Below are 72,089 nucleotides of genomic sequence, written 5' to 3' on the forward strand. Positions count from 1 at the left end.
AACTGGGACAATGGATGAGTAGAAAAAACTATATTTCTTGGAAATTGTATAAGCATCCTGCTCGGCTAACCACTCATCCACTTGAGCACCGCCTAACCGGCTACCTGTTTCTTTGGCTATAGCTCTCTGTAAACGCTCCTTACCCCCATAAGACCCAGGGTTTGAGGGGGTGTAATACATGTTTTTCAACATCTGCTCCGCCATCCTTCCTGCCTCTCTGAGGTGCAATAACGTTAATGAGCCACTTTCAAATAACGACAACATTTCATTTCATTTTCATTTTGTATTTTTATTTTTGCAAACATCAAGTATTACCTATACAGGCATTTCAGGATTCGTTGCAGGATACTTGTCCCCGTTTTCTCAACGATCCAAATATGCAACACCCTGTATATTTGGTTTAGATTTACAGGCTTGTGTCGCTGAATTTTTAAAACACACACATCAGATATATAAGTATATAAACAACAAATGTGATACATGTTACAATTAAATGGTGTTTCAAACAAATAAAATAAAATCTTAGACAAGGTTGTTTCTAGTTCTTCAGAATCATCCACAAGACGTGATACCAGTTGTGTCCATTGCATACTCTCGCCCGTATGTCGTACATGATTCATGATTTGCTCCATTTTTAGCACACGCTCTACATTAGCCCATGTATTATGGGTTGTGTAGAACGATACATTGTTCACTTTATTTTCAATCATTTGATGCATCACATTTGTAAGTTCTCTCAAAAGAAAAAATGTATTTATTCTCTCTAACAACGTATGTATATAGTTCCCCATTGCTTTACATCTAAATAACAAATAGGTATTGTCACTCGGTCTCTTGGCTTTTGTTGAGCCAGAAAGTCATCACGTCATCCACCACAGCTTACCGGTATTTGTTGTCGTCCAACAGGGTGTGTCGGATTTCTTTGAGTTTCTCGTGGATGTAGATCGCCTCCTTCAGTTCATGTAGGAAAGCCTCGGTTACCCCGGTAAACTCTGGGAATAGACGGCACAAGACCCATAGACTCCAGGGCTCTGACCAGCGCAGGTATAAACCTGCAGGACCACAGTCTTTTCACCAGCTCCTCAAAATAGTTGAAGAAGTAGTATCTTGGGGGCTCGTATAAACACAGATGCCGGCGCTGGCTGGGGTGATTGATCTCACAACCGATGCATTTTTCACGTATATACTCTCCAATCACCACGTTTAAAAGTGTGGCTACAGAGGCATTGATGGTGTCCACAAAAATAGTACTGACCACCCCATCAAACACATCCTCAGGCTGTGTACATGTAGGGGGTGTCGGGGGTCTTGGCTGGGGGGAGTAGAATGGTTGGCTGCGAGGCATAGAGTCCTTAGGGTCTGGCACCCATGACGTATCAGAGTCCTGGTATGTTGTAGGAATATCCATGTTATATACTGAAATGAAGAACCGGAGGCTTTAAGGGACCTCCTTTTATTGTTGAACCAGTCCTTTGGGGGTCAGGGCATGGTTAACACAGCCGTGTACTTAATTTTCTTCGGGGACTGACCCTTCTGAGGATGACCCTTCTTGGGATTCCTTTGAATCATAATCCTCAGGATTGGTATATATTATCCTCTCTAGGGCAGGTGGCACCAAATCGTCCCACCTACGTAACAGCCAGTTGAATCCTGTGGCGCGATTTTCAAATACCTTAGAAATGCTATTACTTCAATTTCTCAAACATATGACTATTTTACAGCTATTTAAAGACAAGACTCTCGTTAATCTAACCACACTGTCCGATTTCAAAAAGGTTGTAAAGCAAAACATTAGATTATGTCAGCAGAGTACCCAGCCAGAAATAATCAGACACCCGTTTTTCAAGCTAGCATATAATGTCACAAAAACCCAGAAGACAGCTAAATGCAGCACTAACCTTTGATGATCTTCATCAGATGACACATCTAGGACATTATGTTATACAATACATGCATGTTTTGTTCAATCAAGTTCATATTTATATCAAAAACCAGCTTTTTACATTAGCATGTGACGTTCAGAACTAGCATACCCCCCGCAAACTTCCGATGAATTTACTAACAATTTACTAAATTACTCACGATAAACGTTCACAAAAAGCATAACAATTATTTTAAGAATTATAGATACAGAACTCCTCTATGCACTCGATATGTCCGATTTTAAAATAGCTTTTCGGTGAAAGCACATTTTGCAATATTCTAAGTAGATAGCCCGGCATCACAGGGCTAGCTATTTAGACACCCACCAAGTTTAGCCTTCACCAAACTCCGATTTACTATTAGAAAAGTTTGATTACCTTTCCTGTTCTTCATCAGAATGCACTCGCAGGACTTCTACTTCAATAACAAATGTAGGTTTGGTCCAAAATAATCCATAGTTATCTTCCAACAGCGGCGTTTTGTTCGTGCGTTCAAGACACTATCCCAATGGTAAATAAGGGTCACGCGCACGGCGCATTTCGTGACAAAAGATTTCTAAATATTTCATTACCGTACTTCGAAGCATGTCAACCGCTGTTTAAAATCAATTTTTATGGCATTTTTCTCGTAAAAAAGCGATAATATTCCGACCGGGAATCTGCAATTAGGTAAATAGCCGAAAGAAAATACAGCACAGGGTCGACTCAGGCACGCGCCTAATTCCTTTGTCCTCTTATCGGCCACTTGGCAAAGGCGATAATGTGTTTCAGCCTGGGGCTGCCTCGATATCGTTCAGCTTTTTCCCGGGCTCTGAGAGCCTATGGAAGCCGTAGGAAGTGTCACGTTACAGCTAAGATCCCCACTCTTCAATAACCAGAGACAAGAAGAATGACTCCTTGTCAGACAGGCCACTTCCTGCATGAAATCTTCTCAGGTTTTTGCCTGCCATATGAGTTCTGTTATACTCACAGACACCATTCAAACAGTTTTAGAAAATTCAGAGTGTTTTCTATCCAAACCTGAACAATAATATGCATATTCTAGCTTCTGAGTTGGTGTAGGAGGCAGTTAAAAATGGGAACATATTTTTCCAAAATTCTCAATACTGCCCCCTAGCCCAGACAGGTTAATACACCACTGGTCTGGAGCAAGACAGAGACCAGCCAGATACCAGTTGTGGTATCATTAACCTGTGTACAGACATACCAGTGCCGGATGAACTGAAACCAGTTACAGAGGGAGAGAGACCAGCTGCAAAACGAGAGAGACCAAGAGAAAACTGAAAAAAAATAGTTACAGGAGTGTTACATTGCACAGACTAAAGAAAGGGACAGGTTTAGTGACACGGTCAGTCTGTCAGTTTGTTCAAACTTTAGGTTCTGTGAGAGTGGTCAGTCTAACTCTGTTGTATCACTCAATACCTATTGTCAATATTAAGATGTACAGTTCTTTATGTAGCATTTCTTGTAGGCTGTACACAAATACCTCTCTCCCTCTTTTACCCATGCTTCTGCTAACTTTATTTCTTTTTTCATTATCAATTTTTATCATAAATAACTTTTATAAGAAGAACAAAGGCACAGATTAATAAATAAAGTAACAATGATCTACCAGTTTCCTGATTGAATGTGAGTCACGGAGTGCGAGCCATAATGTCACTTCCTTATGAACAATGTCACATATAGTTATTGCGAAATATGACGTCATGCTTGAAAGTGATTGGATACTTAAAACGTTCTTTCAATTGCAGTGGACCACAGACAGACATCAGACACCAATGGAAACCCATATCAGAGCAACTACTCAACTACTAGTCACTGAAGATAGAATCATACAGTAGATATTACCATTAGGAGTCAGTTAGAAAGGTAATCATACAGTAGATATTACCATTAGGAGTCAGTTAGAAAGGTAATCATACAGTAGATATTTCCATTAGGAGTCAGTTAGAAAGGTAATCGTTAGTTAATACTATAAGTAAAAATCATATATACTACAATAAAAGGTCAGAGACTGAATTAGCTGATTAATTGATTGGGGTAATCATTGATATTTCGTACAGTTAGTAAAGATGGCCAACTACGTCAACAAACAGATGATTGAATTAAACAAAGTTAATGAAGAAAACCGTAACAGAGCAACGAGGAGCGTGAAGACTGAGACCCATCTCTCAGGTACAAAGAATGATCTTCCTCTCTCTCACACGCAGATGCAGACAGGTATGAACGCACAAACCGAACGCACACACGCATGCTGGCACACTAATAGCACATCATAGAAAAACACTTGTACGTTTTTTATTGTTCTGTCTTCTGTGTGGTTCAGTTGGTACAGAGCCTGAGGTTTGCAACCTGCTGGGGTCACGTACACTAAAATGCATCAATTCAATATTGGAACTATGTAGAAATATTTAATAAGATCAATTGAAATAATCTTTATAGCAACAACATAGTGGACACCCCACCACTGTTTTTGGTAAACAGCTGAGGGGCTGGTAACCTGAAACAGGCTCTGTGCACCTGGTGACCTGTCCGTTTTTTCCGCTCAGAGAGACGTAACCACTCTCAGAAAAATGTACGCTGCAGAAATGTAACCACTCTCAAATTCATAGACAGAGCTATGTATGACTGGTACTGTATGTAATTCATAGACAGAGCTATGTATGACTGGTACTGTATGTAATTCATAGACAGAGCTATGTTTGACTGGTACTGTATGTAATTCATAGACAGAACTATGTATGACTGGTACTGTATGTAATTCATAGACAGAGCTATGTATGACTGGTACTGTATGTAATTCATAGACAGAGCTATGTATGCCTGGTACTGTATGTAATTCATAGACAGAGCTATGTATGACTGGTACTGTATGTAATTCATAGACAGAGCTATGTATGTTTGCAAGGACTGACCATCCTTGGGATCAAAATAATAGTTTTACCCATCTGAGGCTACACATTGTTTGTTAACAGTTCCATGGTAGAACAAGCTGATATTTTGAGTCCTGATGGGGTTAGAAAGTTAAGCTCATGAGGCATTTACAGTATAAGTTACATTATTCAAGAATCAATGGTGAAATATAATGAATTTAAAGTAAAGAATAATGATATAGCATTTGTGATTGCAACCTTAAATCATGCTATAGCAATCACAGATAACCTTTTAAATCATGCTTCATCTATATTGTGTAATTTTGGTAATTTCTTCATACAGTAGCTTCCTGTTTATCAGATTTGAGATAACCACAAGCTTTAGAAAACTGTTGCTTCCAACCGTAACTCAATGAAGCAATGGAAATGTTTGGTTCTCAGAATTCTAATCATAGTCTTTAGTGATGTAAGATGATGTTAGTTCTGTTTTCATCATAACATTGGATTGTGTGTGTGTGTGTGTGTGTGTGTGTGTGTGTGTGTGTGTGTGTGTGAAGGGGATGATGATGACTCATTTAACCCCCTGAACGCCTCCGGACCTTTTCCTAATCCCAATCTCTCGGGGTGGTTAGACTTTTGAATGACTTTTGAATGAATTTTGAATGACGTTTGAATGACTTTTGAACAACTATGATTAAATTCAATAAAGTTTATTAGAAAATTAAGCAATTTAACATTTGTGGCATTCTTGAAATATTTGACGTTTGCATACGCCTTGATTACACGGTCTTAAAGGACACATATTTGAACACTTTTGATATTTTCTAATAAAACAAGCTACAACTTTATCATTACTTCTTAAATCATCATTATAAAGAGACATAACATCTTCAAAAGAAACTCCACGGGCTCTTTGACATAGATAGAATACACAGTGTTGACCACATGTAGTGGAAAGGTTATCTTGCACTTGTTTGATGCTGTAGTAGATCTTTGAAAAAAATCTAGAATCTTTAATAGATTTGAGAAAATGCGAAAAAACCGGGGGGAAAGCCGTAGGAATAAAAAAAAGTTGAGATTTTTCTTCCTCCTTCATCTTCTAAGGTCACAGCTAGCCAATGTTCACCTGGCATGTGTTTAGGATGGGTATTGACAATAAACATGGCCGGCCGCTCAGGCCATTTCTCAATAGGTAATTCATCACAAGCCCACACTCCATAAAATAGTTTTCCAATCAAGCGGGTCATGAGCCCTTCCAACTCTTGGGTATTCATGTCTTTGCTCAACGATCCTTAATAATAATCCACTAAGACCTGTCTTCGGGCATTCACTTCCAAGATTGAATCAGAGCACGCATAAACAATCATGCTAACTGTACAGGCTAAAGGTGTACGGAAACACATTTCCAGCCTGAGGTTGCCTTGGGACACCACAGACAGATTTCCTGAGGTGTCATCATCAGGGGATAAATTGAAAGCATACAATGTGTAACCCTCTGCAAAATCATTTCTGTCAATAGGTAAAGAGAGATCTTTTAGATGCCTCCCGGTAGCCAGGAATAGATTTAAAAATTCTCGCACAGATATATTGTTATTAAATTGCAGTTGGAAAGCCTTAGCAGGGACCTGACGTCCGTCCTGACAGAGAGCTACATACTCTGCATTGAAGTGTTAATAATTAAATGGGTTTTTATGTAAGCTGCCCGTATTAGAGGCGTGATCAACCAAACCTATAACCACGTAGCAGGGTAAAGGGCCTAGAAAAGGTTTTTTTTGACTGCAGATTCTACTGCCCACAGGTATGCTAAAGGTTTTCATGGTAATTCTTTGGAGAGGGTAAAGGGCATTTCCTTTCATCAAAGCCTGTGTGTGACCCAGACGAACTGCCGGAGATAGACACTTTTTTACTAAAAAATAATTATTAAGGACACGCGAATGATGTTGTATTTATCATGCATGAGGGTTTAAGTTAACCCCCGATGCCTCCACCACATTGTGCTCTAAAACCCAACTGTTGAACTTTTGGGGCCAGTTTTTCCAACGGCCAACACCCATTTTTTACCCTTTTCTCTCTTATGATCTAGAATCTCCTCCACGTGAAAGACTTTGTCTTTACCCATCTGTACCTTCTGTAGTTCCTTCTCATAAAACGATCCCTCTATTAGCTCCCCGTCATAATCTTTTAACTTGTAGACAGGGGGTCTGCGATGTAGACATTCGGTAACGGTGAACACCTCAGTGCTGTAACCTTGCTCATATTTTTTGTCGAAAACACCCCTCAACTTGGATATACGTACCAAGTCCCCCACTAGGAATTTAAAATTTAAAAAATTATTACGGTGAAGGGGGAACAAACCATACAGATTTTTAAAGACTTGAAAAGAGTTTTCAGAAGAGACCTCTGCGGGCTTCATCCTTATACTCTTATGGTAGCTGTAGTTGTAAGCCTTTACTAAATCTTGAACTATATCGATATATCTATGCGTGTTGTGAGCTGTAAAATATCTCCACATCCGCTCCTTCAGAGTTCTGTTAAAGCGTTCAAAAACTGAAGCTTTCAAATCTGAGCCTGTGGCAAAATGTACTATATTGTGCTTCTTCATGAGTTTCTGAAAAGCATTATTCTTTCCCGCCATCAGTCTGCACTTTCTTGGGGACTCCTCCTTCCTTCAAGATAGAGTCAAAGGCCCTGGTCACCTCTGCCCCGCTCTTATTTTTTAAGACCCTTACAAATGCCATTTTAGAGAAAATATCTATAACCGTTAGCATGTATCGATTCCCATAATTTTTTTCTGCAAGGGCCTGCATGTCACATCGATCCGCCTGAAACTGGGACAATGGATGAGTAGAAAAAACTATATTTCTTGGAAATTGTATAAGCATCCTGCTCGGCTAACCACTCATCCACTTGAGCACCGCCTAACCGGCTACCTGTTTCTTTGGCTATAGCTCTCTGTAAACGCTCCTTACCCCCATAAGACCCAGGGTTTGAGGGGGTGTAATACATGTTTTTCAACATCTGCTCCGCCATCCTTCCTGCCTCTCTGAGGTGCAATAACGTTAATGAGCCACTTTCAAATAACGACAACATTTCATTTCATTTTCATTTTGTATTTTTATTTTTGCAAACATCAAGTATTACCTATACAGGCATTTCAGGATTCGTTGCAGGATACTTGTCCCCGTTTTCTCAACGATCCAAATATGCAACACCGTGTATATTTGGTTTAGATTTACAGGCTTGTGTCGCTGAATTTTTAAAACACACACATCAGATATATAAGTATATAAACAACAAATGTGATACATGTTACAATTAAACGGTGTTTCAAACAAATAAAATAAAATCTTAGACAAGGTTGTTTCTAGTTCTTCAGAATCATCCACAAGACGTGATACCAGTTGTGTCCATTGCATACTCTCGCCCGTATGTCGTACATGATTCATGATTTGCTCCATTTTTAGCACACGCTCTACATTAGCCCATGTATTATGGGTTGTGTAGAACGATACATTGTTCACTTTATTTTCAATCATTTGATGCATCACATTTGTAAGTTCTCTCAAAAGAAAAAATGTATTTATTCTCTCTAACAACGTATGTATATAGTTCCCCATTGCTTTACATCTAAATAACAAATAGGTATTGTCACTCGGTCTCTTGGCTTTTGTTGAGCCAGAAAGTCATCACGTCATCCACCACAGCTTACCGGTATTTGTTGTCGTCCAACAGGGTGTGTCGGATTTCTTTGAGTTTCTCGTGGATGTAGATCGCCTCCTTCAGTTCATGTAGGAAAGCCTCGGTTACCCCGGTAAACTCTGGGAATAGACGGCACAAGACCCATAGACTCCAGGGCTCTGACCAGCGCAGGTATAAACCTGCAGGACCACAGTCTTTTCACCAGCTCCTCAAAATAGTTGAAGAAGTAGTATCTTGGGGGCTCGTATAAACACAGATGCCGGCGCTGGCTGGGGTGATTGATCTCACAACCGATGCATTTTTCACGTATATACTCTCCAATCACCACGTTTAAAAGTGTGGCTACAGAGGCATTGATGGTGTCCACAAAAATAGTACTGACCACCCCATCAAACACATCCTCAGGCTGTGTACATGTAGGGGGTGTCGGGGGTCTTGGCTGGGGGGAGTAGAATGGTTGGCTGCGAGGCATAGAGTCCTTAGGGTCTGGCACCCATGACGTATCAGAGTCCTGGTATGTTGTAGGAATATCCATGTTATATACTGAAATGAAGAACCGGAGGCTTTAAGGGACCTCCTTTTATTGTTGAACCAGTCCTTTGGGGGTCAGGGCATGGTTAACACAGCCGTGTACTTAGTTTTCTTCGGGGACTGACCCTTCTGAGGATGACCCTTCTTGGGATTCCTTTGAATCATAATCCTCAGGATTGGTATATATTATCCTCTCTAGGGCAGGTGGCACCAAATCGTCCCACCTACGTAACAGCCAGTTGAATCCTGTGGCGCGATTTTCAAATACCTTAGAAATGCTATTACTTCAATTTCTCAAACATATGACTATTTTACAGCTATTTAAAGACAAGACTCTCGTTAATCTAACCACACTGTCCGATTTCAAAAAGGTTGTAAAGCAAAACATTAGATTATGTCAGCAGAGTACCCAGCCAGAAATAATCAGACACCTGTTTTTCAAGCTAGCATATAATGTCACAAAAACCCAGAAGACAGCTAAATGCAGCACTAACCTTTGATGATCTTCATCAGATGACACATCTAGGACATTATGTTATACAATACATGCATGTTTTGTTCAATCAAGTTCATATTTATATCAAAAACCAGCTTTTTACATTAGCATGTGACGTTCAGAACTAGCATACCCCCCGCAAACTTCCGATGAATTTACTAACAATTTACTAAATTACTCACGATAAACGTTCACAAAAAGCATAACAATTATTTTAAGAATTATAGATACATTACTCCTCTATGCACTCGATATGTCCGATTTTAAAATAGCTTTTCGGTGAAAGCACATTTTGCAATATTCTAAGTAGATAGCCCGGCATCACAGGGCTAGCTATTTAGACACCCACCAAGTTTAGCCTTCACCAAACTCCGATTTACTATTAGAAAAGTTTGATTACCTTTCCTGTTCTTCGTCAGAATGCACTCGCAGGACTTCTACTTCAATAACAAATGTAGGTTTGGTCCAAAATAATCCATAGTTATCTTCCAACAGCGGCGTTTTGTTCGTGCGTTCAAGACACTATCCCAATGGTAAATAAGGGTCACGCGCACGGCGCATTTCGTGACAAAAGATTTCTAAATATTTCATTACCGTACTTCGAAGCATGTCAACCGCTGTTTAAAATCAATTTTTATGGCATTTTTCTCGTAAAAAAGCGATAATATTCCGACCGGGAATCTGCAATTAGGTAAATAGCCGAAAGAAAATACAGCACAGGGTCGACTCAGGCACGCGCCTAATTCCTTTGTCCTCTTATCGGCCACTTGGCAAAGGCGATAATGTGTTTCAGCCTGGGGCTGCCTCGATATCGTTCAGCTTTTTCCCGGGCTCTGAGAGCCTATGGAAGCCGTAGGAAGTGTCACGTTACAGCTAAGATCCCCACTCTTCAATAACCAGAGACAAGAAGAATGACTCCTTGTCAGACAGGCCACTTCCTGCATGAAATCTTCTCAGGTTTTTGCTTGCCATATGAGTTCTGTTATACTCACAGACACCATTCAAACAGTTTTAGAAACTTTAGGGTGTTTTCTATCCAAAGCCAATAATTATATGCATATTCTAGTTACTGGGCAGGAGTAGTAACCAGATTAAATCGGGTACGTTTTTTATCCGGCCGTGTAAATACTGCCCCCTAGCCCTAACAGGTTATGCACTTCCTTAGCCGAAAAATGCTCTGCCACTGTTGGCTCTGTACAAAAACATGCTCAATTCCATTAGATCCCAACTTTTAAAAGGAATAAGCATGCACAACCTGAAATCCCCAGTCAGGCCACCATCACGAATGTTTTGGTTGCGGGTTTCCTCGTTGCTGATATAGAACTCCATGCATCCACAAGGAAGTCCATTCTTTCTCTGTATTTTCACCCTGTGAAATACTCTTCCTGAGGAGTCTGGGGTACCTTCCCAACAGGTCTCGTAGCCCGTGAACAAGCTATACCCCTTGGTGATAACTCTCAGTTCGGGACACAAAACCTTGCGAAAAACCGACCAGTCTTCAGCCCCATAGTCCACTCCTAAAGTCTGGTCTGTATATTCTCCACCTTCGGCTACGGTATACAGTTTCACTCTATGGGCCGGGTAATCAAACTGATACTCCCAGTGCTGTCCATTAGACATCATCATTTGATCTTTCAGTGCAGTTGCGGGCGGTATTTGGGTTCTATACACACATAGAAACCGTTTCTTTGGCGCGTCGTATATTGTTGCTTTATACTGGGCCTTCTCTCTATGTTTCAGCCACGGTCCTGCTTCCGTTGTTACGGTCATCACTGCTTTACCAAAATCCATGTTTATTTTTAAAATCTTGTTTAGTGTTCTGGGGCCGCATGTGTCTTATAAGTTGTCTGCCTCCAACACAATCCCCCACCCCCCGGACAATCCTACTTTATAGACAACAACCCTAAGAGCAATAAAATAGGTGGGGTGTGGGGCCATCCTCTTTGAAATGTTCAAACACAACCCCCCCAGTTCAACGAGGTCCCTACACATCAATCATCATGACAATTTCAAAGGAATAGATGCAATATAGATATAAAATACACACTCTAACACGTGACAGACCAGGATGCAACTATATGACCCTAACCACGTGACACCTTCCCGCCAGGATGTCCTGACCGGATGCCCTTATTTGGGCATGTACGCCCCAGCCAGACATAGGGTCATAAATCACAATTTTGACCGATGCCATCTACTTTATTCTCTCTCAGATATGTATTTTATTATCACACTATAGTTCTGTACTTACAAAGCAAGGATCAGAATTCAGACTTACAGCCTTTATGTAGCTTGTGGGACCAGCAAATATATTGTTGTCACACAAAAAAAGAATGACAACACCACACCTGCTGTGTCCAAAACGGCATCCTATCCTCTTTAAAGGGCACTACTTTTGACCAGGGCACATAGTGCTTTGGTCAAAAGCAACTCACCATATAAGGAACACAGTGTCATTTGGAACACATCACAGGAACTTTTGTTTTTCAGCCCGATCTAAAGAGAGAACATTTAGAGGCCTGTTAATACACCACTGGTCTGGAGCAAGACAGAGACCAGCCAGATACCAGTTGTGGTATCATTAACCTGTGTACAGACATACCAGTGCCGGATGAACTGAAACCAGTTACAGAGGGAGAGAGACCAGCTGCAAAACGAGAGAGACCAAGAGAAAACTGAAAAAAAATAGTTACAGGAGTGTTACATTGCACAGACTAAAGAAAGGGACAGGTTTAGTGACACGGTCAGTCTGTCAGTTTGTTCAAACTTTAGGTTCTGTGAGAGTGGTCAGTCTAACTCTGTTGTATCACTCAATACCTATTGTCAATATTAAGATGTACAGTTCATTATGTAGCATTTCTTGTAGGCTGTACACAAATACCTCTCTCCCTCTTTTACCCATGCTTCTGCTAACTTTATTTCTTTTTTCATTATCAATTTTTATCATAAATAACTTTTATAAGAAGAACAAAGGCACAGATTAATAAATAAAGTAACAATGATCTACCAGTTTCCTGATTGAATGTGAGTCACGGAGTGCGAGCCATAATGTCACTTCCTTATGAACAATGTCACATATAGTTATTGCGAAATATGACGTCATGCTTGAAAGTGATTGGATACTTAAAACGTTCTTTCAATTGCAGTGGACCACAGACAGACATCAGACACCAATGGAAACCCATATCAGAGCAACTACTCAACTACTAGTCACTGAAGATAGAATCATACAGTAGATATTACCATTAGGAGTCAGTTAGAAAGGTAATCATACAGTAGATATTACCATTAGGAGTCAGTTAGAAAGGTAATCATACAGTAGATATTTCCATTAGGAGTCAGTTAGAAAGGTAATCGTTAGTTAATACTATAAGTAAAAATCATATATACTACAATAAAAGGTCAGAGACTGAATTAGCTGATTAATTGATTGGGGTAATCATTGATATTTCGTACAGTTAGTAAAGATGGCCAACTACGTCAACAAACAGATGATTGAATTAAACAAAGTTAATGAAGAAAACCGTAACAGAGCAACGAGGAGCGTGAAGACTGAGACCCATCTCTCAGGTACAAAGAATGATCTTCCTCTCTCTCACACGCAGATGCAGACAGGTATGAACGCACAAACCGAACGCACACACGCATGCTGGCACACTAATAGCACATCATAGAAAAACACTTGTACGTTTTTTATTGTTCTGTCTTCTGTGTGGTTCAGTTGGTACAGAGCCTGAGGTTTGCAACCTGCTGGGGTCACGTACACTAAAATGCATCAATTCAATATTGGAACTATGTAGAAATATTTAATAAGATCAATTGAAATAATCTTTATAGCAACAACATAGTGGACACCCCACCACTGTTTTTGGTAAACAGCTGAGGGGCTGGTAACCTGAAACAGGCTCTGTGCACCTGGTGACCTGTCCGTTTTTTCCGCTCAGAGAGACGTAACCACTCTCAGAAAAATGTACGCTGCAGAAATGTAACCACTCTCAAATTCATAGACAGAGCTATGTATGACTGGTACTGTATGTAATTCATAGACAGAGCTATGTATGACTGGTACTGTATGTAATTCATAGACAGAGCTATGTTTGACTGGTACTGTATGTAATTCATAGACAGAACTATGTATGACTGGTACTGTATGTAATTCATAGACAGAGCTATGTATGACTGGTACTGTATGTAATTCATAGACAGAGCTATGTATGCCTGGTACTGTATGTAATTCATAGACAGAGCTATGTATGACTGGTACTGTATGTAATTCATAGACAGAGCTATGTATGTTTGCAAGGACTGACCATCCTTGGGATCAAAATAATAGTTTTACCCATCTGAGGCTACACATTGTTTGTTAACAGTTCCATGGTAGAACAAGCTGATATTTTGAGTCCTGATGGGGTTAGAAAGTTAAGCTCATGAGGCATTTACAGTATAAGTTACATTATTCAAGAATCAATGGTGAAATATAATGAATTTAAAGTAAAGAATAATGATATAGCATTTGTGATTGCAACCTTAAATCATGCTATAGCAATCACAGATAACCTTTTAAATCATGCTTCATCTATATTGTGTAATTTTGGTAATTTCTTCATACAGTAGCTTCCTGTTTATCAGATTTGAGATAACCACAAGCTTTAGAAAACTGTTGCTTCCAACCGTAACTCAATGAAGCAATGGAAATGTTTGGTTCTCAGAATTCTAATCATAGTCTTTAGTGATGTAAGATGATGTTAGTTCTGTTTTCATCATAACATTGGATTGTGTGTGTGTGTGTGTGTGTGTGTGTGTGTGTGTGTGTGTGTGTGTGTGAAGGGGATGATGATGACTCATTTAACCCCCTGAACGCCTCCGGACCTTTTCCTAATCCCAATCTCTCGGGGTGGTTAGACTTTTGAATGACTTTTGAATGAATTTTGAATGATGTTTGAATGACTTGAACGACTATGATTAAATTCAATAAAGTTTATTAGAAAATTAAGCAATTTAACATTTGTGGCATTCTTGAAATATTTGACGTTTGCATACGCCTTGATTACACGGTTTTAAAGGACACATATTTGAACACTTTTGATATTTTCTAATAAAACAAGCTACAACTTTATCATTACTTCTTAAATCATCATTATAAAGAGACATAACATCTTCAAAAGAAACTCCACGGGCTCTTTGACATAGATAGAATACACAGTGTTGACCACATGTAGTGGAAAGGTTATCTTGCACTTGTTTGATGCTGTAGTAGATCTTTGAAAAAAATCTAGAATCTTTAATAGATTTGAGAAAATGCGAAAAACCGGGGGGAAAGCCGTAGGAATAAAAAAAAGTTGAGATTTTTCTTCCTCCTTCATCTTCTAAGGTCACAGCTAGCCAATGTTCACCTGGCATGTGTTTAGGATGGGTATTGACAATAAACATGGCCGGCCGCTCAGGCCATTTCTCAATAGGTAATTCATCACAAGCCCACACTCCATAAAATAGTTTTCCAATCAAGCGGGTCATGAGCCCTTCCAACTCTTGGGTATTCATGTCTTTGCTCAACGATCCTTAATAATAATCCACTAAGACCTGTCTTCGGGCATTCACTTCCAAGATTGAATCAGAGCACGCATAAACAATCATGCTAACTGTACAGGCTAAAGGTGTACGGAAACACATTTCCAGCCTGAGGTTACCTTGGGACACCACAGACAGATTTCCTGAGGTGTCATCATCAGGGGATAAATTGAAAGCATACAATGTGTAACCCTCTGCAAAATCATTTCTGTCAATAGGTAAAGAGAGATCTTTTAGATGCCTCCCGGTAGCCAGGAATAGATTTAAAAATTCTCGCACAGATATATTGTTATTAAATTGCAGTTGGAAAGCCTTAGCAGGGACCTGACGTCCGTCCTGACAGAGAGCTACATACTCTGCATTGAAGTGTTAATAATTAAATGGGTTTTTATGTAAGCTGCCCGTATTAGAGGCATGATCAACCAAACCTATAACCACGTAGCAGGGTAAAGGGCCTAGAAAAGGTTTTTTTTGACTGCAGATTCTACTGCCCACAGGTATGCTAAAGGTTTTCATGGTAATTCTTTGGAGAGGGTAAAGGGCATTTCCTTTCATCAAAGCCTGTGTGTGACCCAGACGAACTGCCGGAGATAGACACTTTTTTACTAAAAAATAATTATTAAGGACACGCGAATGATGTTGTATTTATCATGCATGAGGGTTTAAGTTAACCCCCGATGCCTCCACCACATTGTGCTCTAAAACCCAACTGTTGAACTTTTGGGGCCAGTTTTTCCAACGGCCAACACCCATTTTTTACCCTTTTCTCTCTTATGATCTAGAATCTCCTCCACGTGAAAGACTTTGTCTTTACCCATCTGTACCTTCTGTAGTTCCTTCTCATAAAACGATCCCTCTATTAGCTCCCCGTCATAATCTTTTAACTTGTAGACAGGGGGTCTGCGATGTAGACATTCGGTAACGGTGAACACCTCAGTGCTGTAACCTTGCTCATATTTTTTGTCGAAAACACCCCTCAACTTGGATATACGTACCAAGTCCCCCACTAGGAATTTAAAATGTAAAAAATTATTACGGTGAAGGGGGAACAAACCATACAGATTTTTAAAGACTTGAAAAGAGTTTTCAGAAGAGACCTCTGCGGGCTTCATCCTTATACTCTTATGGTAGCTGTAGTTGTAAGCCTTTACTAAATCTTGAACTATATCGATATATCTATGCGTGTTGTGAGCTGTAAAATATCTCCACATCCGCTCCTTCAGAGTTCTGTTAAAGCGTTCAAAAACTGAAGCTTTCAAATCTGAGCCTGTGGCAAAATGTACTATATTGTGCTTCTTCATGAGTTTCTGAAAAGCATTATTCTTTCCCGCCATCAGTCTGCACTTTCTTGGGGACTCCTCCTTCCTTCAAGATAGAGTCAAAGGCCCTGGTCACCTCTGCCCCGCTCTTATTTTTTAAGACCCTTACAAATGCCATTTTAGAGAAAATATCTATAACCGTTAGCATGTATCGATTCCCATAATTTTTTTCTGCAAGGGCCTGCATGTCACATCGATCCGCCTGAAACTGGGACAATGGATGAGTAGAAAAAACTATATTTCTTGGAAATTGTATAAGCATCCTGCTCGGCTAACCACTCATCCACTTGAGCACCGCCTAACCGGCTACCTGTTTCTTTGGCTATAGCTCTCTGTAAACGCTCCTTACCCCCATAAGACCCAGGGTTTGAGGGGGTGTAATACATGTTTTTCAACATCTGCTCCGCCATCCTTCCTGCCTCTCTGAGGTGCAATAACGTTAATGAGCCACTTTCAAATAACGACAACATTTCATTTCATTTTCATTTTGTATTTTTATTTTTGCAAACATCAAGTATTACCTATACAGGCATTTCAGGATTCGTTGCAGGATACTTGTCCCCGTTTTCTCAACGATCCAAATATGCAACACCCTGTATATTTGGTTTAGATTTACAGGCTTGTGTCGCTGAATTTTTAAAACACACACATCCGCTATATAAGTATATAAACAACAAATATGATACATGTTACAATTAAACGGTGTTTCAAACAAATAAAATAAAATCTTAGACAAGGTTGTTTCTAGTTCTTCAGAATCATCCACAAGACGGGAGACCAGTTGTGTCCATTGCATACTCTCGCCCGTATGTCGTACATGATTCATGATTTGCTCCATTTTTAGCACACGCTCTACATTAGCCCATGTATTATGGGTTGTGTAGAATGATACATTGTTCACTTTATTTTCAATCATTTGATGCATCACATTTGTAAGTTCTCTCAAAAGAAAAAATGTATTTATTCTCTCTAACAACGTATGTATATAGTTCCCCATTGCTTTACATCTAAATAACAAATAGGTATTGTCACTCGGTCTCTTGGCTTTTGTTGAGCCAGAAAGTCATCACGTCATCCACCACAGCTTCCCGGTATTTGTTGTCGTCCAACAGGGTGTGTCGGATTTCTTTGAGTTTCTCGTGGATGTAGATCGCCTCCTTCAGTTCATGTAGGAAAGCCTCGGTTACCCCGGTAAACTCTGGGAATAGACGGCACAAGACCCATAGACTCCAGGGCTCTGACCAGCGCAGGTATAAACCTGCAGGACCACAGTCTTTTCACCAGCTCCTCAAAATGGTTGAAGAAGTAGTATCTTGGGGGCTCGTATAAACACAGATGCCGGCGCTGGCTGGGGTGATTGATCTCACAACCGATGCATTTTTCACGTATATACTCTCCAATCACCACGTTTAAAAGTGTGGCTACAGAGGCATTGATGGTGTCCACAAAAATAGTACTGACCACCCCATCAAACACATCCTCAGGCTGTGTACATGTAGGGGGTGTCGGGGGTCTTGGCTGGGGGGAGTAGAATGGTTGGCTGCGAGGCATAGAGTCCTTAGGGTCTGGCACCCATGACGTATCAGAGTCCTGGTATGTTGTAGGAATATCCATGTTATATACTGAAATGAAGAACCGGAGGCTTTAAGGGACCTCCTTTTATTGTTGAACCAGTCCTTTGGGGGTCAGGGCATGGTTAACACAGCCGTGTACTTAGTTTTCTTCGGGGACTGACCCTTCTGAGGATGACCCTTCTTGGGATTCCTTTGAATCATAATCCTCAGGATTGGTATATATTATCCTCTCTAGGGCAGGTGGCACCAAATCGTCCCACCTACGTAACAGCCAGTTGAATCCTGTGGCGCGATTTTCAAATACCTTAGAAATGCTATTACTTCAATTTCTCAAACATATGACTATTTTACAGCTATTTAAAGACAAGACTCTCGTTAATCTAACCACACTGTCCGATTTCAAAAAGGTTGTAAAGCAAAACATTAGATTATGTCAGCAGAGTACCCAGCCAGAAATAATCAGACACCCATTTTTCAAGCTAGCATATAATGTCACAAAACCCAGAAGACAGCTAAATGCAGCACTAACCTTTGATGATCTTCATCAGATGACACACCTAGGACATTATGTTATACAATACATGCATGTTTTGTTCAATCAAGTTCATATTTATATCAAAAACCAGCTTTTTACATTAGCATGTGACGTTCAGAACTAGCATACCCCCGCAAACTTCCGATGAATTTACTAACAATTTACTAAATTACTCACGATAAACGTTCACAAAAAGCATAACAATTATTTTAAGAATTATAGATACAGAACTCCTCTATGCACTCGATATGTCCGATTTTAAAATAGCTTTTCGGTGAAAGCACATTTTGCAATATTCTAAGTAGATAGCCCGGCATCACAGGGCTAGCTATTTAGACACCCACCAAGTTTAGCCTTCACCAAACTCCGATTTACTATTAGAAAAGTTTGATTACCTTTCCTGTTCTTCGTCAGAATGCACTCGCAGGACTTCTACTTCAATAACAAATGTAGGTTTGGTCCCAAATAATCCATAGTTATGTTCCAACAGTGGCGTTTTGTTCGTGCGTTCAAGACACTATCCCAATGGTAAATAAGGGTCACGCGCACGGCGCATTTCGTGACAAAAGATTTCAAAATATTTCATTACCGTACTTCGAAGCATGTCAACCGCTGTTTAAAATCAATTTTTATGCCATTTTTCTCATAAAAAAGCGATAATATTCCGACCGGGAATCTGCAATTAGGTAAATAGCCGAAAGAAAATACAGCACAGGGTCGACTCGGGCACGTGCCTAATTCCTTTGTCCTCTTATCGGCCACTTGGCAAAGGCGATAATGTGTTTCAGCCTGGGGCTGCCTCGATATCGTTCAGCTTTTTCCCGGGCTCTGAGAGCCTATGGAAGCCGTAGGAAGTGTCACGTTACAGCTAAGATCCCCACTCTTCAATAACCAGAGACAAGAAGAATGACTCCTTGTCAGACAGGCCACTTCCTGCATGAAATCTTCTCAGGTTTTTGCCTGCCATATGAGTTCTGTTATACTCACAGACACCATTCAAACAGTTTTAGAAACTTTAGGGTGTTTTCTATCCAAAGCCAATAATTATATGCATATTCTAGTTACTGGGCAGGAGTAGTAACCAGATTAAATCGGGTACGTTTTTTATCCGGCCGTGTAAATACTGCCCCCTAGCCCTAACAGGTTATGCACTTCCTTAGCCGAAAAATGCTCTGCCACTGTTGGCTCTGTACAAAAAGAACGTCCAACAACTCTAACATGCTCAATTCCATTAGATCCCAACTTTTAAAAGGAATAAGCATGCACAACCTGAAATCCCCAGTCAGGCCACCATCACGAATGTTTTGGTTGCGGGTTTCCTCGTTGCTGATATAGAACTCCATGCATCCACAAGGAAGTCCATTCTTTCTCTGTATTTTCACCCTGTGAAATACTCTTCCTGAGGAGTCTGGGGTACCTTCCCAACGGGTCTCGTAGCCCGTGAACAAGCTATACCCCTTGGTGATAACTCTCAGTTCGGGACACAAAACCTTGCGAAAAACCGACCAGTCTTCAGCCCCATAGTCCACTCCTAAAGTCTGGTCTGTATATTCTCCACCTTCGGCTACGGTATACAGTTTCACTCTATGGGCCGGGTAATCAAACTGATACCCCCAGTGCTGTCCATTAGACATCATCATTTGATCTTTCAGTGCAGTTGCGGGCGGTATTTGGGTTCTATACACACATAGAAACCGTTTCTTTGGCGCGTCGTATATTGTTGCTTTATACTGGGCCTTCTCTCTATGTTTCAGCCACGGTCCTGCTTCCGTTGTTACGGTCATCACTGCTTTACCAAAATCCATGTTTATTTTTAAAATCTTGTTTAGTGTTCTGGGGCCGCATGTGTCTTATAAGTTGTCTGCCTCCAACACAATCCCCCACCCCCCGGACATTCCTACTTTATAGACAACAACCCTAAGAGCAATAAAATAGGTGGGGTGTGGGGCCATCCTCTTTGAAATGTTCAAACACAACCCCCCCAGTTCAACGAGGTCCCTACACATCAATCATCATGACAATTTCAAAGGAATAGATGCAATATAGATATAAAATACACACTCTAACACGTGACAGACCAGGATGCAACTATATGACCCTAACCACGTGACACCTTCCCGCCAGGATGTCCTGACCGGATGCCCTTATTTGGGCATGTACGCCCCAGCCAGACATAGGGTCATAAATCACAATTTTGACCGATGCCATCTACTTTATTCTCTCTCAGATATGTATTTTATTATCACACTATAGTTCTGTACTTACAAAGCAAGGATCAGAATTCAGACTTACAGCCTTTATGTAGCTTGTGGGACCAGCAAATATATTGTTGTCACACAAAAAAAGAATGACAACACCACACCGGCTGTGTCCAAAACGGCATCCTATCCTCTTTAAAGGGCACTACTTTTGACCAGGGCACATAGTGCTTTGGTCAAAAGCAACTCACCATATAAGGAACACAGTGTCATTTGGAACACATCACAGGAACTTTTGTTTTTCAGCCCGATCTAAAGAGAGAACATTTAGAGGCCTGTTAATACACCACTGGTCTGGAGCAAGACAGAGACCAGCCAGATACCAGTTGTGGTATCATTAACCTGTGTACAGACATACCAGTGCCGGATGAACTGAAACCAGTTACAGAGGGAGAGAGACCAGCTGCAAAACGAGAGAGACCAGGAGAAAACTGAAAAAAAATAGTTACAGGAGTGTTACATTGCACAGACTAAAGAAAGGGACAGGTTTAGTGACACGGTCAGTCTGTCAGTTCGTTCAAACTTTAGGTTCTGTGAGAGTGGTCAGTCTAACTCTGTTGTATCACTCAATACCTATTGTCAATATTAAGATGTACAGTTCTTTATGTAGCATTTCTTGTAGGCTGTACACAAATACCTCTCTCCCTCTTTTACCCATGCTTCTGCTAACTTTATTTCTTTTTTCATTATCAATTTTTATCATAAATAACTTTTATAAGAAGAACAAAGGCACAGATTAATAAATAAAGTAACAATGATCTACCAGTTTCCTGATTGAATGTGAGTCACGGAGTGCGAGCCATAATGTCACTTCCTTATGAACAATGTCACATATAGTTATTGCGAAATATGACGTCATGCTTGAAAGTGATTGGATACTTAAAACGTTCTTTCAATTGCAGTGGACCACAGACAGACATCAGACACCAATGGAAACCCATATCAGAGCAACTACTCAACTACTAGTCACTGAAGATAGAATCATACAGTAGATATTACCATTAGGAGTCAGTTAGAAAGGTAATCATACAGTAGATATTACCATTAGGAGTCAGTTAGAAAGGTAATCATACAGTAGATATTTCCATTAGGAGTCCGTTAGAAAGGTAATCGTTAGTTAATACTATAAGTAAAAATCATATATACTACAATAAAAGGTCAGAGACTGAATTAGCTGATTAATTGATTGGGGTAATCATTGATATTTCGTACAGTTAGTAAAGATGGCCAACTACGTCAACAAACAGATGATTGAATTAAACAAAGTTAATGAAGAAAACCGTAACAGAGCAACGAGGAGCGTGAAGACTGAGACCCATCTCTCAGGTACAAAGAATGATCTTCCTCTCTCTCACACGCAGATGCAGACAGGTATGAACGCACAAACCGAACGCACACACGCATGCTGGCACACTAATAGCACATCATAGAAAAACACTTGTACGTTTTTTATTGTTCTGTCTTCTGTGTGGTTCAGTTGGTACAGAGCCTGAGGTTTGCAACCTGCTGGGGTCACGTACACTAAAATGCATCAATTCAATATTGGAACTATGTAGAAATATTTAATAAGATCAATTGAAATAATCTTTATAGCAACAACATAGTGGACACCCCACCACTGTTTTTGGTAAACAGCTGAGGGGCTGGTAACCTGAAACAGGCTCTGTGCACCTGGTGACCTGTCCGTTTTTTCCGCTCAGAGAGACGTAACCACTCTCAGAAAAATGTACGCTGCAGAAATGTAACCACTCTCAAATTCATAGACAGAGCTATGTATGACTGGTACTGTATGTAATTCATAGACAGAGCTATGTTTGACTGGTACTGTATGTAATTCATAGACAGAACTATGTATGACTGGTACTGTATGTAATTCATAGACAGAGCTATGTATGACTGGTACTGTATGTAATTCATAGACAGAGCTATGTATGACTGGTACTGTATGTAATTCATAGACAGAGCTATGTATGACTGGTACTGTATGTAATTCATAGACAGAGCTATGTATGTTTGCAAGGACTGACCATCCTTGGGATCAAAATAATAGTTTTACCCATCTGAGGCTACACAGTGTTTGTTAACAGTTCCATGGTAGAACAAGCTGATATTTTGAGTCCTGATGGGGTTAGAAAGTTAAGCTCATGAGGCATTTACAGTATAAGTTACATTATTCAAGAATCAATGGTGAAATATAATGAATTTAAAGTAAAGAATAATGATATAGCATTTGTGATTGCAACCTTAAATCATGCTATAGCAATCACAGATAACCTTTTAAATCATGCTTCATCTATATTGTGTAATTTTGGTAATTTCTTCATACAGTAGCTTCCTGTTTATCAGATTTGAGATAACCACAAGCTTTAGAAAACTGTTGCTTCCAACCGTAACTCAATGAAGCAATGGAAATGTTTGGTTCTCAGAATTCTAATCATAGTCTTTAGTGATGTAAGATGATGTTAGTTCTGTTTTCATCATAACATTGGATTGTGTGTGTGTGTGTGTGTGTGTGTGTGTGTGTGTGTGTGTGTGTGTGTGTGTGTGTGTGTTCCTCTGCAGATGGAAGACTCTACAGGCTGGCTGCTGTGTGTTTTGGAGTGCTGTGTGTTCTACAAGTCATTCTCAACATCTCCCTGAGACTGGCTTTCTGTGAGTGAGGCTTTGTCCCAGCTGATACCCCACTATCACAGTACTTTTGACAGTGCACTATATTGGGAATACGGTGCCATTTGGGACCTCGTACCGGAAACTATTTCAGTCAAAGTCAAGCACTGCCAAAAATGTGACAACAAAAACTGAAAAACTGCATCAGCTCGACTTGAGTACACAAACCATGTCTACAGTGCATTCGGGAAGTATTCAGACACCTTCACTTTTTCCACATTTTGTTAAGTTACAGCCTTTTTCTAAAATTGATGAGGGGAAAAAAATATTAAATCAATCTACACACAATACCGCATAATGACAAAGTGAAAACAGGTTAGTAGAATATTTTCCAAATGTATATAAAAAAAAGATACCTTATTTACATAAGTATTCAGACCCTTTGCTATTAGACTCAAAATTGAGCTCAGGTGTATCCTGTTTCCATTGATCATCCTTGAGATGTTTCTACAACTTTATTGGAGTCCACCTGTGGAAATTCCATGAGGTCGAAGGAGTTGTCCATAGAGCTCCGAGACAGAATTGTGTCGGGGCACAACTCTGGGGAAGGGTACCAAGGAATTTCTGCAGCATTGATGGTCCCCAAGAGCACTGTAGCCTCCATCATTCTTAAAGACACTTCCTAGAGCTGGCCGCCTGGCCAAACTGAGCAATCGTGGGAGAAGGGCCTTGGTCAGGGAGAGTTCCTCTGTGGTGATGGGAGAACCTTCCAGAAGGACAACAATCTCTGCAGCACTCCACCAATCAGGCCTTTATGGTGGTGTGGCCAGACGGAAGCCACTCCTCAGTAAAAGGCACATGACAGACAATGCAGGAGTGGCTTCGGGACAAGTCTCTGAATGTCCTTTAGAGGCCCAGCCAAAGCTCTGACTTGAACCCGATCAAACACCTCTGGAGAGACTTAAAAATAGCTGTGCATCGATGCTCCCCATCTAACCTGACAGAGGTTGAGAGGATCTGCAGAGAAAAATGGGAGAAACTCTCCAAATACAGGTGTGCCAAGCTTGTATAATCATACCCAACAAATCTCAAGTCTGTAATAGCTGCCAAAGGTGCTTCAACAAAGTGCTGAGTAAACGGTCAGAATAATTATGTGTATGTGATATCTGTTTTTTGTTTTCAATAAAGTTGCAAAAATGTCTACAAAACTGTTTTTGCTTTATCATTATGGGGTATTGTGTGTAGACTGATGAGGGGAGAAAACAATTTAATACATTTTAGAATAAGGCTGTAAGAAAGTCAAAGTGAATACTTTCCAAATGCTTAGTATAAGCCTGGGATATCAACCATTCAAAGTTGGCCTTAATGGGAGTGACCATAGAATTCTATGTAAGTGACCTTACTGAGTAAAATATTTGCCATTAGGCCATGTCCTTTGCTAGCAAAAACATTCCCCCTGGTCATCACTAGTTAACACAGGCACAAAGTCATAATTATGGCTAATGTAACGGCTTGTCTGTGGTGTGGCGGAAAGAAGCGCAGGAAGCAGCGAACACGGTGTGGTAATTTTAATCAACCACAACGTACAGAATTAAAGGGCTCCCAACAACAGGGAAAAATACAGCAAAACAAGCACAGTCGAACAAACTATAGTCGACACACAGAAAGACAATCCCGCACAATAGGAAGCGGGCCAGCTGAACTAAATAGCCCTCCTAATGACTAACTCAGGGCAGGTGAGAAAACATAAAAAAAGGGAAAAACAAAAAGGGAATCGGTGGCAGCTAATAGGCCGGTGACGATGACCGCCGAGCGCCACCCGAGCAGGAGGGGGCGCCACCGTTGGTAGGACTCGTGACAGTACCCCCCCCTGACGCGCGGCTCCTGCAGCGCGCCGACACCGGCGTCGAGGCCGACCCGGAGGACGAGGTGCAGGGCGATCCGGACGGAGGCGGTGGAACTCCTTCAACATGGATGGGTCCAAGACGTCCTCCGTCGGTACCCAGCACCTCTCCTCCGGACCGTACCCCTCCCAGTCCACGAGGTACTGCAGGCCCCCCGCCCGGCGTCTCGAGTCCAGAATGGCCCTTACGCTGTACGCCGGGGACCCCCCGATGTCCAGGGGGGGTGGAGGGACCTCCGGCACCTCATCTTCTTGTAGGGGACCAGCTACCACCGGCCTGAGGAGAGACACATGAAACGAGGGGTTAATACGGTAATAGGAAGGGAGTTGCAACCGATAACACACCTCGTTTATCCTCCTCAGGACTTTGAAGGGCCCCACACACTGCGGCCCCAGCTTCCGGCAGGGCACGCGGAGGGACAGGTTCCGGGTCGAGAGCCAGACCCTGTCACCCGGTGCGAACACCGGCGCCTCACTGCGGTGGCGGTCAGCACTCCTCTTCTGCCTGGCACTGGCCTCCTTCAGTGAGTCCTGTACTGCTCTCCAGGTCTCCTTGGAGTGCTGAACCCAGTCCTCCACCGCAGGAGCCTCGGTCTGGCTCTGGTGCCATGGGGCCAGGACCGGCTGGTACCCTAACACACACTGGAAGGGTGACATGTTAGTGGAGGAGTGGCGAAGTGAGTTCTGGGCTAACTCTGCCCAGGGAATATACCTCGCCCACTCCCCTGGCCGGTCCCGGCAATACGACCTCAGGAACCTGCCCACCTCCTGGTTCACCCTCTCCGCCTGCCCATTGCTCTCGGGGTGATAACCGGAGGTTAAACTGACCGAGACCCCCAGCCGCTCCATAAACGCCTTCCAGACCCTGGATGTGAACTGGGAACCCCGATCAGAGACAATATCCTCCGGCACCCCGTAGTGCCGGAAGACGTGGGTAAATAGGGCCTCCGCAGTCTGCAGGGCCGTAGGGAGACCAGGCAAAGGGAGGAGACGGCAGGACTTCGAAAACCGATCCACAACCACCAGGATCGCAGTGTTCCCCTGAGAGGAGGGAAGATCTGTCAGGAAGTCGATAGACAGGTGCGACCATGGTCGTTGCGGAACGGGGAGGGGCTGTAACTTCCCTCTCGGTAAATGCCTAGGAGCCTTACTCTGGGCACACACTGAACAGGAAGAGACATATGACCTCACGTCCTTAGCCAAGGTGGGCCACCAATACTTCCCCCTTAGGCTCCGCACTGTCCTCTCTACACCAGGATGACCCGCCGCAGGTAGCGTGTGCGCCCACCGAATCAACCGATCGCGAACATCGAGCGGCACATACATGCGCCCCTCGGGCACCTGCGTCGGCGCAGGTTCCAACACCAGTGCCCGCTCGATGTCCGCGTCCACCTCCCACACCACTGGTGCCACCAGCCTTGACGCTGGAATGATGGGAGTTGGATCGATGGGTCGGTCATCCGTGTCATACAGACGGGACAGCGCGTCGGCTTTAGTATTTAGGGAACCCGGTCCATATGAGATGGTAAACCTAAACCGGGCGAAGAACATGGCCCACCTTGCCTGACGTGGATTCAGTCTCCTCGCTGCCCGGATGTATTCCAGGTTTCGGTGGTCGGTCCAGATGAGAAAGGGGTGCTTAGCCCCCTCAAGCCAGTGTCGCCACACCCTCAAGGCTTTGACTACCGCTAGCAACTCCCTGTCCCCCACATCGTAATTACGCTCCGCCGAACTGAGCTTCCCTGAGAAGAAAGCACAGGGGCGAAGTTTCGGTGGCGCACCCGAGCGCTGTGATAGCACGGCACCCACCCCAGCCTCGGATGCGTCCACCTCTACTACGAACGCTAAAGACGGGTCCGGGTGCGCCAGCACGGGCGCGTCGGTGAACAGTGTCTTCAACTTCTTGAAGGCTCTGTCCGCCTCCGTCGACCACCTCAAACGCGCCGGCCCCCCCTTCAGCAGTGAGGTAATGGGAGCCGCTACCTGGCCAAAACCCCGGATAAACCTCCGGTAGTAGTTGGCAAAGCCCAAGAACCGCTGCACTTCCTTCACCGTGGTTGGAGTCGGCCAATTACGCACGGCCTTAACGCGGTCACACTCCATCACCACCCCCGTGGTGGAAATGCGATAACCCAGAAAGGAGACGGCTCGTTTGAAAAACTCACACTTCTCAGCCTTAACGTATAGGTCATGCTCCAGCAGTCTACCAAGCACCTTGCGCACCAGGGACACATGCGCGGAGCGGGTGGCGGAATATATCAGAATGTCATCGATATAAACAATCACGCCCTGCCCGTGCAGGTCCCTGAGAATCTCGTCAACAAAGGATTGAAAGACGGCTGGAGCATTTTTCAACCCATACGGCATGACGAGGTACTCATAATGGCCTGATGTGGTACTAAAGGCGGTTTTCCACTCATCTCCCTTCTTGATACGCACCAGGTTATACGCGCTCCTGAGATCCAATTTTGTGAAGAGCTGTGCTCCGTGAAATGATTCCACCGCCGTAGCGATAAGAGGTAGTGGGTAACTAAACCCCACCGTGATCGCGTTTAGACCTCTATAATCAATGCACGGACGCAGACCTCCCTCCTTTTTCTTCACAAAAAAGAAACTCGAGGAAGCGGGTGAGATGGAGGGCCGAATGTACCCCTGTCCCAAGGATTCCGTGACGTATGTTTCCATAGCCACCGTCTCCTCTTGTGACAAGGGGTACACGTGACTCCTGGGAAGCGTAGCGTTAACCTGGAGATCTATCGCACAATCCCCTTGTCGATGAGGTGGTAATTTAGTCGCTCTCTTTTTACAAAAAGCGATCGCCAAATCGGCGTATTCAGGGGGAATGCGCACGGTGGACACCTGGTCTGGACTCTCCACCGACGTGGCACCTATGGAAACTCCTAGACACCTCCCTGAACACTCCTCCGACCACCCCTGGAGAACCCCCTGTTTCCATGAAATGAGGGGATTGTGACCAGCCAGCCAGGGGACCCCCAGCACCACCGGAAACGCAGGTGAATCAATAAGGAAAAAGTTAATGCTTTCCTTATGACTCCCCAGCGTTACCATGTCCAGCGGCACCGTAGACTCCCTGACTAGCCCTGACCCTAATGGTCGGCTATCTAAGGAGTGCACGGGGAAGGGGGAATCTATCGGCACCCGTGGAATGCCCAGCTTAATGGCAAGTCCACGGTCCATAAAGTTCCCAGCTGCGCCCGAATCGACTAGCGCCCTATGCTGGGAAGAGGGAAAAAAGTTAGAAAATAAAACAGGCAAAAACACATGACCAACAGGGGGTTCTGGGCGAGTCTGGTGCTGACTCACCTGAGGTGACCGAGAAGTGTTCTGCCTGCCTTCTCGACTCCCAGACTGGCTCCTCCAGCACCGGTCGGCCGTGTGTCCTCTCCGACCACAGCTGGTGCAGGAGAAGCCACCTCCTCCGGTGCCCCTTGACACGGCCCCCCCCACCTCCATAGGGGTAGGGGCGGGGGTGCCCGGGGGTGGAACGGGCAGGACCCTCTCCGAACGCCCGCGGGCAGCCAGCAAATTGTCCAACCGTATGGACATATCAATCAGTTCGTCCAGGGACAGATTGGTGTCCCTACAGGCCAGCTCCCTGCGGACGTCCGCCCGGAGACTACACCTGTAGTGGTCTATGAGGGCCCTGTCATTCCACCCCGCTCCAGCAGCCAAGGTCCTAAACTCCAGCGCGAAGTCTTGAGCGCTCCTCGTCTCCTGCCTGAGGTGGAACAGCCGTTCACCCGCCGCTCTACCTTCGGGGGGGTGGTCGAAAACAGCCCGAAAGCGGCGGGTGAACTCTGGGTAGTGGTCCCTCGCCGAGTCCGGAGCGTTCCAGACCGCATTAGCCCACTCCAGAGCTCGGCCCGTCAGGCAGGAAACGAGGGCACTCACGCTCTCCTCTCCTGTAGGAGCAGGCCTGACGGTGGCCAGGTACAGCTCTAACTGGAGAAGAAACCCCTTGCACCCAGCCGCCGTCCCATCGTACTCCCTCGGGAGTGCCAGGCGAAGCGCGCCAGAGCCAGACGTCGTAGGAGGAGGAGATGGTTGTATCGGGGGGGGGTGTAGGTGGAGAGAGGATACCACTCCTCTCCCATCGGTCCATCCTCTCCATCAACTGGTCCATGGCGGATCCGATGCGATGCAGGACCGATGTATTATGAAGGACACGTTCCTCCATCGAGGGTAGTGGAGTGCCCGCTGCTCCCGCTGATTCCATGCTTCCTATGGTGCGGGATTCTGTAACGGCTTGTCTGTGGTGTGGCGGAAAGAAGCGCAGGAAGCAGCGAACACGGTGTGGTAATTTTAATCAACCACAACGTACAGAATTAAAGGGCTCCCAACAACAGGGAAAAATACAGCAAAACAAGCACAGTCGAACAAACTATAGTCGACACACAGAAAGACAATCCCGCACAATAGGAAGCGGGCCAGCTGAACTAAATAGCCCTCCTAATGACTAACTCAGGGCAGGTGAGAAAACATAAAAAAAGGGAAAAACAAAAAGGGAATCGGTGGCAGCTAATAGGCCGGTGACGACGACCGCCGAGCGCCACCCGAGCAGGAGGGGGCGCCACCGTCGGTAGGACTCGTGACAGCTAAGCTCTAATTTCTCTTCTTAAAATGTGCTTTTAAACCTAACCTAACTAATGAAGGCCAAGTTTGATGCATTGGTCCACCAGACCTTCTGAGCATTTGGGCGGAAGTGTCTGGGAACAAGATTAGGTGTAATGTGACTAAAAGGACTTAACTTTAGAGTGTCCATCCTTCAGCACAGCATGTCACCCTTTATATGTTTATATCATATTCAACATAGTTCGTTATGTCACATTTAAGATGGGTGATTTTTTTCAACACCTTCCGACACCAAGTTAGGCATACCTCATTTCAAAATCGGCAAACATCAATGTCAATATTGAAAGAAGATTCTTCACGTTTTAGTGGTGAAATGTCCACACTGCATGCCAATCATCTCAGTCATTATGAGAATATGCAATTAGATTTCTTGAATTACTGTTTCGTGAGTGAATTAATCAGTAGCTATATGCTTCAATCCTTTCCAGATAACAGAGGCAACGTAACTGCATCAAAATACCTGCTACAGACCAGTTACAACACCCTGAGTGAAGAGGGAGACCAGCTACAGACCAGTTACAACACCCTGACTGAAGAGAGAGACCAGCTACAGACCAGTTACAACACCCTGACTAAAGAGAGAGACCAGCTACAGACCAGTTACAACACCCTGACTAAAGACAGAGACCAGCTACAGACCAGTTACAACACCCTGACTGAAGAGAGAGACCAGCTACAGACCAGTTTCAACACCCTGACTGAAGAGAGAGACCAGCTACAGACCAGTTACAACACCCTGACTAAAGAGAGAGACCAGCTACAGACCAGTTACAACACCCTGACTAAAGACAGAGACCAGCTACAGACCAGTTACAACACCCTGACTGAAGAGAGAGACCAGCTACAGACCAGTTTCAACACCCTGACTAAAGACATACACCAGCAATATAGGGAGAACAATGATCTCATGTCAAAGTTCTCTAATCTGAGTGAGTTCACCTAATAAATGATCATAATATCACATATCTAATATGCTGTAAACTTGTGTTTGTATTGTTCAATAATAGGTGCAGAATAATAAGAAGAGAATTCATGTTTCTGTCTTGTAGAACAAACGTGTCCTGAAGGCTGGCAGAAGTTTGAATCCAGTTGGTACTTCCTGTCAACTGTGAAAAAACCCTGGGAAGAGAGCAGAGATGACTGTCTGAAGAGAGGAGCAGACCTGGTGATCATAAACAGCAAAATGGAACAGGTGTGTGTGTGTGTGTGTGTGTGTGTGTGTGTGTGTGTGTGTGTGTGTGTGTGTGTGTGTGTGTGTGTGTGTGTGTGTGTGTGTGTGTGTGTGTGTGTGAGAGAGAATCAAACATATCTTTGTCAGTAATATATCTTCCAGTATTTAACACATGTCAATAGTAGTTGACAATATCAGTATCTTTCTCACCAACAGAAGTTTATCTGTGGCCTCAATAAGAGAGCCTGGATTGGTCTGACTGACTCTGTTACTGAGGGGACCTGGAAGTGGGTGGACGGCACCCCACTGACCACCCCAAGGTAAGAGACTACTGCTCTAAAATAGCACTGACCACCCGAAGGTAAGACACTATTGCTGTTATATCACTGACCACCCCAAGGTAAGAGACTACTGCTCTATAATAACACTGACCACCCCAAGGTAAGAGACTACTGCTCTATAATAACACTGACCACCCCAAGGTAAGAGACTACTGCTCTATAATAACACTGACCACCCCAAAGTAAGAGAATACTGCTCTATAATAACACTGACCACCACAAGGTAAGAGACTACTGCTCTATAATAACACTGACCACCCCAAGGTAAGAGACTACTGCTCTATAATAACACTGACCACCACAAAGTAAGAGACTACTGCTCTATAATAACACTGACCAACCCAAGGTAAGAGACTACTGCTCTATAATAACACTGACCACCCCAAGGTGAGAGACTACTGATATAATAACACTGACCACCCCAAGGTTAGAGACTAATGCTCTAATATAACACTGACCACATCAAGGTAAGAGACTACTGCTCTATAATAACACTGACCACCCCAAGGTAACAGACTACTGCTCTATAATAACACTGACCACCCCAAAGTAAGAGACTACTGCTCTATAATAACACTGACCACCCCAAGGTAAGAGACTACTGCTCTATAATAACACTGACCACCCCAAGGTAAGAGACTACTGCTCTATAATAACACTGACCACCCCAAGGTAAGAGACTACTGCTCTATAATAACACTGACCACCCCAAGGTAAGAGACTACTGCTCTATAATAACACTGACCACCCCAAGGTAAGAGACTACTGCTCTATAATAACACTGACCACCCCAAGGTAAGAGACTACTGCTCTATAATAACACTGACCACCCCAAGGTAAGAGACTACTGCTCTATAATAACACTGACCACCACAAAGTAAGAGACTACTGCTCTATAATAACACTGACCACCCCAAGGTAAGAGACTACTGCTCTATAATAACACTGACCACCCCAAGGTGAGAGACTACTGATATAATAACACTGACCACCCCAAGGTTAGAGACTAATGCTCTAATATAACACTGACCACCCCAAGGTAAGAGACTACTGCTCTATAATAACACTGACCACCCCAAGGTAAGAGACTAATGCTCTAATATAACACTGACCACCCCAAGGTAAGAGACTACTGCTCTATAATAACACTGGCCACCCCAAGGTAAGGGACTACTGCTGTAATAACACTGACCACCCCAAGGTAAGAGACTACTGCTCTATAATAACACTGACCACCCCAAGGTAAGGGACTACTGCTGTAATAACAGTGACCACAGTTTAAGGAGTAGGACTGATTCTCTGGGTTGTAATGACTACAAGGTGAGACTTGACCATCCAGGTGTGATAGAGACGTTTAACAAATAGCATATTGTTTCAAATCATGTTAATGAAAAGTTTGTTTTCACTCATATATGTCATTCCACAAGCACTAAAGATATATCTTAAAATGTCATTAAAAGAAATACAAATAAGGTTTTGGTTGTTGGTCCAATAAAGGCTATGCTCATATTAATACTGAAAAACATGTCTGTATTTACATTAACCCCTTTTTTTGTGTTTTTTTGCACTGACTCTCTTGCACTGACTCTATGCACACTCATTAGACTCTACCCACACATACTTACACTGATACTCAAACACACACATCACATACATGTACACACAAAACACACACGCCACAATTCAGTCCCATTCAAAATCCTATTTCCCCTAACCCTAAACCTAACTCTAGCTCCTTACCCTGACCCGAGCTCCTAACCCTAAACCTAACTCTAGCTCCTTACCCTGACCCGAGCTCCTAACCCTAAACCTAACTCTAGCTCCTTACCCTGACCCGAGCTCCTAACCCTAAACCTAACTCTAGCTCCTTACCCTGACCCGAGCTCCTAACCCTAAACCTAACTCTAGCTCCTTACCCTGACCCTTAACGTAATTCTAACCCTAACACTAATTCTAACCTTAACCCTAAACCCACTAGAAATAGCATTTAATACACACACACACACACACACACACACACTTTTTCACAATCTTTCACATTCTTCACACTCACTGTGCTACTCTGTTTATTACCTATCCTGATTGCCTAGCCACTTTTTATTTTGTTGTGTTACTATTTTACTTTTTTTATTTAGCAAATGTTTTATTCATTTTTTTTGTTACTGTTTAACTCTGCATTGTTGGGGAAGGACCCATAACCAAGCATTTCATGGTAAAGTTGTATTTCGCGCATGTGACAAAATACAATTTTTATTATTTTATTTTCTCTGTCTTGTTTAACCTGTAGTTACTGGCACTTACAGCAACCTGATAATGGTGGTGACAACCCAGCAAATCAGGAGAAGGACTGTGTTGAGCTGAACACAGTAACATGGCATCCTGTAAAGGCATGGAATGACCTGTCATGTTTACACAATCGTTACTGGATTTGTGAGAAAGGGGTTTAACAACACCATGACTTCAGAGGAGACTGGTGGCAGGACGCGCACACATACAGCACCCTATGCTGCACACAACTTCATTCTCTCTCTAAGACACAGACACACCAACACACTGTAAGTACTGTACTGGGGGGCAAAACAACCTGATTATGGTGGTGTACCAGGATATACTGTAACTAGGACTGTGCTGATGTTAATATTGGGTATTCTGTATAAATATTCTGACATATCATTTACCTCTCAACATAACTGGATTTGTGAAGAGTTATACAGTAGCTCATGATATAGTAGTGCTACAGTGCTAATGCATCTCTCTCTAGTTAAACAGTGTGTAGACATACTGTCATCTGTAAAATGCTTGTATTCACTGTTTTAATCAGAAACACGATATGTGATTTGCCATAGGCTTGTGCTTTTTTCATAATCAATTATTAGCATACATATCTTTAGTAAAATGTACTAAGGCTCAGATTAAGTTAGAAGGAACCTAGCAGGTTTACCAGCTTCCTGATTGAATGTGATTGGATTGTTAAAACAATGTGACTTGCAGTTGGACTCAGACGGAAGGCAGAACAGTACTGAGAGGATGCATGCTGCACGCAGGCAGACACACACACACACAGACACACACACAGACACACACAGAGACACACACACACAGAGACACACACACAGACACACACACAGACACACACACAGAGACACACACAGAGACACACACAGAGACACACACAGAGACACACACAGAGACACACGTTTGAAGTTCCCCTTTTCTGATAAAGACGTAGACAGATGTCCCACACACACACCTCTATATAACTCTTCACACTGATGTCACACACAGACAGCATTTAAAAAGGCCATCGGTGGCATAGAGAGAGTTTGAGTTATAGTGTGAACTCCATTTGAAGGCTGGGGAAGCCACAAACAGGCCAGTCAAAGTGATAGGATGAAAGGCTGCACTCGTCACTACTTGTTGTCAAGCAGCTATCATGTTATATCACTTTGTTTAGAATATCCTGTCATGTTTAACTTCCTGAGTGAAGGTGATTGGATACTTAAAAAATGATATCAACTGTAGTGGACAACAGACAGAGATCAGAGAGGTACCTGGTGGAGATGCACATCAGAGCAACTATTTGTCACTGAAGTTAGAATCACACAGTAGATATTACCATTCGGAGTCAGTTAGAAAGGTAATCATACAGTAGATATTACCATTAGGAGTCAGTTAGAAAGGTAATCATACAGTAGATATTACCATTAGGAGTCAGTTAGAAAGGTATTCATACAGTAGATATTACCATTAGGAGTCAGTTAGAAAGGTAATCATACAGTAGATATTACCATTAGGAGTCAGTTAGAAAGGTAATCATACAGTAGATATTACCATTAGGAGTCAGTTAGAAAGGTAATCATACAGTAGATATTACCATTAGGAGTCAGTTAGAAAGGTAATCATACAGTAGATATTACCATTAGGAGTCAGTTAGAAAGGTAATCATACAGTATATATTACCATTAGGAGTCAGTTAGAAAGGCAATCATACAGTAGATATTACCATTAGGAGTCAGTTAAAAAGGTAATCATACAGTAGATAATACCATTAGGAGTCAGTTAGAAAGGTAATCATACAGTAGATATTACCATTAGGAGTCAGTTAGAAAGGCAATCATACAGTAGATATTACCATTAGGAGTCAGTTAGAAAGGTAATCATACAGTAGATATTACCTTTAGGAGTCAGTTAGAAAGGTAATCATACTGTTAGTTAAGATGGATGACTGAGTCAACAGACAGGTTATTGCATTAAACAAGGTTTTTGAAGAAAACCAGAATGCAGCAATGAGGAGAGTGAAGAGTAAGACCCATCGCTCAGGTAACAACTAAGAAATCTATCACAAACACACACACTGACAACGACTTACAAAAATACATAACACAAAAACTCTGCAAGAAAATTGATAAAAGTATATATTTATATATTTTTTTATCTTAAAAAGGACAATCAGCAGTTGAAACTAAAAGAAAGCGTACTCCCCACCCCTGTTTCGAGAAATAGCTGAAATCGAACCACTCTCAATTCCATAAACAGCGCTATGGATGCAAGGAATGACCATCCATTATATAAAAACTATCGTTTTGCGGCTATATAGTTACTTCATTTCCAAATATTGTATTAAAACCAGTATCTATTTTGGGTTCTGATGGGGTACAACAGTTAAAGAAACTCATGAGGCATTTATAAATTATATTGTTCAAGAATCAATCAGTAAATATCATAAATGTTTAGGACATAAACACATACGTAGCAACTACAGATTTCACTTTAAACATGCAAATATATGCTTCTTGATTTTGATATATTTAGGACTAGCATATTACTTGCCAGCCATTCTACAGCTGGCTGAAGCTCTTTGATACGTGTTGCAGTGATTTCCCTTGCTGTGGTAGCTGCCTTGTATAATGTTGAATCATCAGCATACATTGACACACAGGCTTTGCTCAGTGCTAGTGGTACGTCATTAGAAAAAAGAGAAAAAAGTTAAGGGCCTAGAAAGCTGCTCTGGGGTATCCCAGACAACCTGGTTGATGTTAGAGAGGCTTCCAATAAGATAAGCAGAAGGTAAATAAAGTCCCCTGTATATATTCAATATGTTCATTAGTGATATAGATTTGTAAGAGACATATATAAGAAGGTGTATGTGTCTGGTGTATGAGGGTGGAACTTGTGATAGAAAAATGTGATATTTACCTGATTTGTTGGATATTTAACAGTTATTTACTTAACGAACAATATGACATTTCTGTCCTGCTAATGCTGTGTTTTATGGTCTCCACTCTAGCATCCTGCAGCTAATATGGGCGTTTGGTTTTACTAGGGATAGCTTGAGCTGACAATTGATTGACTTGGTGATAAAACCTACAGCTGGCATTCCAGCGACAGGATGTGGGGTGGTTGTAACTGGGATAGAGAGGACTAGAACAAAGGCCTCAATGGTCTTTAGACATCCTGGAATTTGGGAAATTAGGCCAGGGTTAAGGTTTAAGATAACGCCAGGTGCAGAAAAAGACAGGATGAGCCCAAAGTGGCTTATGGTGCCCCCCAATCTATATGGGAGGGTGGAACCAAGCATTCTAGGTATTCGCTAAATAAACTGTGCATTGTCTGTAAAGGATAAGCTCTCAGCCTAACAGTCAGTCAAGACTGTTGGGCTGACGGTTTCATTATTGCAATAATTAATCAATATTAAATAAAGATGATTGTTTGAAGAAATGACCAAGTGACTCTAAGTACTACATTTCCAAGACAAACTTCCCCAGTAGAGCAGGAAGTTTCTCAGGAATCATAGAAAGTTGAAAAGAAGTAGAAAAAGGTGACCAGCTGCAGACCAATTACAACAACCTGACTGAGGATAGAGACCAGCTACAGACCAGTTACAACAACCTGACTGAGGATAGAGACCAGCTACAGACCAGTTACAACAACCTGACTGAGGATAGAGACCAGCTACAGACCAGTTACAACAACCTGACTGAGGATAGAGACCAGCTACAGACCAGTTACAACAACCTGACTGAGGATAGAGACCAGCTACAGACCAATTACAACAACCTGACTGAGGATAGAGACCAGCTACAGACCAATTACAACAACCTGACTGAGGATAGAGACCAGCTACAGACCAATTACAACAACCTGACTGAGGATAGAGACCAGCTACAGACCAATTACAACAACCTGACTGAGGATAGAGACCAGCTGCAGACCAATTACAACAACCTGACTGAGGATAGAGACCAGCTGCAGACCAATTACAACAACCTGACTGAGGATAGAGACCAGCTACAGACCTGATACAACAACCTGCTAATTGACATGATGACAAATAGGAGAGAGTGAATATTTGTTTATTGTAAGAAGTTTAATTTGTTTAATTATTCTATTGGAAAATGTATTTAGATGTCTTGTTTTCGACCAAAATCAATAAACAAAGTAAACAGCATCATCTTAGTTAATTTATTCATTTACTAGACCTACTGTTGACCATTTATTACTTGTGTTTGGGATGACAAAAGAAATAAAGCACAGAACAGAATGATCAAGGGATGATGAGGAAGTTACACACAACTGTCTGGTTTACAAGACTGAATCCCAAATGGCATCCTATTCCCAATGTAGTGCACTTCTAGAGAATAGGGTGCCATTTGTCTCACATCCCAATAGTCTCCTTCTTATTGGTGGATAGAGCCTTGAAACATCCTGTCACCAGCTTTGGGCCACAGACAGAGAACAGAGAAATACAGGTTTAGACTCATCAGACCAACTACTGCTCAGTCAGTTAGAAAGGTAATCATACAGTAGATATTACCATTAGGAGTCAGTTAGAAAGGTAATACCTATACAGTAGATATTACCATTAGGAGTCAGTTAGAAAGGTAATCATACAGTAGATATTACCATTAGGAGTCAGTTAGAAAGGTAATACCTATACAGTAGATATTACCATTAGGAGTCAGTTAGAAAGGTAATCATACAGTAGATATTACCATTAGGAGTCAGTTAGAAAGGTAATACCTATACAGTAGATATTACCATTAGGAGTCAGTTAGAAAGGTAATCATACAGTAGATATTACCATTAGGAGTCAGTTAGAAAGGTAATCATACAGTAGATATTACCATTAGGAGTCAGTTAGAAAGGTAAACATACAGTAGATATTACCATTAGGAGTCAGTTAGAAAGGTAATCATACAGTAGATATTACCATTAGGAGTCAGTTAGAAAGGTAATCATACAGTAGATATTACCATTAGGAGTCAGTTAGAAAGGTAATCATACAGTAGATATTACCATTAGGAGTCAGTTAGAAAGGTAATCATACAGTAAGTCATTGCACTACTCTTACGATAAGTGCAATGGGATCTTTAATGACCTCAGAGAGTCAGGACACCCGTTTTAACGTCCCATCCGAAAGACGGCACCCTACACAGGGCAGTGTCCCCAATCACTGCCCTGGGGCATTGGGATATTTTCTAGACCAGAGGAAAGAGTGCCTCCTACTGGAAAATAGAAATCGCAGATTGACCCTTTAAATCATGCTATGGCTATATTGTGTTACTTTGGTAATTTCTTCATACAGTTGCTTCCTGTTTATCAGATTGGAGATGACCACAAGCTTGAGCAAACTGTTGCTGCCAACCCTCAAATTGGGGGAAAACCAATGACACATTGGAAATGTTTGGTTCTCAGAATAAGTTAGGGATCTGTGGGATGATGTATGTTCTGTTTAAATCTGAATCATTAGTGATGATGGTGTGTGTGTGTCTGTCGGCGTGTGTGTATGTGCGTGTGTGTATGTGTGTGTCAGCGAGTGTGTGTTCCTCTGCAGATGGAAGAACAGGACTGTACAGGCTGACTGCTGTGTGTTTTGGAGTGCTGTGTGTTCTACAAGTCTCCCTCAACATCTCCCTGAGACTGGCTTTCTGTGAGTGAGGCTGTGTCCAAAATGACACCCTATTAGCGCTCTGGTCAAACATAGTGCACTATATAGGGGATAGGGTGCCATTTGGGACTCTATCCCATTTGGGACACTATTCCATGTGTAGTGCATTACTTTTGACCAGGGCCCATAGGACAGATATGTATTTTATTATCACACTATAGTTCTGTACTTACAGTGCAAGGATGATCACAATTCAGACTTGATGTTGCATAACTTGTGGGAATGGTAGTTTGTCAATATTGTTGACACAAAAAATAATGTTGACAAGGTCCATGGAAAAAGTAGAATCTACTGTGACTGGTGCACCTGGCCTTGTGTAAGTCACTGAACATGGTGTACAATGTAAACACCACAACCAGGCCTGTAGCCCAAATAGCACCCTATCCTCTTTAAAGGGCACTACTTTTGACCAGGGCACATAGGGCTTTGGTCCATGTTACTGCACTATAGAAGGAATAGTGTGTCATTTGGGACACATCACATGCAGGAACTTATTTGTTTTTCAGCCGGCTCTAACGAAGAGAGAAACCAGTTAGAGGCCTGTTACAACACCACTGGTCTGGAGCAAGACAGAGATCAGTCAGATACCAGTAGTCGTATCGTTGACCTGTGTACAGAAAGAGACCAGTTGCAGAAGGAGAGAGACCACTGCCGGCAGAACACGAACCAGCTATAGAGGAAGAGAGGCCAGTTACTGAGGGACAGAGGCCAGTTACTGAGGGACAGAGGCCAGTTACTGAGGGACAGAGACCAGTTACTGAGGGACAGAGACCAGTTACTGAGGGAGAGAGACCAGTTACTGAGGGAGAGAGACCAGTTACTGAGGGAGAGAGACCAGTTAAAGAGTGAGAGAGACCAGTTACTAAAGGAGAGAGACCAGTTACGGAGCGAGAGAGACCAGTTACTAAAGGAGAGAGACCAGTTACAGAGTGAAAGAGACCAGTTACAGAGTGAGAGAGACCAGTCAGAGAAAACAGATGACAAAATACAGTTACAGGAGCGTAATAATGCCCTGACTAAAGACAGGGACATGTTGAGAGACAGGGTCAGTGTTCTGACCAATGAGAAGGTGGCACTGGAGGAGAGGCTCTCTAAGTGTGGTAAGTAGTCAAGTCAGTCACTAGGGCTGCATCCCTCTTCTCTACCGTTCAGTCTCCCGAAGGGTGAATTTACAGCCTGACCTCAAAGACTAGACGTAACATAGTAGAAGTAAATCTGTGGCACACAAATTACTTTAATATGTTACGTTTGGTATAGTTACATAAGACAGAAGGTTACTTAAGGCAAAAAAAGAAGGGAGGATGGGTGGCCATGTGATGCAACCGTCTATCAACCCGAAAGTTGCGTGTTCGAATCACATCATGGACGACTTCAGTATTTTTAACTTATTAGCAACTTTGCAACTACTTACTACTTTTTAGCTACTTTGTAACTATATACTTAACATGTGAGCTAACCATTCCCATAACCTTAACGTAACCCCTAACCTTAAACTTAATCCCTAAAACCTAGCCTAGATATTGTTAGCAACCGAGACACATAGCTAACGTTAGCCACAACAAAGTGAAATGTATAACATATCATACAAAATGGATGATGGACATCTACAAATTTATACATACTATTTGAGATTTTACAATCATACTAACGTTTACCATGTTACGTCTGTTGCTGAGACCAGGGTGGAACAACACTGTGCACACCAAACATGGATTCACCAATAGTTAAATGACAATGTAAATGAAAATATTCAGTACAATAAACACGTGTTATATATTTCACATATTATGTACATTTCTTCAACAGAGCTAAACATTTGTCAGAAAATCTGGAAATCTTGTCCGGAGGGTTGGAGGCTGTTGGGATCCAGCTGTTACTTTCTGTCGACTCAGATGAAAACCTGGGAGGAGATCAGACTGGATTGTCTGAACAGAGGAGCAGACCTGATGATTATAAAAAACAAGGAGGAACAGGTGAGTGAGTGAGTGAGTGAGTGAGTGAGTGAAGTGAGTGAGTGAGTGAGTGAGTGAGTGAGTGAGTGAGTGAGTGAGTGAGTGAGTGAGTGAGTGAGTGAGTGAGAATCAAATGTAATTGGTCAGTAATGTATCTTCCAGTATTCAACACATGTAGTCTATAGTAGTTGACAATATCAGTATCTCTTCTCACCAAAATAAGTTTATCTGTGGCCTCAATAAGAGAGCCTGGATTGGTTTGACTGACTCTGTTACTGGGGGGACCTGGAAATTGGTGTACGGCACACCACTGACCACGGCAAGGTAAGAGTCTAATGCTCTAATAACAGTGACCATCCCAAAGTAAGAGACTACTGCTCTAAAACAACACTGACCACCCCAAGGTGAGAGACACCTGCTCTAATAACACTGACCACCCCAAGATAAGAGACTACTGCTCTATAATAACACTGACCACCCCAAGGTAAGAGACTACTGCTCTATAATAACACTGACCACCCCAAGATAAGAGACTACTGCTCTATAATAACACTGACCACCCCAAGGTAAGAGACTACTGCTCTATAATAACACTGACCACCCCTACTGCTCTATAATAACACTGACCACCCCAGGGTAAGAGACTACTCCTCTATAATAACACTGACCACCCCAAGGTAAGAGACTACTGCTCTATAATAACACTGACCACCCCAAGGTAAGAGACTACTGCTCTATCATAACACTGACCACCCCAAGGTTAGAGACTACTGCTCTATAATTACACTTACCAGGCAAGTCAGTTAAACTGAGCCATTGGAACCACAGTTTTTGCTCTCCTGCATCTGACTTCTCTGCTGCCAGTACGCACCCCTTACAGTATGGAGTTATTCAGAAGTGTGTGACATCAGTGTAAGGTGATATTCAGAAGTGTGTGGGGGAAATCTATGTCTGCATCTTTCTCAGAATTTTAAAAGGGAAGTATGTATGTGTGTAATCTCAGTACTGTTCCACCTTCTCTGTGTGTGTCCAACTGCAGGTCATTGTTTAATGCAATAACCTGTTTGTTGACTCAGTCATCCACCTTAACTAACATTATGATTACCTTTCTAACTGACTCCTAATGGTAATATCTACTGTATGATTACCTTTTTAACTGTCTCCTAATGGTAATATCTACTGTATGATTACCTTTCTAACTGACTCCTAATGGTAATATCTACTGTATGATTACCTTTCTAACTGTCTCCTAATGGTAATATCTACTGTATGATTTATTCTAACTAGTAGTTGAGTAGTAGTTGCTCTGATATGCGTCTCCACTGGTACCTCTCTGATGTCTGTCTGTGGTCGACTGCAGTTGATTGAATGTTTTAAGTATCCAATCACCTTCAAGCAGGACGTCATATTTTGCAAGTCCTGCTTGTGTCATTGTTCATTAGAAGGCACATTATTGCTTGCACTCCGTGACTGGCCATCGATGGCCATATAGGGGCCTTTTGTCCTGTTTATGCTGTGTGTGTGTGACATTAGCGTGAGGAAATATTCAGAAGTGTGTGTAAGAAATCTGTCTGCATCTTTATCAGAGGTTTAAAAGGGGAACTTCACAGACGTGTGTGCGTTCGTGCATGTGTGTGTGTCCTCTAAGTTCTGTTCTGTCCTCTATGTCCAACTGCAGGTCACACTTTTTTAACAATCCAATCACATTCAATCGTGAAGCTGGTTGACCTCAGAGGACATTGTTATTTTATTTATTAATCTGTGCCTTTGTTCTTCTTATTATAAAAGGGATTGATGATAATAATTGATCATGAAAAAAATAGAGAGAAATGATTAATGAACTTAGCGGAAGCATGGCAAATCACATGACATGTTGCTAATAAAAACAATGAATACAAGCATTTTAGAGCACAGTATGTCTATACACTCATCTAAATCTTAACATAAAATTCCTCTCCTCCTCAACCCTATTAGAGGAGAAGGTCCCTCCCGGAGGATTGTATTCTCCAATGTGTTTTGAGAAGGAGAGGACGAGAGAGGATGCGAGGAGTAATCGAGGCAGGATGAATTGAGGAAAAGCCCATATGCAAGTCTGTAATACCACTATTTCAACTCTATGGTGAGTCCATCTCTCACTTTAACCACTAGATGGAATCATCACATAACCTTTCAGCCCTGTAAACAACCATCAACATGAGAAAGGTAGAGAGAGAGAGAGATTTGTGTACAGCCTACATGCAATGCTACATAATGAACTATACATCTTAATCTAACCACACTGTCTGATTTCAAAAAGGCTTTACAACGAAAGCAAAACATTAGATTATGTCAGCAGAGTACACAGCCAGAAATAATCCGACACCCATTTTTCAAGCTAGCATATAATGTCACAAAAACCAAAACCACAGCTAAATGCAGCACTAACCTTTGATGATCTTCATCAGATGACACTCCTAGGACATTATGTTATACAATACATGCATGTTTTGTTCAATCAAGTTCATATTTATATCAAAAACCAGCTTTTTAAATTAGCATGTGACGTTCAGAACTAGCATTCCCACCAAACACTTCCGGTGAATTTACTAAATTACTCACGATAAACGTTCACAAAAAAACATAACAATTATTTTAAGAATTATAGATACAGGACTCCTTTATGCAATCGCTGTGTCCGATTTTAAAATAGCTTTTCGGTGAAAGCACATTTTGCAATATTCTGAGTCCATCACCCGGCCATCACACAGGCTAGCTATTTTGACACCCACCAAGTTTGGTACTCACCAAACTCAGATTTACTATTAGAAAAATTGGATTACCTTTGTTGTTCTTCGTCAGAATGCACTCCCAGGCCTTCTAGTTTACACCCAATGTTGTTTTGGTTCCAAATAATCCATAGTAATATCCAAATAGCGGCGTTTTGTTCATGCGTTCAAGACACTATCTGAAGGGTAACAAAGGGTGACGCGCCCGGCGCGTTTCGTGACAAAAAAATTCAAAATATTCCATTACCGTACTTCGAAGCATGTCAAACGCTGTTTAAAATTAATTTTTATGCGATTTTTCTCGTAAAATAGCGATAATATTCCGACCGGGAGTCGTTGTTTTCGTTCAAAGACTGAAAATGGAAAATGGACACTTCACGTGCATGCGTGCGCCCGTCTCATTGTTCTCTGATCGACCATTTACCAAATGCGCTACTGTTTTTCAGTCAGAGACTCCAGAGTCATCATTCAACGTTCTGGCGCCTTCTGAGAGCCTATGGGTGCCTTAGAAAATGTCACGTTACCACAGAGATCCTTTGTTTTGGATAGAGATGACAAAGAAGGCCAAGAAATGGTCAGACATGGTACTTCCTGTACAGAATCTTCTCAGGTTTTGGCCTGCCATTTAAGTTCTGTTATACTCACAGACACCATTCAAACAGTTTTAGAAACTTTGGAGTGTTTTCTATCCAAAGCTACTAATTATATGCATATTTTAGTTTCTGGGCAGGAGTAATAACCAGATTAAATCGGGTACGTTTTTTATCCGGCCGTGCAAATACTGCCCCCTATCCATAACAAGTTAAAGCCCAGTTACAACAATCTGACTGAGGAGAGAGACCACCTAGAGACCTGTTACAACAACCTGACTAAAGAGAGAGACAAGTCACAAACCAGTTACAACAACCTGACTGAGGGGAGAGAACAGTTACATTTACATTTTACATTTACGTCATTTAGCAGACGCTCTTATCCAGAGCGACTTACAAATTGGTGCATTCACCTTATGATATCCAGTGGAACAACCACTTTAGAATAGTACATCGATATCTTTTTTAATTATTATTATTATAGTTTTTTTGGGGGGGTAAGAAGGATTACTTTATCCTATCCCAGGTATTCCTTAAAGAGGTGGGGTTTCAGGTGTCTACGGAAGGTGGTGATTGACTCCGCTGTCCTGGCGTCGTGAGGGAGCTTGTTCCACCATTGAGGTGCCAGAGCAGCGAACAGTTTTGACTGGGCTGAGCGGGAACTGTGCTTCCGCAGAGGTAGGGGGGCCAGCAGGCCAGAGGTGGATGAACGAGTTATATACTGTACTCTGTAAAATGCTTCTATGAATTTATTTTTAATTTTTACAATTATTTTATTGAATATCCAAAACATACAATATACTCGCAGTGAAGCATCTCAACAACTACACCACACCAGTCATCCAACAGACTCCCATTCAGAGCGACACACAGAAGCATGCAGGGTCAACGCCCTGCTGATGGGCACGTCGACAGATCTCACACCAGGCCCCCCACAGTTCGCCAATAGCTGTCCCTCCACCATCTGAGACCCCTCCCACAGTCCCCCCAAGAATAAAAATAAGCAAAAATGAATAAATACAATTAATTCCATTCCCCACCCCCAATAACCCCCCAACGCACCAACAACCTAAAAAACGAATTAAAGAGAAAAAAGAAAAAGACAAAAGAAAACATCAAACAACAATACAAGAAAAAAAGGACATCAAGAACAACTAAAATCATAACAGCAATGCCAACTGTATATGTTAGAGTGCATGTCTGGCACTATTACATGCGTGTGTGTCAGTATTTGTGTGTATTTGAATGAGAATGTGTGTATATGCATGTGTACAAACACCTGCACGGCATCAGCCTCAGGCAAACCGGTATTCGTTGTAAAAACACTGCCCCTCAGTGTCATTGAAACGTACTTTTTATTATGTTTATTTTGACTTATTTTGTACTTTTATCTTTGACCATCATTCTATCTCCCACACAGCAACCACTCCCACTTGTCTCCAATTCCACATCCCAACCCTCAGCTTCCCTCAGCCCATCCCACCTATCTCTGTTGGCCACCCTCTTCAGAATTCTACGCAACACACATCTTTCAACTATGCAGTGATGTTTAATGTACAATTTCAATCTATCTATTGTCGAGAACTGTTTTATAATTTAATATGTTTCTTGTTTGTCTATCTTTTTTATGTATTTGTCTACATGTTTATCCAGTTGAAGTCAGAGGTTTACATACACTTAGGTTGGAGTCATTAAAACTAGTTTTTCAACCACTCCACAAATTTCTTGTTAACAAACTATAGTTTTGGCAAGTCGGTTAGGACATCTACTTTGTGCATGACACAAGTCATTTTTCCAACAATTGTTTACAGACAGATTATTTCACTTATAATTCACTGTGTTAATTCCAGTGGGTAAGAAGTTTACATACACTAAGTTGACTGTGCCTTTAAACAGCTTGGAAAAGTCCAGAAAATGTCATGGCTTTAGAAGCTTCTGATAGGCTAATTGACATAATTTGAGTCAATTAGAGGTGTACTTGTGGATGTATTTCAAGGACCTTGTGAGGATGCTGGAGGAAACGGGTACAAAAGTATCTATTTCCACAGTAAAACGAGTCCTATATCGACATGAAAAACCTGAAAGGCCGCTCAGCAAGGAGGAAGCCACTGCTCCAAAACCAACATAAAAAAGGCAGACTACGGTTTGCAACTGCACATGGGGATAAATATCGTATTTTTTTGAGAAATGTCCTCAGGTCTGATGAAACAAAAATAGAACTGTTTGGCCATAATGACCATCGCTATGTTTGGAGGAAAAAGGGGAGGCTTGCAAGCCGAAGAACACCATCCCAACCGTGAAGCACGGGGGTGGCAGCATCATGTTGTGGGGGTGCTGCAGGAGGGACTGGTGCACTTCACAAAATAGATGGTATCATGAGGCAGGAAAGCGATGTGGATATATTGAAGCAACATCTCAAGACATCAGTCAGGAAGTTAAAGCTTGGTCACAAATGGGTCTTCCAAATGGACAATGACCTCAAGCATACTTCCAAAGTTGTGGCAAAATGGCTTGACTACAAAGTCAAGGTATTGGAGTGGCCATCACAAAGCCCTGACCTCAATCCTATAGAAAAATTGTGGGCAGAACTGAAAAAGCATGTGCGAGCAAGGATGCCTACAAACCTGACTCAGTTACACCAGCTCTGTCAGAAGGAATGGGCCTAAATTCACCCAATTTATTTTGGGAAGCGTGTGGAAGGCTACCTGAAACATTTGACTCGAGGTTAACAATTTAAAGGCAATGCTACCAAATAGTAATTGAGTGTACGTAAACTTCTGACCCACTGGGAATGTGATGAAAGAACTAAAAGCTGAAATAAATAATTCTCTCTACTATTATTCTGACATTTCACATTCTTAAAATACAGTGGTGATCCTAACTGACCTAAGAGAGGGAATTTTTACTAGGATTAAATGTCAGGAATTGTGAAAAACTGAGTTTAAATGTATTTGGCTAAGGTGTATGTAAACATCTGACTTCAACTGTATATGTTTACAACAAACAAGTGGAAGATATCAGAATAGGGGCATTGGGGAATAATAACATATTGTACAGAATACATTTGTACTGTAGTGAAGCTGTCTCTATAGTAATGCAAGATCTCTTTCATGATCATGTGAAATGTAAATTGCTATGGAAAGGCTGGGATGTGTTTTTGTCACGTCCTGACCATAGTAAGATGTTATTTTCTATGGTAGAGTAGGTCAGGGCGTGACAGGGGGTGTTTTTCTATGTTTTCTATTTCTATGTTCATGTTCTAGTTTTGTATTTCTATGTTGATTTTGTTTGGGATGATCTCCAATTAGTGGCAGCTGGTCCTCATTGTCTCTAATGGAGATCATACTTAAGTAGGGCTTTTTTCCACGTGGGTTTTGTGGGAGATTAATTTTGAGTTGTGTATGTTTCACCTTTGCGTCACGGTTTGTTGTTGTTGTTGTTGTTGTTGTTGTTGTTGTTGTTGTTGTTGTTTTGTCGTTCAGTTTATTTATGTATTGCAGAGTTTCACAGTATAAATTAAATGTGGAACAACACAGACGCTGTACGTTGGTCCGCTCATTCCTACGACAACCGTGACAGTTTTTCAATGATGTTATAGGTAATTATGATGCAACTATGATGGTGATACGATATGGTTTACAATTATCATCATGAATATTAATTAAGGCTATACGCACTACATGTTACACACATAGACACACAACCATGCAAATTGGCGGAGTTATTATCTATTTGGACAGAACACATTATAGTCTTACTCTTATACAGACATTGTACACACTCTCACTATATCACATTCAATATCATACACATCAATTTACTCAGATTTACTACACACATATTATCTTGGTTCAATTTTCTAACAATTTTCCAATAAAACAAATATTGCTAGAACCTATTTCTTGAATTCTAAATATCAGACATTTGAAAGCTCTAATTTTGACCGTCATAATACCTCTGATGGCAGAAACTTCACAAGCACTAATGGTCAATTTAGACTGAGAATAGTATCTAGTTATGGTAAGGGGTGAAATAAGTATAGCCTGTTATAATTGTAATGGTTTAGCAGATTATAAAAGAAGATCAGTCTTTACGTGGCTAAAAGAAAAGGAATATAACATATACTGTTTACAGGAAACTCACTCTACATCCTTAGATGAAGTTGCGTGGAAAAAGGAATGGGGTGATGAAATAATGTTCTGTCATGGACAAAGAACTCAAAAGGTGTGATGATATTAATTAACAAAAATGTTGATCTGAATGTGAAAATAGTCAGAAATCATTCGCAAGCAAGGTGGATCTTTTGAATATGAAAGTGGATGAAAACAAATGATCAAATCATTATGGTAAGAGACTATAATACAGTGTTAAGTACCTCAATGGACCGCAAAGGAAATCACTCTACAAACTATCATCCCCGTGCCCTTAAGGAAATCACAAATATGATGGACACATTAGAAATAGTGAATATTTGGAGACTAAAAAACACAGACCTAGTGAGATATACATGGAGGAGACTTAATCAAGCTAGTCGTCTTGACTACTTTCTTGTCACTTTCTCTCTTGCATCAAATGTTAAAAAAGTTTTAATAGGAGACAGAATGCGATCGGATCATCATCTAATTGGCCTTCACATAACTCTTATAGAATTTCCACGTGTTTATACTTGCGTACTATTGTTTGTACAGATGAACGTGGTACATTCAGGCGTTGGAAATTGCTCCCAAGGATGAACCAGACGTGTGGAGGTCTACAACTTTTTTTCTGAGGTCTTGGCTGGAGGCAGGGCTTTCTCCTATAGAGCTCCATTTTTATGGAATGGTCTGCCTACCCATGTGAGAGACGCAGACTCGGTCTCAACCTTTAAGTCTTCACTGAAGACTTATCTCTTCAGTAGGTCATATGATTGAGTGTAGTCTGGCCCAGGAGTGTGAAGGTGAATGCAAAGGCTCTGGAGCAATGAACCGCCCTTGCTGTCTCTGCCTGGCCAGTTCCCCTCTCTCCACTGGGATTCTCTGCCTCTAACCCTATTACAGGGGCTGAGTCACTGGCTTACTAGTGCTCTTCCATGCCGTCCCTAGGAGGGGTGAGTCACTTGAGTGGGTTGAGTCACTGACATTGTCTTCCTGTCTGGGTTGGCGCCCCCCTTGGGTTGTGCCGTGGCGGAGATCTTTGTGGGCTATACTCGGCCTTGTCTCAGGATGGAAGAAATCCCTCTAGTGGTGTGGGGGCTGTGCTTTGGCAAAGTGGGTGGGGTTATATCCTGCCTGTTTGGCCCTGTCCGGGGGTATCATCGTATGGGGCCACAGTGTCTCCTGACCCCTCCTGTCTCAGCCTCCAGTATTTATGCTGTAGTAGTTTATGTGTCGGGGGGCTAGGGTCAGTCTGTCATATCTGGAGAATTTCTCCTGTCTTATCTGGTGTCCTGTGTGAATTTAAATATGCTCTCTCTAATTCTCTCTTTCTTTCTTTCTCTCTTTCTTTCTCTCTCTCGGAGGACCTGAGCCCTAGGACCATGCCTCAGGACTACCTGGCATGATGACTCCTTGCTGTCCCCAGTCCACCTGGCCGTGCTGCTGCTCCAGTTTGAACTGTTCTGCCTGCGGCTATGGAACCCTGACCTGTTCACCGGACGTGCTACCTGTCCCAGACCTGCTGTTTTCAACTCTCTAGAGACAGCAGGAGCGGTAGATACTTTCAATGATCGGCTATGAAAAGCCAACTGACATTTACTCTTGAGGTGCTGACTTGTTGCACCCTCGACAACTACTTTGATTATTATTATTTGACCATGCTGGTCATTTATGAACATTTGAACATCTTGGCCATGTTCTGTTATAATCTCCACCCGGCACAGCCAGAAAACACTGGCCACCTCCCATAGCCTGGTTCCTCTCTAGTTTTCTTCCTAGGTTTTGGCCTTTCTAGGGAGTTTTTCCTAGCCACCGTGCTTCTACATCTGCATTGCTTGCTGTTTGGGGTTTTAGGCTGAGTTTCTGTTCAGCACTTTGAGATATCAGCTGATGTAAGAAGGGCTATATAAATACATTTGATTTGGCTGATTTCTTTTGATTTTCACATGATGTCAAGCAAAGAGGCACTGAGTTTGAAGGTAGGCCTTGAAATCCATCCACAGGTACACCACCAATTGACTCAAATTATGTCAGTTAGCCTAACAGAAGCTTCTAAAGCCATTACATAATTGTCTGGACTTTTCCAAGCTGTTTAATGAAACGCACAGTCAACTTAGTGTATGTAAACTTCTGACCCACCGGAATTGTGATACAGTGAATTATAAGTGAAATAATCTGTCTGTAAACAGGTGTTGGAAAAATGACTTGTGTCATGCACAAAGTAGATGTCCTAACCGACATGCCAAAACTATAGTTTGTTAACAAGAAATTTGTGAAGTGGTTGAAAAACGATTTTAATGACTCCAACCTAAGTGTATGTAAACTTCCGACTTCAAATGTACATAGCCATTAAAGCCATTCTCTTTTTTTTGGTGAAGAAGGCTGCTGCGCCTTCTTCACCACGCTGTCTGTGTGGGTGGACCATTTCAGTTTGTCCGGGATGTGTACGCCGAGGAACTTAAAACTCTCCACCCTTTCCACTACTGTCCTGTCAATGCAGATAGGGGGCTGCTCCCTCTGCTGATTCCTGAAGTCCACGATCATCTCCTTTGTTTTGTTGACATTGAGTGTGAGGTTCTTTTCCTGACACCACACTTCGAGGGCCCTCACCTCCTCCCAGTAGGCTTTCTCGTCATTGTTGGTAATCAAGCCTACCACTGTAGTGTCGTCTGCAAACTTGATGATTGAGTTGGAGACGTGCATGGCCACGCAGTCATGGGTGAACAGGGAGTACAGTAGAGGGCTGAGAACGCACCCTTGTGGGGACCCAGTGTTGAGGATCAGCGGGGTGGAGATGTTGTTACCTACCCTCACCACCTGGGGGCGGCCCGTCAGGAAGTCCAGGACCCAGTTGCACAGGGCGGGGTGGAGACCCAGGGTCTCGAGCTTAATGACGGGTTTGGAGGGTACTATGGTGTTAAATGCTGAGCTGTAATCGATGAACAGCATTCTTACTTAGGTATTCCTCTTGTCCAGATGGGTTAGGGCAGTGTGCAGTGTGATGGCGATTGCGTCGTCTGTGGACCTATTGTGCTGGTAAGCAAATTGGAGTGGGTCTAGAGTGACAGGTAGGGTGGAGGTGTTATGCTCCTTGACTAGTCTCTCAAAGCACTTCATGATGACGGAAGTGAGTGCTACGGGGCGGTAGTCGTTTAGCTCAGATATCTTAGCTTTCTTGGGAACAGGAACAATGGTGGCCCTCTTGAAGCATGTGGGGACAGCAGACTGGGATAAGGATTGATTGAATATGTCTGTAAACACACCAGCCAGCTGGTCTGCGCATGCTCTGAGGACGCGGCCGGGGATGCCGTCTGGGCCTGCAGCCTTGCGAGGGTTAACACGTTTATATGTTTTACTCACGTTAGCTACAGTGAAGGAGAGCCCGCAGGTTTTGGTAGCGGGCAGTGTCAGTGGCATTGTATTGTCTTCAAAGCGAGCAAAAAAGTTGTTCAGTCTGTCTGGGAACAAGGCATCGTGATCCGCGACGGGGCTGGTTTTTCTTTTGTAGTCCGTGATTGACTGTAGACCCTGCCACATACCTCTCGTGTCTGAGCCGTTGAATTGCGACTCCACTTTGTCTCTGTACTGACTCTTAGCTTGTTTGATTGCCTTGCGGAGAAAATAGCTGCACTGTTTGTATTCGGTCATGTTTCCGGTCACCTTGCCTGATTGAAAGCAGTGGTTCGCGCGTTCAGTTTTGCGCGAATGCTGCCATCAATCCATGGTTTCTGGTTGGGGAATGTTTCAATAGACGCTGTGGGTACAACATCGCCGATGCACTTGTTAATGAACTCGCACACCGAATCAGCGTATTCGTCAATGTTGTTGTTCGCCGCAATGTTGAACATATCCCAATCCACGTGATCGAAGCAATCTTGAAGCGTGGAATCCGATTGGTCGGACCAGCGTTGAACAGACCTGAGGGCGGGAGCTTCCTGTTTTAGTTTCTGTCTATAGGCTGAGAGCAACAAAATGGAGTCGTGGTCAGCTTTTCTGAAGGGAGGGCGAGGGAGGGCCTTATATGCATCGCGGAAGTTAGAATAACAGTGGTCTAGGGTTTTTCTACCCCTGGTAGCACAATTGATATGCTGATAGAATTTGGGGAGCCTTGTTTTCAGATTAGCCTTGTTAAAATCCCTGGCTAAAATAAATGCAGCCTCAGGATATGTGGTTTCCAGTTTACATAGAGTCCAATGAAGTTCTTTCAGGGCCGTCGATGTGTCTGCTTGGGGGGGATATACACGACTGTAATTATGATCGAAGAGAATTCTCTTGGTAGATAATGCGGTCGGCATTTGATAGTGAGGAATTCTAAGACAGGTGAACAAAAGGACTTGAGTTCCTCTATATTGATATGATCACACCACGTCTCGTTAATCATAAGGCATACACCCCCACCCTTCTTCTTACCAGAGAGATGCTTGTTTCTGTTGGCACGATGCGTGAAGAAACCAGGTGGCTGTACCAACTCAGATAGCGTGTCTCGAGTGAGCCATGTTTCCATGAAACAAAGAACGTTACAGTCTCGGATGTCTCTCTGGAATGCTACCCTTGCTCGGATTTCGTCTACCTTGTTGTCAAGAGACTGGACATTGGAAAGTAGTATGCTCGGGAGCGGTGCGCGATGTGCCCGTCTACGGAGCCTGACCAGAAGACCGCTCCGTCTGCCCCTTCTTCTACGGCGTCGTTGTTTTGGGTCGCCGGCTGGGATCCGATCCATTGTCCTGGGTGGTAGGCCAAACAGAGGATCCACTTCGGGAAAGTCGCATTTCTGGTCGTAATGTTGGTGAGTTGACGTTGCTCTTATATCCAATAGTTCCTCCCGACTGTATGTAATAAAACCTAAGATTACCTGGGGTAACAATGTAAGAAATAACACATAAAAATATATATATACTGCATAGTTTCCTAGGAACGCGAAGCGAGGAGGCCATCTCTGTCGGCGCCGGAAGTAGTTCTCACTCCAACCCTGTTCCTGTAGAGCTACCGTCCTGTAGGTTCTCACTCCAACCCTGTTCCTGAAGAGCTACTCTCCTGTAGGTTCTCACTCCAACCTTGTTCCTAGAGAGCTACTGTCCTGTAGGTTCTCACTCCAGCCCAGTTCCTGGAGAGCTACTGTCCTGTAGGTTCTCACTCCAACCCTGTTCCTGGAGAGCTACCGTCCTGTAGGTTCTCATTCCAGCCCTGTTCCTGGAGAGCTACTGTCCTTTAGGTTCTCACTCCAACTCTGTTCCTGGTGAGCTACTGTTCTGTAGGTTCTCACTCTAACCCTGTTCCTGGAGAGCTACTGTCCTGTAGGTTTTAGCTCCAATCCTAATAATGTAGAGCACCTGACTCCAATAATTAGCTGTTGTAAAGCTGAATCAGGTCAATTAAAACTGAGGTTGGAGCGGAGACCTGGTTGCTCTCCTAAAGGGGGTATCTCTCCAGGAATAGGGTTGGAGTTAAAACCTACAGAAGGGTAGGTCTCCAGGAACATGGTTGGTGTTAAAACTTACTGGAGGGTAGGTCTCCAGGAACATGGTTGGCGTTAAAACTTACTGGAGGGTAGGTCTCCAGGAACATGGTTGGCGTTAAAACTTACTGGAGGGTATCTATCCAGGAAGTATTTGTAAAATTATTTACAAAATGTAGTTGTATGTTTTTTAACATTGAATAAATTACTTAAAGAAATATACTTTGATTAAAAATATGCATTTTTTAACATGTGAACTCAGTGAATTACCATTTCGGCTTTCAAACTTGTTGATCTGGTACTAAGCATACAGAAGGTAGGTCTAGTCACAGACACAATTACAGTATTTTACCCCCACATGGTCTGACCCATATCATCACTCTTAGCCTACCTTTACCAAGAGGTATATACAGTCACGTCCAAATTTTGCTAAAATACTTTGAAAAAAATAAAACATCGAAATAAATAAAAATTGCAAGAAGATAAAAGGGTCAAAATTATTGTCACCTCTGTTTCAAAATACTCCAGCACCCTCCCTCTGCAAGGATAACAACACTGAGACTAGTCTGTTTCAAAATACTCCAGCACCCTCCCTCTGCGAGGATAACAACACTGAGACTAGTCTGTTTCAAAATACTCCAGCACCCTCCCTCTGCGAGGATAACAACACTGAGACTAGTCTGTTTCAAAATACTCCAGCACCCTCCCTCTGCAAGGATAACAACACTGAGACTAGTCTGTTTCAAAATACTCCAGCACCCTCCCTCTGCGAGGATAACAACACTGAGACTAGTCTATTTGCAATGTATAAGTACCCATTAGTTACAAGTAAGTTCCCCTCAAGATACACTTCATTTTACCTATCTAAATCCTGTGTTACACCTAGTAATTACATTGTACTTATGCAGATACTACATGTACTCTTGCTGTACTAGTGGGTTTATCATCCCACTTGGTTGTCACAATGGGTAACGTACACATTAGTTATAAACTACATTTTTTATTTTAATCTGGGATGACACCCATATGCCAGACCCCAGTCAGTGAGGTTGTAAATCTGATCTCTTTCTGTAAACTCAACCAAGTTAACCCCGGCAAGTGTTAGCAACAACATTGAGTGGAGATTTTGAAGAGTGCATTCAAGGGTAGGTAATTAGAGCCTCCAACCTTCGTAAATCGGACACCCAGGACATCGGTCTACGAGAGATGACAGCCTTGTGACAGTTGTTACTGAATCGGATGCAGCGCGAAGAAACAAACTTGCACATATGTAACATTCGTCGTTACACCTCTGTAATTACAGACTGCAATTATCATCAGTTACATGTTATTATTACAGTGTAACTTTCAGTTATTAAAATAAACTACAATGCTTGTTACAATGTAATTAAACATGTAATTTCACTGTAATAAGGACCCGTTAAAATGAAGATTTTCGGATTTGTCAACCAATTAATGTCTACAAAATTATAAGGTAACATTTCATTAAATAACTTAATAAGTTTGAATGTTAGAGAGAATCATTTAAAACGCATGATGCTGGATAAATCACCAATAATCCTTTTCAGATCATTTTTGTTGACCTAAATCTCTGTGTTAACTTCCTGGGACAACTCAACAAATGACAGAGCACACCTTTAATCTTAGCATGCTGAGTATCACTACACAGACTATTACAGTAATGCTAAACAGACTATTACAGTATCACTATACAGAATATTACAGCATCGCTATACATACTATTACAGTAGTGCTATACAGACTATTACAGTATCGCTATACAGACTATTACAGCAGCGCTATACAGACTATTACAGCAGCGCTATACAGACTATTACAGCATCGCTATACACACTATTACAGCATCGCTATACACACTATTACAGCATCGCTATACACACTATTACAGCATCGCTATACAGACTATTACAGTATCGCTATACAGACTATTACAGTATCGCTATACAGACTATTACAGCATCGCTATACAGACTATTACAGCATCACTATACAGACTATTACAGTATCGCTATACAGACTATTACAGCATCGCTATACATACTATTACAGTATCGCCATACAGACTATTACAGCATCGCTATACAGACTATTACAGCATCACGACACAGACTATTACAGCATCACTACACAGACTATTACAGCATCACTACACAGACTATTACAGCATCACTACACAGACTATTACAGCATCACTACACAGACTATTACAGCATCACTACACAGACTATTACAGGGGGCAGCTATAAAACCAGTGCGCTACTAGATTTGGATCTCTTGGACTTTGACCAACTTTCCTAAAACAAATATGTAGTTCTGCTATTTGTAATGTTGTTGTTTCAGTGAGGGGTCAGTCTAAGTAAATCCTTTTTTATTTTTTTATTTCACCTTTATTTAACCATGTAGGCCAGTTGAGAACAAGTTTCATTTACAACTACAACCTAACCAAGATAAAGCAAAGTAGTGCAACACAAACAACAACAGTGTTATACATGGGATAAACAAACATACAGTCAATAACACAATAGAAAAATCTATGTACAGTGTGTGCAAATGTAGTAAGATTAGGGAGGTAAGGCAATAAATAGGCCATAGTGGCAAAATAATTACAATTTAGCATTAATACTGGCGTGATAGATGTGCAGATGATGATGTGCTAGTAGAGATACTGGGGTGCAAAAGAGCAAGAAAAATAAATAACAATATGGGGATGAGGTAGTTGGGTGGGCTATTACAGATGGGCTATCTACACGTACAGTGATCGGTAAGCTGCTCTGACAGCTGATGCTTAAAGTTAGTGAGGGAGATATAAGTCTCCAGCTTCAGTGATGTTTGCAATTCGTTCCAGTCATTGGCAGCAGAGAACTGGAAGGAAAGGCGGCCAAAGGTGTTGGCTTTGTGGATTACCAGTGAAATATACCTGCTGGAGCGCGTGCTATGTGTGGGTGTTGCTATGGTGACAAAGTGAGCTGAGATAAGGTGGGGCTTTACCTAGCAGAGACTTATAGATGACCTGGAGCCAGTGGGTTTGGCGCCGAATATGTAGCGAGGGCCAGCCAATGAGAGCATACAGGTCAAAGTGGTGGGTAGTATATGGGGCTTTGGTGACAAAACGGATGGCACTGTGATAGACTACATCCAATTTACTGAGTAGATTGTTGGAGGATATATTGTAAATGACATTGTCGAAGTCAAGGATCAGTAGGATAGTCAGTTTAACAAGGGTATGTTTGGCAGCATGAGTGAAGGAGGCTTTGTTGCGAAATAGGAATCCGATTCTAGATTTAATTTTGGATTGGAGATGCTTAATGTGAGTCTGGAAAGAAAGTTTACAGTCTAACCAGACACCTAGGTATTTGTAGTTGTCCACATATTCTAAGTCAGAACCGTCCAGAGTAGTGATGCTAGTCGGGCGGGCGGGCAGCAATCAGTTGAAGAGCATGTATTTCATTTTACTAGCATTTAAGAGCAGTTGGAGGCCACGGAAGGAGTGTTGTATGACATTGAAGCTTGTTTGGAGGTTTGTTAACACAGTGTCCAAAGAAGGGCCAGATGTATACAGAATGGTGTCGTCTGCATAGAGGTGGATCAGAGAATCACCAGCAGCAAGAGCGACATCATTGATATAGACAGAGAAAAGAGTCGGCCTGAGAATTGAACCCTGTGGCACCCCATAGAGACAGCCAGAGGACCTCCAATTTGACACACTGAACTCTGTCTGAGAAGTAGTTGGTGAACCAGGCAAGGCAGTCATTTGAGAAACCAAGGCTATTGAGTTTGCCAATAAGAATGTGGTGATTGACAGAGTCGAAAGCCTTGGCCAGCTTGATGAATACAGCTGCACAGTATTGTCGCTTATCGATGGCGGTTATGATATCGTTTAGGACCTTGAGCATGGCTGAGGTGCACCCATGACCAGCTCGGAAACCAGATTGCATAGCGGAGAAGGTACGGTGGGATTCGAAATGGTCGGTGATCTGTTTGTTAACTTGGCTATCGAAGACCTTAGAAAGGCAGGGTAGGATAGATATAGGTCTGTAGCAGTTTGGGTCTAGAGTGTCTCCCCCTTTGAAGAGGGGGATGACCACGGCAGCTTTCCAATCTTTGGGGATCTCAGACGATGCGAAAGAGAGGTTGAACAGGCTAGTAAATCAAATCAAATCAAATTTATTTATATAGCCCTTCTTACATCAGCTGATATCTCAAAGTGCTGTATAGAAACCCAGCCTAAAACCCCAAACAGCAAGCAATGCAGGTGTAGAAGCACGGTGGCTAGGAAAAACTCCCTAGAAGGCCAAAACCTAGGAAGAAACCTAGAGAGGAACCAAGCTATGAGGGGTGGCCAGTCCTTTTCTGGCTGTGCTGGGTGGAGATTATAACAGCACATGGCCAAGATTTTCAAATGTTCATAAATTACCAGCATGGTCGAGGGTGCAACAAGTCAGCAACTCAAGAGTAAGTGTCAGTTGGCTTTTTAATAGCCAATCTTTGAGAGTATCTCTACCGCTCCTGCTGTCTCTAGAGAGTTGAAAACAGCAGGTCTGGGACAGGTAGCACGTCCGGTGAACAGGTCAGGGTTCCAGCAGGTCTGGGACAGCAGGTCTGGGACAGGTAGCACATCCGGTAAACAGGTCAGGGATCCAGCAGGTCTGGGACAGCAGGTCTGGGACAGGTAGCACGTCCAGTGAACAGGTCAGGGATCCATAGCCGCAGGCAGAAGAGTTGAAACTGGAGCAGCAGCACGGCCAGGTGGACTGGGGACAGCAAGGAGTCATCATGCCAGGTAGTCCTGAGGCATGGTCCTAGGGCTCAGGTCCTCCGAGAGAGAGAAAGAAAGAAAGAAAGAGAGAAAGAGAGAATTAGAGAGAGCTTATTTAAATTCACACAGGACACCTGAGGAAGGAGCCACACATGACACGTGCACGCTTTTTCAGTTCTGCCCACACAGTGGTAGGCCACACAAGGCTGAGACCTGCTGAACTGTATCAGACAACTTTTTTGCTATTGTACCTAACATTTTACCTAACATTTTAAACATTTTAACAGTTTACAACAAAGGATTTTTGTTGTAAACATGTACTTTGCCATGATTGTCAGTTATGTAGCTGCTCTACTGATAATCTCAGTGCGTCCTTGCTGGGATGATACAAATCTACTGCCGGAGAATATCTACACCAAACACATTGGTTCACCGATCCACCGGAGCGGACTATACACAGCATACCATAATGTTCTGAATAATGGCCAAGTCTACCTCGCTCCCTATTCCTCTGAACCGCTTAGGCGTGACAAACACAAGTCCAACATTTATCGGAAACTGTTAAACTACCTGTTCACTACCCTGCTGCTCTCCGGGGATGTGCAACTTAATCCTGGGCCTAACATCACCGAGCCAGCGATACTCACCGGAGTGGAAAGCAGGGGATGGCCTCGTCCACAGATCATCGCCGCTGTGGAAGTGGGTGAGTGCTATTGTCCCATGGTTTCTCTCGATTCACCCGGCTCCAGGATAGATTTTGACTCTTCAAACATACCCAAGCTGCTATATGCGATCCCTGACTTTGCTTCTGGTACGCAAGTCGTTTTAATTAGTTCCCCACATCCAGTGCAAGCGGGAGGGATTGTTGGTTCCGCTACCGAACTGCCCCTAATCAAAACGAAACAAAACGGCCTTAACCCAGCTGTCAGAAAACACAGAAAATGTAACTTTTTTCAATGTGTCAATCACTCTCGAGTCATCTGGGACCCACGGGCTAAGCCCAAGGGACTACTAGGAGGGCACTTGAACATTCGTAGTGTCATTCCAAAAAGTGATCAAATTCAACATCTACTCACAGACTCCAACCTTGACTTCCTCTGCCTCTCAGAGACATGGCTCCATAAAAACTCTCCATGTGCTGCTTTGATTGTGCCTGGCTACAATGTTTTCAGGAGAGACAGGATTGAAGGAAGAGGAGGGGGTCTGATGATTTACATTAAAGAACATATCCGATGTAAACAAATTGAGTGGTCATGTGATAATGAACTAGAATGTATTGGCCTGAACGTTACACTGTCTCCCCAAATGTCTTTTACCCTTATTGGAATGTATAGACCACCTTCCACCAAAAGTGTGTTTTTTGATCAGTTTAATAACATGCTTAGGGAATGTGATTTTGGGAAGGAGGTCATCTTAATGGGAGATTTTAATATTAATTATGAAAACAAGGCTTGTAGGAAAACCCTCAAACGGATCACTAATACCTTTGACCTTACACAGCTCGTTAAAGGGCCAACCAGGGTGACTTGTTGCTCTAAAACACAGATTGATTTGGTGTTCAGTAATAAACCAGAGAGAGTGACTAAATCATTCAATAAGGTTACTGGGCTGTCTGATCATAATTTGACACTTACAGCCAGAAAGTTGTCTAAGAGCAGGTTTAAGCTCTCTACTGTTAGAAAGCCGGATCAACTAAGAATACCTAAGAGTGAATTAAACTATTTTGAAAACGCAATTAATGGAATTAACTGGAATGATCTCTTGTCCTATACAGACGTGGAAGCTGATAGTGAGGTTTTTCTATCCACAATCCAGGCTACAATAAATGGTTTCCTAAAGAAAATCAAATCCAAACCTGGCCAAAAGAGCACTCTAGCTTGGCTAAATGGAGAAATTTGGAAATTGATGAAAGAACGAGATTATGCTCTAAAAACAGCCCTAAAATCCAAATTAGAGCATGACAGACGTAGGTTTACCATGTTGAGAAATAAGGTGATGAAAGAAATCAGACAGGCCAAGGCAAACTTTTTTATTAACATAATTGGTGAGGCAAAGGGAAATTCAAAATTGATCTGGGAGAATCTAAAAAAGTTAACAGGGAAAGACCATAGTAACACTGCAAAAAGACTAGAAATCATGGTGAATAACAATCTAACACAGGATGCAGTCGAAATAGCAATAGCCTTCAATTCCTACTTTATTGACTCTGTCAAGGTACTGACACAGAACCCCTCCACTGGTTTATTGGGCTCAGTGCTAGTGAATGACGCTCAACCTGTCTTCATCATAAGGGAGGTTTCTGAGTCAAAGGTGAACAAGGTGATTAGCTCACTAAAGAACTCTAAATCCAAAGATGTGTTTGGGCTGGACTCTACCTTTCTTAAAAACTACAAAGAGTCACTCATTGGCCCCATTACTAAGGTCACCAACACATCTATTGGTCTGGGGGTGTTTCCAAGGGTATGGAAGTCAGCCATAATAACGGCCATCTTTAAACAGGCGACCCTGCTGACGTGAGTAACTACAGGCCCATTAGTATACTACCTGTAGTGTCGAAGGTTGTTGAAAAGTGTGTAGCAGAACAACTGATTTCCCACCTCAACAACAGCCCCTTCACATTACACTCCATGCAGTTTGGCTTCAGAGCGAAACACTCCACAGAAACGGCCAACTGCTTTCTTCTGGAAAATGTGAAGTCCAAGATGGACAAAGGGGGCGTTGTTGGGGCTGTGTTTCTGGACCTAAGGAAGGCTTTCGATACTGTTAACCATGAGATTCTCATCACAAAATTGTCCAAGTTCAACTTTTCCCCCGATGCCTTGAGATGGATGAAATCATACCTTGAAGGCAGAACTCAGTGCGTCAGAGTGAGCAATGAGCTGTCGCCCACTCTTAGCTATGATGTGGGCGTGCCCCAAGGCTCAATACTGGGGCCCCTCTTGTTCAGCCTGTACATTAATGATCTGCCTTCCGTCTGCACTGGGTCTGAAGTTCAAATGTATGCAGATGATACAGTGATATATGTGCATGCAAAGAGCAAACAACAAGCTGCACAAGAACTCACTACTGTAATGGTCCAGGTTACAAAGTGGCTCAGTGACTCGTGTTTGCATCTCAATGTGAAAAAAACTGTTTGCATGTTCTTCACAAAGAGGGCAACAGATGCTACTGAGCCAGATGTCTATGTGTCAGGGGAGAAGCTCCAGGTGGTATCTGATTTTAAGTACCTTGGAATCATACTTGATTCCAACCTCTCTTTTAAAAAGCATGTGAAAAAGGTAATTCAAATAACCAAATTCAACCTAGCTAATTTCCGATTTATACGAAATTGTTTGACCACAGAGGTAGTAAGACTGTACTTCAAATCGATGATACTCCCCCACTTAACATACTGCTTGACTAGTTGGACCCAAGCTTGCTATACAACATTAAAACCTATTCAGTCTGTCTACAAACAGGCTCTCAAAGTGCTCGATAGGAAGCCCAATAGCCATCATCACTGTTACATCCTCAGAAAGCATGAGCTCCTGAGTTGGGAAAATCTGGTGCAATACACCCGACGCATGTCTTGTATTCAAGATCCTAAATGGCCTAGCTCCCCCTCCACTCAGTATTTTTGTTAAACAGAAAATCCAAACCTATGGCAGCAGATCCACAAGGTCTGCCATGAGAGGTGACTGTATAGTTCCCCCTCTTGCGCATAGCATCCCGTTAGCGGGATCATTTTCCAGCGAAAACTCCTAGCGACATTAGCATAACGAAATTCAATATTTTTTTTTTTCAAATATAGGGCTGTCTCATATCGTTTTATAGATACACCTCTCTTGAATCGACCCTCGTTGTCCGATTTCAAAAAGGTTTTACAGGAAAAGCACAATATTAGATTATGTTAGAGGAGTACTTTGTAAAAATTGCATCATATGAATTTTCCAACCAAGCACATGCATCACATATAACCAAAAAACAGCTAAATGCAGCACTAACCTTTTACAAACTTCATCAGATGACACACCTAGGACATCATGTTACACACAGCATGCAATCTTTTGTTCAATAAAGGTCATATTTCTATATAAAAACAGCATTTTACATCGGCACCTGAGGTTGACTAACTATTTTCCCATAAAATGCGTCCCGGGAAACAGTGCTACAATTTTATAAATTACTATTCGAAAACGATTTTTTTTTTTTATATTGTCAATCTAAGATTTATAGATGAATATCTCTTGAAAACACCTGTCATAACAGATTTTAAATTAACTTTACAGGGTAATCACACTTTGAGATCAAATGGGATGCGATACCCCAGAAAATGAGCTCCAAAGCCTAGCTCGGCGCCATCTTTGAACAATTGCAAATCACATCTGATCTTGTATAATATCGCCAATAATCCCTCACCTTTAGTTGTCTTCATCAGAAAGCACTTCCCGATATCCCAGGTCCATGACAAATGTATTTTCGGTCGAAAAAGTCCACGCTTTATGTTCCATTAGCTTCCTGTTGTTAGCGCGTCCTAAGGCTGTAATCAAATGTTGATCCGTGCGCGGCACCTGGCTAACGCAAAATGACTGTTTACTATGAGTTAGGGTCGTTCAAACATGTCAAACGTTGTATAAAATAATCATCAGGGCCTGTTTCAACAAGAGAGCCAATCAGATTCGAGTGGGACGATTTCAATGTGTTTCAAAAGGTTTCCAAAGGTGGAGGCAGACACGGCCGCCGACGTCACAATGCTCATGGCCCTACTACTGTGACCAATTGCCACATCGTCTCTTTCACTGAGTTTCTACCGCAGAACCCTCAAAACACTTTGTAAAGACTGGGGACATCTAGTGGAAGCACTGGAAAGTGCTCAATTATCATTTTTTCACGTTGTGAATTTTAGGTAAGGCTGTGAAGTCGAGTCGACAATTCAGATTCCCACTTCCTGGTTCAATCGGTCTCGGGGTTTTGACTGCCATACGAGTTCTGTTATACTCACAGACACCATTCAAACAGTTTTAGAAAATTTAGGGTGTTTTCTATCCATATAAAATAAGTATATGCATGTCCTAGCTTCTGACTTTGATTAGTAGGCCGTTGAAAATGGGAACGATTTTTTTTCAAAATGCGCTGTGGCGCCCCCTATCCTAGGGTAACATCAAGAGGGAAAAGCACCTTTAGTAAATCCGCTTTCTCTGTGAGAGCGTCCCATGTCTGGAATACACTGCCATCAGACACACATAACTGCACCACATATCACACTTTCACAAAATGCATGAAGACATGGCTAAAGGTCAATCAGATTTGTGAACATAATCCCTAGCTATGTATTGCCACTTTCCATGTTGTCTGTTGTCTGTAGCTTGTGAGGTGTGGAAACACTTTGTTTTTATGGATTTTGTCTTGTTGCTTTTTGTTCTATGTTGCTCTGTCTGTATGCTACATCTTGCTTGTCCTATGTTGCTCTGTCTTTATGCTATGTCTTGCTTGTCCTATGTTACTCTGTGTGTGCTCACTGTTCTATGATTGTCTATATTGTAATTGTTTTTAATAACCTGCCCAGGGACTGCGGTTGAAAATTAGCCGGCTGGCTAAAACCGGCACTTTTACTGAAATGCTGATTAATGTGCACTGTCCCTGTAAAAATAAAATAAACTCAAATAAACTCAGACACCGGATAAGACAAGACAAATACTCCAGATGTAACAGACTGACCCTAGCCCCCCGACACATAAACTACTGCAACATAAATACTGGAGGCTGAGACAGGAGTGGTCAGGAGACACTGTGGCCCCATCCGATGAAACCCCCGGACAGGGCAAAACAGGCAGGATATAACCCCACCCACTTTGCCAAAGCACAGCCCCCACACCACTGGAGGGATATCTCCAACCACCAACTTACCATCCTGAGACAAGGCAGAGTATAGCCCACAAAGATGTCCGCCACGGCACAACCCAAGGGGGGGGGCGCCAACCCAGACAGGAAGACCACGTCAGTGACTCAACCCACTCAAGTGACGCACCCCTCCCAGGGACGGCATGGAAGAACACCAGCAAGCCAGTGACTCAGCCCCTGTACTAGGGTTAGAGGCAGAGAATCCCAGTGGAGAAAGGGGAATCGGCCAGGCAGATACAGCAAGGGCTGTTCGTTGCTCCGGCCTTTCCGTTCACCTTCACACCCATGGGCCAGACTAAACTTAATTGTAGGACCTACTGAAGAGATGAGTCTTCAGTAAAGACTTAAAGGTTGAGACTGAGTCTGCGTCTCTCACATGGGTAGGCAGACTATTCCATAAAAATGGAGCTCTATAGGAGAAAGCCCTGCCTCCAGCTGTTTGCTTAGACATTCTAGGGACAATTAGGAGGCCCACGTCTTGTGACCATAGCGTACGTGTAGGTATGTACGGCAGGACCAAATCGGAGAGATAGGTAGGAGCAAGCCCATGTAATGCTTTGTAGGTTAGCAGTAAAACCTTGAAATCAGCCCTTGCCTTAACCGGGAGCCAGTGTAGGGAGGCTAGCACTGGAGTAATATGATCAAATCTCTTGGTTCTAGTCAGGATTCTAGCAGCCGTATTTAGCACTAACTGAAGTTTATTTAGTGCTTTATCCGGGTAGCCGGAAAGTAGAGCATTGCAGTAGTCCAACCTAGAAGTAACAAAAGCATGGATGAATTTTTCGGCATCATTTTTGGACAGAAAGTTTGTGATTTTTGCAATGTTACGTAGATGTAAAAAAGCTGTCCTTGAAACAGTCTTGATATGTTCTTCAAAAGAGAGATCAGGGTCCAGAGTAACGCCGAGGTCCTTCACAGTTTTATTTGAGACGACTGTACAACCATCCAGATTAATTGTCAGATTCAACAGAAGAGCTCTTTCTTTCTTGGGACCTAGAACAAGCATCTCTGCTTTGTCCGAGTTTAAAAGTAGAAAGTTTGCAGCCATCCACTTCCTTATGTCTGAAACACAGGCTTCTAGCGAGGGCAATTTTGGGCATTCACCATGTTTCACTGAAATGTATAGCTGTGTGTCATCCGCATAGCAGTGAAATTTAACATTATGTTTTCTAATGACATCCCCAAGAGGTAAAATATATAGTGAAAACAATAGTGGTCCTAAAACGGAACCTTGAGGAACACCGAAATTTACAGTTGGTTTAACAGAGGACAAACCATTCACATAGACAAACTAATATCTTTCCGACAGATAAGATCTAAACCAGGCCAGAACTTGTCCATGTAGACCAATTTGGGTTTCCAATCTCTCCAAAAGTATGCTGTGATCGATGGTATCAAAAGCAGCACTAAGATCTAGGAGCAGGAGAACAGATGCAGAGCCTCGGTCTGACGTCATTAAAAGGTAATTTACCACCTTCATAAGTGCAGTCTCAGTGCTATGATGGGGTCTAAAACCAGACTGAAGCGTTTCGTATACATTGTCTTCAGGAAGGCAGTGAGTTGCTGCGCAACAGCTTTTTCTAAAAATTTTGAGAGGAATGGAAGATTCGATATAGTCCGATAGTTTTTTATAATTTCTGGGTCAAGATTTGGCTTTTTCAAGAGAGGCTTTATTACTGCCACTTTTAGCGAGTTTGGTACACATCCGGTGGATAGAGAGCCGTTTATTATGTTCAACATAGGAGGGCCAAGCACAGGAAGCAGCTATTTCAGTAGTTTAGTTGGGATAGGGTCCAGTATGCAGCTTGAAGGTTTAGAGGCCATGATTATTTTCATCATTGTGTCAAGAGATATAGTACTAAAACACTTTAGTGTCTCCCTTGATCCTAGGTCCTGGCAGAGTTGTACAGACTCAGGACAATAGAGCTTTGGAGGAATACGCAGATTTAAAGAGGAGTCTGTAATTTGCTTTCTAATGATCATGATCTTTTCCTCAAAGAAGTTCATGAATTCATTACTGCTGAAGTGAGAGCCATCCTCTCTTGGGGAATGCTGCTTTTTAGTTAGCTTTGCGACAGTATCAAAAAGAAATTTCGGATTGTTCTTATTTTCCTCAATTAAGTTGGAAAAATAGGATGATCGAGCAGCAGTGAGGGCTCTTCGATACTGCACGGTACTGTCTTTTCAAGCTAGTCGGAAGACTTCCAGTTTGGTGTGGCGCCATTTCCGTTCCAATTTTCTGGAAGCTTGCTTCAGAGCTCGTGTATTTTCTGTACACCAGGGAGCTAGTTTCTTATGACAAATGTTTTTAATTTTTAGGGGTGCAACTGCATCTAGGGTATTGCACAAGGTTAAATTGAGGTCCTCAGTTAGGTGGTTAACTGATTTTTGTCCTCTGACGTCCTTGGGCAGGCAGAGGGAGTCTGGAAGGGCATCAAGGAATCTTTGGGTTGTCTGAGAATTTTTAGCATGACTTTTAATGCTCCTTGGTTGGGGTCTGAGCAGATTATTTGTTGCGATTGCAAACGTAATAAAATGGTGGTCCGATTGTCCAGGATTATGAGGAAAAACATTAAGATCCACAACATTTTTTCCATGGGACAGAACTAGATCCAGAGTATGACTGTGGCAGTGAGTAGCTCCAGAGACATGTTTGACAAAACCCACTGAGTCGATGATGGCTCCGAAAGCCTTTTGGAGTGGGTCTGTGGACTTTTCCATGTGAATATTAAAGTCACCAAAAATTTGAATATTATCTGCGATGACTACAAGGTCCGATAGGAATTCAGGGAACTCAGTGAGGAACGCTGACTATGGCCCAGGAGGCCTGTAAACAGTAGCTATAAAAAGTGATTGAGTAGGCTAGAAGCTCAAAAGACGAAAATATCGTTGTTGTTTTTTTTGTAAATTGAAATTTGCTATCGTAAATGTTAGCTACACCTGCGCCTTTGCGGGATGTGCGGGGGATATGGTCACTAGTGTAACCAGGGGGTGAGGCCTCATTTAACACAGAAAATTCATCAGGCTTAAGCCATGTTTCAGTCAGGCCAATCACATCAAGATTATGATCAGTGATTATTAGTTCATTGACTATAACTGCCTTGGAAGTGAGGGATCTAACATTAAGTAGCCCTATTTTGAGATGTGAGGTATCACAATCTCTTTCAATAATGACAGGAATGGAGGAGGTCTTTATTCTAGTGAGATTGCTAAGGCGAACACCGCCATCTTTAATTTTGCCCAACCTAGGTCGAGGCACAGACATGGTCTCAATGGGGATAGCTGAGCTGACTATACTGACTGTGCTAGTGGCAGACTCCACTAAGCTGGCAGGCTGGCTAACAGCCTGCTGCCTGGCCTGCACCCTATTTCATTGTGGAGCTAGAGGAGTTAGAGCCCTGTCTATGTTCGTAGATAAGATGAGAGCACCCCTCCAGCTAGGATGGAGTCCGTCACTCCTCAACAGGCCAGGCTTGGTCCTGTTTGTAGGTGAGTCCCAGAAAGAGGGCAAATTATCTACAAATTCTATCTTTTGGGAGGGGCACAAAACAGTTTTCAACCAGTATTAGGGGTTGCAACAATTGCGGTGGATAATTTTAGAAAGAGATGGTCCAGATTGTCTAGCCTGGCTGATTTGTAGGGGTCCAGATTTTGCAGCTCTTTCAGAACATCAGCTATCTGGATTTGGGTGAAGGAGAAATGGGGGAGGCTTGGGCAAGTTGCTGTTGACCGGGGTAGAAATAGCCAGGTGGAAAGCATGGCCAGCAGTAGAAAATGGTTATTGTAATTCTCGATTATTGTAGATTTATCGGTGGTGACATTGTTTTCTAGCCTCATTGCAGTGGGCAGCTGGGAGGAGGTGCTCTTATTCTCCATGGACTTTACATTGTCCCAAAACTTTTTGGAATTAGTGCTACGGGATGCAAATTTCTGCTTGAAAAAGCTAGCCTTTGCTTTCCTAACTGACTGTGTAGATTGGTTCCTGACTTTGTAGGGGGTGGGTCCCAAAGACCCTCCCCATTATTGATTAAGGGGACCTTAAGATTCATATGTTTTGCTGCAGGCCTTATAATAATATACTGTTGCTATGTGTCTAAAAACTCTGCCACTATACGTTGCACAAGCTATTTATATCAGTCTTTGTGGTTAAGCCCTGGCTCTTGCGAGATTGTGCTTCAGTCAGACCGAAACTAGATAAAGAGAAGTAACCCCTGTCTGGTTTTCATATTTTGATCCTGTCAGACAGTGGACAATTCTAATAAATTCAGAGAAGCTACTGTACTAGGTCGCCTTATAAGGTAACCTCAGCTTATTGATACACACATACATTGACGTAGGTGATCATACCACTAGGGAGTGATCACATGTATAAAATCAGCTGTGCCCTTAGGTGGGGTGCAGAACTCAGGAGAGACATCAGTTGTATGTTTGATGTTTGATCTTTGACATCTGTCTACAGCTGTATTTTGATTAAAATTGTTATGATTTATAAGTGCACATTTTGAGTTTTCCTTATTTATTAAGTAAATAACGGATCCAAGAAAAGTGGAACCAACAACTTCCCTGAAAGTTGCATATCACGGGGGCTATTCGATGCTGATCAAAGGCAGTCAAGTCTGGAATGAACCAAGGGCTATATCTGTTCTTAGTTCTACATTTTTTGAATGGGGCATGCTTATTTAAGATGGTGAGGAAAGCACTTTTAAAGAACAACCAGGAGTGCTCTACTGACAGGATGAGGTCAATATACTTCCAGGATACCCGAGCCAGGTCGATTAGAAAGGCCTGCTCGCTGAAGTGTTTTAGGGAGCGTTTGACGGTGATGAGGGGTGGTTGTTCGACCGCGGACCCATTACAGACGCAGGCAATGAGGCAGTGATCGCTGAGATCCTGGTTGAAGACAGCAGAGTTGTATTTAGAGGGCAAGTTGGTCAGGATGATATCTATGAGGGTGGCCATGTTTACGGATTTGGGGTTGTACCTGGTAGGTTCCATGATAATTTGTGTGAGATTGAGGGCATCTAACTCTGAAGATAGACAAGGGGCAATCAATTCACATATGGTGTCCAGGGCAAAGCTGGGGGCTGAGGGGGGTCTATAACTTCTTAGGGAAAGGCCCCCTTTTTCTCAATTTCCGCCTGAATGACATGCCCAAAGCAAACTGCCTGTAGCTCAGGCCCTGAAGCCATTATATGAATATTATTGGTACCATTGGAAAGAAAACACTTGGAAGTTTGTAGAAATGTTAACATAATATAGGAGAATATAACACAATAGATATGGTAGGAGACAATCCAAAGACAAACCAACCAGAATTATTATTATTTTTAGAGACCATTCTCTTAGAAATGCAAGAGAAAGCTCATATTGTAAAATATTGCTCCCTGAATTGCTCCCTGATGCAATTCCGATGGCTTCCACAGGGTGTCAGCAGTCTATGTTCAAAGTTTCAGGCTTGTACGCGAATTATAAATAAATAAAATGAATAAGAAATAAGAGTTTTTGTATGAGGACACAGTCCTCAAAATCCGTGTCATCACACGTAATGATGAAGTTGCGCACCTGCTAAAATCGGTTTCCCACTGAACATACTTCTTTCCGAAAGACATTATAGTTTGATTACATTTTAGGGTGTCTGAGGAGTAAATACAAATCTATTTTGACTTGTTGATAGAAAATTTAGGGGTAGATTTTCGGGTTCCTTTCTTTGCAAGTTGAACGAGTGGATCACTCAAATCGATGGTGTAAACTAAACAGACTTTTTGGGATATAAAAAAAGATTTGATCTAAAAAAACGACACTACATGTTATCTCTGGGACCCTTTGGATGACAAATCAGAGGAAGATTTTCAAAAAGTAAGTGAATATTTCATCTTTATATGTGAATGTATGAAACCTGTGCCGGTGGAAAAATATTTTGATCTGGGGCTCCGTCCTCAAACAATCACATGGCATGTTTTCACTGTAATAGCTACTGTACATTGGACAGTGCAGTTAGATTAACAAGAATTTAAGCTTTCAGCCAATATAAGACACTTATATGTACCTAAATGTTTAAAATCTTTAAAAACTATTAGAATTTGTTTGAATTACGCACCCTCCATTGTCTCCATCACCTTTTGACACCTTTCCAACCCTGACTAGGAATGAACACATCATTGTACATACACACAGACACACATTTGTGTATTTCCCACTATATTCCTAGTGGAGGCCTACAGTAACATGGTGAACCTGTTATCCAACTCCTCCCTAACATTCACACAACACACTGATCTTGTTTCTTCTCCATGACAGTTTTCCTCTCTCTTATCAATACGGATATCCTGTTTGTTTCAGGCTGTTAAAAATAGTCCCGCTGTCAAGACCATTGTGCCTATCTCTGCCAATGCGAGCTCGCGCCAATCATGAACTGATTACTGCTGTTCCATCTGAACATTTTTCCAAGGGTTTATCCTGGGCCATTCTTCCTCCCCTCTCTGTCTTTTCTCTCTTTTTGTCTCTCCTCCTCTCTCCCCCTCTCCTCCTTTCAGAGCGACTTGCATTCATCTTAATGATCTAACCCTTTTTTTTCAATTTTCACCTAAAATGACATACCCAAATCTAACTGCCTGTAGCTCAGGACCTGAAGTAAAGATATGCATATTCTTGGTAGTATTTTATAGGAAACACTTTGAAGATTGTGGAAATATGAAATGAATGTAGGAGAATATAACATTAGATCTGGTAAAAAATAATACAACAGACAGAGATGTAGGATTCTAGATGTCATTTAGATGTTGTCCACCAGATGTCAGCAGTGTGTGTGCAAAGTTTCAGACTGATCCAGTGAAGAATTATATCACTACAAAATATTTAGTATCAAGTCTGCCAGGAGTTTTCCCAAATTTGACGAATCGGTTTTCAAGTACATAACTATAGAGAACATACAAAAATGCTATGGTAATACAAAATGTAAGTTTGCACACTACCAGGAATTTTAGAAATGATGGATCATTAGCTTCCCTACAGAAAAGACACTAACCTTCACACTTCTAGATGGCCGGGCAGGGTGAGTGTGGAGCCAGAGGTCAAACTGTAGAACCCAGTTCCTACATTTGAAAATAATATTTTTATATATCTTTTTCAAACAAAACTGC

At 42.4% G+C, this 72,089-nt stretch overlaps 1 protein-coding gene and 3 long non-coding RNA genes across 4 annotated transcripts; all 4 read left to right on the forward strand.

Annotated features, from left to right (window-relative positions):
• The first annotated feature begins 3,082 nt into the window (after positions 1–3,082).
• On the forward strand, positions 3,083–4,206 carry LOC115202421 (uncharacterized). Its single transcript, XR_003879967.1, has 2 exons — positions 3,083–3,791; positions 3,986–4,206. It is a non-coding gene; the product is annotated as an uncharacterized LOC115202421 (long non-coding RNA).
• Positions 4,207–12,412: 8,206 nt separating this feature from the next.
• Positions 12,413–13,200, forward strand: LOC115202424 (uncharacterized). The gene is made up of 2 exons (XR_003879969.1): positions 12,413–12,785; positions 12,980–13,200. It is a non-coding gene; the product is annotated as an uncharacterized LOC115202424 (long non-coding RNA).
• Positions 13,201–21,804: 8,604 nt separating this feature from the next.
• On the forward strand, positions 21,805–30,501 carry LOC115202423 (uncharacterized). Its single transcript, XR_003879968.1, has 3 exons — positions 21,805–22,146; positions 23,338–23,427; positions 30,367–30,501. It is a non-coding gene; the product is annotated as an uncharacterized LOC115202423 (long non-coding RNA).
• Positions 30,502–30,740: 239 nt separating this feature from the next.
• On the forward strand, positions 30,741–43,645 carry LOC115202422 (CD209 antigen-like protein A). Its single transcript, XM_029766559.1, has 5 exons — positions 30,741–30,867; positions 30,988–31,130; positions 31,326–31,429; positions 41,205–41,371; positions 43,325–43,645. Exons 1-5 carry the CDS (start codon positions 30,846–30,848, stop codon positions 43,420–43,422), a joined length of 534 nt encoding a protein of 177 aa, XP_029622419.1. The 5' UTR covers positions 30,741–30,845; the 3' UTR covers positions 43,423–43,645.
• Positions 43,646–72,089: the final 28,444 nt, after the last annotated feature.

This window comes from Salmo trutta, chromosome 11, assembly GCF_901001165.1.
Source record: "Salmo trutta chromosome 11, fSalTru1.1, whole genome shotgun sequence".
Lineage (NCBI taxonomy): Eukaryota > Metazoa > Chordata > Actinopteri > Salmoniformes > Salmonidae > Salmo > Salmo trutta.

What these genes read in the sequence shown, in the direction of transcription:
- LOC115202422 (XM_029766559.1), top strand. Translation starts at nt 30,846, where the DNA reads ATGTCAAAGTTCTCTAATCTGA. An exon ending in GTCAAAGTTCTCTAATCTGA is followed by an intron (nt 30,868 to 30,987) that starts GTGAGTTCACCT and finishes TCTGTCTTGTAG; the next exon opens with AACAAACGTGTCCTGAAGGC. An exon ending in ACCCCACTGACCACCCCAAG is followed by an intron (nt 31,430 to 41,204) that starts GTAAGAGACTAC and finishes TTTCTTCAACAG; the next exon opens with AGCTAAACATTTGTCAGAAA.